This window comes from Ipomoea nil, unplaced genomic scaffold (assembly GCF_001879475.1).
Source record: "Ipomoea nil cultivar Tokyo-kokei standard unplaced genomic scaffold, Asagao_1.1 scaffold3338, whole genome shotgun sequence".
NCBI classification, from domain to species: Eukaryota; Viridiplantae; Streptophyta; class Magnoliopsida; order Solanales; family Convolvulaceae; genus Ipomoea; species Ipomoea nil.
In genome coordinates this window covers 87321-159409 of record NW_017619766.1, presented here as the reverse complement: position 1 = coordinate 159409, position 72089 = coordinate 87321, and the positions used below count along the sequence as shown (strand labels likewise).

The window sequence follows — 72089 nt, the reverse complement described above, 5'->3', positions numbered from 1 at the left end:
TTCTCAAATTAATTTTTTCTTCCTATGGTAGATTCTTTCTGATTTCAATATTCTGATTTATGATGCTTGTACTAAAGACTTAAAAACTAAGGGGATCTAAAGATACATTTGGCTCATCAAAACTTACAAAAATATTCCTATCAATTTTCCCCTTTTTGATGACGCCAAAACCTATACTCAGTCATTTGGCTTGTCTTTTAAAAACAATTATTTTTCAAAAAGATTTTATTAACTTAGACATAGCCAAGACGAGTTTAACATTTGATTTTGACTCTAGGAAAGGTATTTTTAGCAACTAAATTCCTATTTCGCATTTTTGGAATTTTAATGATAATGAATTTTTGCATTTTTCCAATTTATGTGATTTGATACAATCTAAGCTAAAAATGTTACCTTTCAAGACAAATAAAATAAATAAATAACAAGAAAAACTTAATAGCATCATAATCAGATATTTCGAATCATTCCAACTTGTTCATGGGTTCATGTTTCTCGTGGACCACAAAAATTGTACCAATCATACAAATCATCTAATCACTTTGTTTCTCTTTTCCTTGAGCACATTGTTAATATGGTTCTGAACATCAACGAAATTGTCACTAATGGCAAAGTTGTTGCATACCTGCCCAACTGAATAGTAGTTGAAAGCTTCAGTGATGTTGCTCCCGGGCAGTATACCTTCCTCATACCATATGATGCACTCTTCTAGACTTTTTCCATCTTGTAGCTCGGCATCATTGACTTTGATGTAGTCCCTTAGAACCATAATCATCAAGGCTCTAGCATAGCTTTGAATTCTTCTGAAATTTTCACTTGAAACCCACATGTTTTGATCACTAGGACCACTTTTCTTCATTCCTTTTGGTAGATCATTCAAAGTCACCAACTTTGGCATTTCAACTCTACCATCTCTCGGTGTGGATTCCAAATAAAGAGCTGCATGGTTGTACCAATTTATTTGCTCAATGTTTCCTCCTGCACAAACAATATCACAAAAAGAACGGTTAGTGGTATTTGCACTGCTTGATCCTCCTGGACTGCCAGCTTCACCACCACCGAACCAATACTCCAATCCTCCTCTTCTTGGTCCATTTCTTCCAACAGATCTGCCTCCTCCACCTCTACTACTGCTTGTGCCAACATTTCTGCTAGCCATGGCAGTCATCATCATCTCAATCATGCTCTCCAAATGACTGAATCTCTCTTCCCCCTTTTTGGCGTAATCAAGAAGTGTATGAACCGATTCACGAAGAGATGAAATGGATTCGGAAATATTCTCATAAGAACCCCGAAGACAGCCCACTTTGGTGTTAACTGAGATGAGATCCGTGTGGACATCACTAATCTGCTTTTCATGTTGATGAACAACATTGAGAATACATTGGCTTTGGCTCACGGCAATTGCTTCATTTGCCTTTCCAGAATTCTTGAGGATTTGGGAAAGTTGGATATAGAACTCATTGAGTTGCCCTTTGACATTGTTATTCAAACTTCCAACTTGTCTTTCAAGTGCTTGGTGGGTATCAATCAAATGTTGTTGACTTCTCCGATTTTCATCAAAAGATGCTTCGAATTTCCACCTTGAATATTGACAACTTGATCCACATGAGTGTAGATCCCTTGAAACATGCTCTCCATTCGGTCAACAAGGCTTAAGACAACATTCTCCATATTTTTTAATTTCTCATTTGTAGGTGTGCCATCAAGTTCTTGCTCTTCTCGGGATGAGGGAAAACACCTTGCTCCTTCTTGAGCAAAATTGGCTTCAAGCATGTGAGATTGAGCTTGATTTTCCACTAGATTTCCTTCCCTTTCCGGAGTGTGTAGCACGTGAGTGTCACCATGTGCACTTTCTGCATTAATAGATTGAATTTCCTCTGTATGTTGACTAGCTTGCATGGCATTTTGGTCTTGACTTATTTCAGTGAGATTTAACACACTCACATCATATAAGCCACTATCCATCAAATGTACACCATACGTGACATTTTCTTCAACATCCCTTGTCACAAATTCGGCCATATCAACTAAAAAATTTTCTTCAGTAGGCAAATCACTTTGAACAGTGCAGTCAACAGTAGCTTCGGCCAATTTGGCTTTCAATTTATTCACAAATGCTCCATTCACCGTAGACAACAAGGTTGCATGGCAAACATCAAAATTGCCAATCCAATTTAATGAAAACAATTCTTCTTCATGCATACTTGGTCCCTTAGTCATCAACTCATCATAAGGACCAAGTCTCCATTTTCTCCAATTTAGGACTCTACGGTATTCATTCACTAATACAAAGTCTAAACCTTCAACTTGATGAATCTCCTCATTCAACATTGTTTCCAATTCGGCAATTTGGGAAAAAGGATTTAAGAGACTTTGGCTTGCATTTGGGTTAAGACATGTGATAGGATTTTGGCTTGTGGTAGGGTTAAGGCTTGAGGTAGGGTTATGGCTTGTGTTTGGATTTTGGCTTGATGTAGGGTTTTCATGGGATTGAGAGGGTAGACCAAGAATTTCTGCAACTGGTCTTTTTCTAGCTGGGATACCTCTCGGCTTCCTCTTTCTTTTGGAATTTAGATCACTAATCACTTCATGATCTTTAAACAAGATTCTATTACTCCCAAAAGGCTTCTTTGACCTCATAGTCAACCCTTTTCTTTTGATAATCTCACCAATGAGCAAACTGAACCCTAATATACGGTTGAACTTCCCATTCCTTATTTTTGCACCTTTCACAAAGTGTGCAATTCGGCTCAAGACAAGCTTACTCCAATCACCCCTAACAACATTCATGATAGTATGTACATAACCAATTCTTACGGGTGAAATATCTTCCATGCTATTTAATTTGCACAACACACATTTGTAGAGAATTTTAACAAGCATTTCATACTCCAACTTCAACTCAGATTTTTGACCGGAAAGATTTGGTTCGAGAGAGGCATTCTCATTCCGAATTTCTATCCAAATTTCCGTATGATCATATAAATGAACATCTAAGTCCAACAGTGGTTGTTCTGGACTAGATATGGGCAGTCCAAAGGTTGTGTGTAGCTCGTGTTCATCAATGGTGATGAGAGTTCCATTCACGGTGGACTCAATGGTCCATCCAACAACCTTGGCATTCATATAAAACTCTGCTACATCTTCATCATAAAATCCAGAATATGAGTAAGAACATAACCTCATTAGATTGCTTTGTTGAAGTACATTGATGATTCTTTGTGCAAGATGAGAGTTCTCGGCTTCTTTGAGGAATCCTTGAGGGTCAAAACTTCCTCCGGCCTTGATTCCCACTGCTAGCTTTGTAAGGTTGAGTTGTGTGGTGTGTTCTTCATTCGGTTGTGAGCTTGTATCTCTAATGGTGGCCATAATGCGATTGATATTTTTAGGAGATTTGAGGGATTGAGAATTTTTTGAAAGAAGAGGTTTGTATTTCGGCTATGGAAGATGAAAGGCTTTTGAAAATTTGAGTGTGATGGTGGCTTCTCCAACCGATTGGGTAGAAAAGAGGTGTCTTTACACAAATATCCTCACAATTAAATGTTGACTTTTAATAAGTGAGGGGTATTTTTGATATTCCAATAGCTTCCAACCTTGGACCTAACTGATAGTTAGTTTAGGTTATATATTCTCCATCCAATATGTCTGTTGATGTGGCGCCAAAAATTTAGATACTCGGACTGATTTTACCTGAAATAAAATTCAAAGAGCACTAAATCTGTTCGAAAATAATATGTATGTATCTACACGTTTTTATGTAGATGGAAGAAAGAGAAATCTATTCTTTCTAGACTATTTATTGTGCACAACTACCATAAAAAGGTGTTCTCATTTAAGACATTCTATCATCACACCATCTTATCACTCTTAAATGGTAAGATTTGGCATATCTAAATGATTTCTACTTGTATATATGTATATAGATATACGGTTAGAAAGATATATAAGCACTATGTGCTTTAACACCATTTAATAGATATAGGTGGACTTTAAAAAGATGTGACATTTTTTGCATGTGTGACACATAGGCACGAAAATTTAAATCAGATAAAGTGTCGAAATATCAGATGAAAAATTGAGCTTATAATTAGAATAGAGTTTAGAAACTTAGCTCAATTCAATCATGCCCATCTCGTGTCTCAATTTCGAAAATCTTGATTCACACAGAGGCTTTCTGAGAATATCAGCTAATTGATTCTCGGTCGGGATATATTCGATTGATAATTCCTTCTTTTCAACATGATCCCGGATAAAATGATGTCTCACATCAATGTGTTTTGTTCTTGAATGTAACACGGGATTATGTGTTATGGCAATAGCACTTGTATTGTTACACAATATATTGACATTTTCACAATTCATGCCATAATCTTTCAGCTGTTGTTTCATCCAAAGAATTTGCGCACAACAACTTCCAGCAGCTATATATTCAGCTTCGACTGTACTTGTAGCTATGGAGTTTTGCTTTTTGCTGAACCATTAAACCAACCTTCCCCTAAGAACTGGCACGTTCCTGAGGTACTTTTGCGATCGATTTTACATCCTGCAAAATCTGCATCTGAGAAACCAGTTAGTGTAAAAATTACCTTCTTTGGGATACCATAATCCCACATTGACTGTTCCTTTTAAGTATCGGATGATTTTCTTGGTAGCAAGAAGATGACTCTCTTTTGGCTTTGACTGGAACCTAGCACATACTCCCACTGAGTAAGATATATCTGGCCGACTTGCAGTGAGGTATAGTAATGATCCAATCATTCCTCGATATTTTGTTTCGTTAACATCCTTGCCTTCATCATCTTTATCTAATCGTAAAGATGTGCTCATCGGGATCTTGATTGAGGATTTTCCATCTTGACCAAATTTCCTTATCAGATCTTTTGTGTACTTGGCCTGATTGATGAATATTCCTTCGCTGAGTTGCTTTACTTGTAGTCCAAGAAAGTAATTCAATTCTCCCATCATGTTCATCTCAAACTTATTCTGCATGAGCTTAGAAAATTTCTCACAAAGAATTTTATTAGTACTTCCAAAGATAATATCATCAACATAAATTTGTACCAATAAAATGTGATCATTTTCTTGAATTCTAAATAAGGTTTTATCAACAAGGCCTTTTGTGAAACCACAGTTAATTAGAAACGTTGATAGGGTGTCATACCAAGCTCTCGGTGCTTGTTTTAACCCATATAACGCCTTCTTTAATCTGTAGACCTTATTAATATCACCTTTTACCTCGAAACTGGGAGGTTGCTCAACGTAGACTTCCTCTTCAAGTAATACGTTTAAAAATGCACTTTTCACGTCCATTTGATAGACAGTGAAATTCTTGTATGCGGCATAAGCTAGAAATATTCTGATGGCTTCTAGTCTTGCAACGGGTGCAAACGTTTCATCGAAATCTATGCCTTCTTCTTGTGAATATCCTTTTGCCACTAAACGTGCTTTATTTCGAATGACGATTCCATCCTCATTAGCTTTATTCCGAAAGACCCATTTTGTTCCAATTACATTGTAATTTTCAGGTCTTGGAACTAATTCTCATACGTCATTTCTCTTAAACTGTTCAAGCTCTTCTTGCATTGCATTGATCCAATCTGGATCACTTAGTGCTTCTTCAATGCTTGTGGGCTCCACCTGAGAAAGAAAACAAGAGAATAAAGAATTTATACTTGAGGACCTTGTTTTTACTCCTTCTCGTGGATCTCCAATCACTAGCTCTGGAGGGTGATTTTTGAGCCATCTCAAGTCAGGTTGTAGATTGTATGAGCTTTCCACGTTTCCCTGTTCAGTAGGTAAATTGGAGGTAGACACATTTTGCTCATCAGATTGATCTCCAATTTGTATATTGACTTGAGAGTTTTGATTTTCCACGTGTGCATCTTCATTGGCTTCCACGTGTCCTTCACTATTGCAATCAATGTCCAATTGCTCCATACCCTGTACAGTTTGATCTTTAAAAGATATGTCAGCATCATTAAATGATTTTTCAACTTGACAAATCTCCTGATCATTTTTGTTGCTTTGGGTTTCCTTCATATGAGCTTCATCAAATGTGACATGAATTGATTCTTCTACCACCATTGATTTCTTGTTCAATACTCTGAATGCTTTACTGGTAGATGAATATCCCAAAAATATTCCTTCATCTGCACGCTCATCAAAAGTCTTTAGATATGTTTTTCCATTATTAAGAATAAAACATTTGATACCAAAAGTATGGAAATAGTTGAGTTTAGGTTTTCTCCCTTTCCATAATTCGTACGGAGTCTTATTGTAAGACTTATGTATCAAGCTCCGATTTTGTGTGTAGCAAGCGGTGTTGATTGCTTCAGCCCAATATCTTTTAGGTAGCTCGGCTGACGTAATCATCACTCGTGCGGCTTCTTTTAGCGTTCTATTTCTTCTTTCGGCTACACCGTTTTGTTGAGGTGTACGTGCGGCAGATAGTTGATGTAGAATTCCTTGGGAATTGCAGTAGGCTTCAATCACTTGATTCACGAACTCAGTTCCACGATCCGTTCGGATTTTTGCAATTTTCAAGTCTTTCTCATTTTGTAGTAGCTTCAGTAGCTCTGGCAACTTTTGCTCCACTTCATTTTTCTTTTTGAGAAATATTGTCCATGTGTACCTGGAAAAATCATCAACAACAACTAGTGTATATTTCTTACCACTTAGACTTGCTGGGTCTACTGGACCAAATAGATCCATGTGTAGTAGACTTAGCGGTCTTGTTGTAGATTCTTGAGCTTTGGATTTGAAAGATGACTTGACTTGCTTTCCTCTTTGGCAAGCATCACATATTTGATCTTTCTTGTAGACAATGTCGGGTAGACCTTCAACTAATTTGTTTCTTGCTAGCTTGTTGATAGTCTTGAAGTTTAGATGATTCAACTTCTTGTGCCATTCCCAACTTGTTGCGTGTGAGTTGTTTGCTAGTAGACACACTGATTCTTTTGTTGTGTTCCAATCCACAACGTACATATTTTTCTTTCTTATTCCTTCGAGAACAACTTCTCCTGTGGAATTATTTTTCACTTGGCACTTCTCTTTGAAGAACTCTACTAGATATCCTTTGTCACAAAATTGACTTGTACTTAACAAGTTGAATTTTAGACCTTCAACAAAGGATACATCTTCGATTTTCAAACCATTTCAAAATATTGTACCGATTCCTTTTGTTATGCCGTATCGTTCATTTCCACCGAATACGACTTTTGGTCCTTCGATATTTTTAAGATTCACAAGACTTGGTTTATTTCCAGTCATGTGTCTAGAACATCCACTATCGAAGTACCAAACTTCCTGCAAATGAATTAAACATTTTTAGGTACCCAACTTGACTTGGGTCCTTGGGTGTTAGTCATTTTTGGTACCCAAATCCACCTTGTACTCACTAATCTAAGTTTAGGTGATTGGTAACCATTAAACACATTATAATCATATTTAATTTTTGAAAACATTTTTTGTGCCGGTTTTTGAAAATTGACTCGATTTCTTGGCACGTGGGATATAGATTGTTTGGGCATGTGATAAGCATTAAATCTGGACTTAGTCCATGGTTTAATATTTCCAAACCAATCTTGTTTAGAGGGATAGAGTCTCCCTGCCCCAATCCTCGGATTTCTTCCCATTTTCCTATGAGGACTTTGTGCACTAGACTCATTGGTGTATTTCCATTTAGGAACAAACTTTTGTCTTTTAGTGTACTGTTTGGACGAAATATTGTTTCTTTGAGGCTTTGGTCCAACAATGTTAATTTTGACATCAGTTTGGTAACCAATTCCTTGTCTCACTGTGCTTTCTTGACCTTTTACAAATTTTACTACTTGAACTTTATTACTTAAAGTAGTAGTAGAATTGGTCAATTTCTCGGAGGCTTGAGAACACGATAGATCATAACCAAGTCCGGTTTTATCACTTGAGGGTTTTTGCATATTTACCATTTTGTCCATTATTTTGGATGAATGCGTAAATGTTGCTATAACCTCTCTGAGGTTGTGTTCTCTCACTTCCCTTGATTTACACTCTTCTTGAAGACAAATAATTTTATCTTTCAAGTCTTTCACTTCAAGTAGAGCATTTTGCAATTTTTCATTTAATTGATCTTTTTCAAGAATCAGATGATTATTGCGCTCTTTGAGTTGAGAGTGAGTGTCCATTGCGGTTTGACATTCTTCCATTAAGTGAAAGAGGGACTCTCTAGAAAATGAAGAATTAACAGAGTCATAAGATTTAGATGTTACCTCATTTTCTTCATGTCCATTAGCCATAAGACACATGTCCTCGTGTGGTATGTTGTTGGAGATGCTCATGCAAAACATTGCATTGTCATCCTTTGAGGTGTCACTTTCATCACTTGAAGATTCTTCTGACTCACTTATTTCAAGTGGGTCACTGATGAGTGCTTTTCTTCTTTCTTTTAATCTTTTATCTTTGGGCTTGAATTCTTCCTGTTGAGGGTTAGTAACATTTGTGTACTGACTTTTACTCACCTTGGGATATGGACAACTTGCTGCAAAGTGTCCCGGTTTTCTACAGTTGTAACACAAATTTGAATCTTCCTCAATAATTTCTTTCTTCGAATTCTTCGTTGTATTCCACGATTTCCCTTGTGGATTTTTCTTGTAGTTGCTTCTCTTCATGAATTTCCTGAATTTCTTGACAATGAGAACAAATTGATCATTAGGCAATAATTCAACATTTTGTACTGACCTTGAGGTTGATGGTTGCTCGGCTATAAGCGCGTTGTTCTTTTCTTCATGATCTTCCTCTAATCTTGATTTCATCTCAAATTCATAAGCTTTTAGATCACTAAAGAGCTTATCGGTTGATAGGGTTTTTAGATCCCTATGATCTCTCATGGCTGTGACCTTCATGTCCCATGTAGATGGTAGACCACGTAGAATTTTGAGTGAGATTTCTTTTTGATTAATATCTTTTCCAAGATCATTAATCTCTCCTAAGATTTTGGCAAATCTTGTTTCCATGTCGATAATATTCTCGCCGGTTAGCATTTTGAAATCCTCGAATTTCTTTAATGCTATAGTGAGTTTATTATCCTTTTCTTGTTCGTCTCCTTCACCAATTTGAATGAGCGTTTCCCATACTTCCTTCGCGGATTGACACTTTCGAACTTTTGAAAATATCGTGTCATCGATAGATTTAAACAAAATATCCTTGGCAATATTGTCCAAGTTATTTCTTGTTCTATCTTCACGAGACCATTCCGCTTTCGGTTTTGGAATGTATTGTGGAGTGTCACTTGTTTGTACGGATGAGGTGTTGACTTGCAAAATCTCAATAGGACCACTTGTAACTACTTCCCACATTTCATCGTGTAATGCGGATAAATGTACCTGCATGCGAATTTTCCAATCGTCAAATTTTTCTAAGGAAAATAATAAATTTTGGGCAAGAGCATTATCTCTTTTCATCATCTTGATTTTTCGAGATCTGTCTAGCAGTCAAAATTGACTCAAATAGACAACCGCTCTGATACCAATTGTTGGTCCCGATAGGGTGGTGAAAGTCTAGAGGGGGGGGGGGGGGTGAATAGACTTTCAAGCTTTTTCAAATTAAATAACTCTTCGGTAACTTCAACTCTAAGTAACAAGTAATAGAGCAAGTTTGTACTGCACAGCGGAATAATAGTAAAGAGTTATGCCCAACTAGTAAATTAAGTGTGCAAGTATAAGTAAAATAGGTACAAATGATATGTAAAGTGACAGAGATATCTTGAATATATAAAGGAGATGGTGCACTCAATATATAATAACAATATTCAAGATTGTAAATAAATATCGTGTCACGTCGTCCGTGTGACGAATGTTACATGCAGCACGTCAAACTTGCTTAGAATAAATTAGTATTTAAGCTCGAGAAGTTTGAGTCACATGCATACGTGAGAACACACTAAACCCGGATGATTAAGATTAACTGTGAATAGTAAATGGGTTAGTCGGATGAGATAGATAGATATAGCAAATAATGTAAGTGCGGTTGTAAATGAGAGAGGCAATTTATAGTGGTTCGGAAGTGGCGTAATCTTCCTAGTCCACTTTTCTCCTTTCACGTCTATGAGAAATTCACTATTTTCCACACACACAGTTACAATAGTGAACAAGTGCTATACAGGCACTTCTTTCGGATGTCTTGCACACAGCTACACCCTGCTCCGAGTGTCTCGCACACAGCCACACTCAACTCCGAGTATTTCGCACACAGCTATACTCAACGCCAACCAAGTGTCTTGCACACAGCTACACTTAGCAACTACGAGTGTTTTGCACACAGCTACACTCACTAGAGTATTTTGCACACAGCTATACTCTTTCTACAATTTACAAATACAAGGATTTGTATTTCTCTCTCCAACTAGATTTGAGACTATTCAGACTAAGTCTCTTAGAATATTTTGAGCACTAGCACTTTTGAATTTTGCACTTGTATTGCACTTCTATCTCGTTCACCTCTGCTCCACACACACACTTTGTCTTCAAGTCCTCATGGCTTTTTATAGTCAATCAAATATATCCGTTGGAGTGGGATAATTTGATTTTTGAAATTTGAATCTTCATAGCCTGATATTGTTGACAATAGTAGGTCTTCAATTTTGATTTGATTGTCAACTTGCCTGACAAATAATATTTTATCACAACTTGATTTTCTAGTTGTTTTTAAAATATTATTTTTCTTGTCACATTGAATATCCAACGTATCTTTGAAATAAATTCATCTGATAGAATTTATTTCTAGGATAAGTTTTTATATTCATGCCTTCATAAATATTTTTCCGTTCTGATCAAATGTCTTTCAGGCAATTTTGGAGTCTTGTGGCATGTGGGTGGTCTTGGAGTAAATTCCTTCGAATTTATCCAATTTCTGATCATCTTGCTCTTTTGCCACATTGTGCTCCTTTGACTTGAACATCGTGCTCCTTGACTTTGAACGTTGTGCTTCTTTCGATACATTGTACTCTTCTGACAGCATTGTGCTTCTTAGGTGGCATTGTACTCTTCTGACAGCATTGTGCTTCTTAGGTGGCATTGTGCTCCTTAGCAGCATTGTGCTCCTTTCAGATTTGGTCACATTGTGCTCCTTTGAACTCATCGTGCTCCTTTAGCACACATCGTGCTCCTTCAAAATCTGCCTTATAAACAAAACATAGGTCCTTGGGGGGAATTGATCTCGGGTGTGATCGTTTAAAGTAAGGACCTCTACCATTTCGCCGTTAGGCTCATCCAATCATTCCTTGCAACGCCATTACTTTATGCTTCTTTCACGGATGAATACTCGTAGGACCAAAATTAATTTCTCAAATTAATTTTGTTCTTCCTATGGTAGATTCCTTCTGATTTCAATATTCTGATTTATGATGCTTGTACTAAAGACTTAAAAACTAAGGTGATCTAAAGATACATTTGGCTCATCAAAACTTACAAAAATATTCCTATCAACATTCATTATCATCTTATTTTACTTATCAATATCTTCTATCTTTTCTACTTACTTTACTTATTTAAACATAACTTTATTGCTTACACTTTAAAGTTAGACATTATTTACATTATCAAAATTAAGAATTAAACTCTATATAATGTTTTAGGTTTTGATTGAACTCAATAGATTATTAGTTCGAATATTTTTAATTATGTTACATCAGAATACAAGTTCGGTCAAGATATCGGATATTGAAATCTCACATATATTAGAACTCAAAGTAAAAGTTATATATTCATATACATGTCATTCAAATGAATATATCCAAAAAAAAAAATATATTTTAAATATTAACTCAAAAAATATTAATATTATCTAAACTAAATTTTAGGTGAAAACTAGGGGTGTAAATGAGCCGAGCCGCTCGCGGGTTGCTCGTGAGCGGTTCGGTCAACGCTCGGCTCGAACTCGGTCAAAATCGAGCTCGGCTCGAGCTCGAGCAGTTCGTGAATTAAACGAGCACGAGCCGAGCTTAGGTATTGTAGGCTCGCGGCTCGACGAGCCGCTCGCGAGCCTTATAATATATTATATAATATATAATATATAATATATAATATATAATATAATTATATTATATTTAGTATATAAAAATAATAATTAGGGGAGGGAAATTAAAATACTTTAATAATTATGTATGGATAAAAGTCATAAAACAAAAGTAGTTTAAATTTTAAATCAAATAGGTCAAATTTGAGATCAAAATTGAGCTCAAATTCGAGCCTAAACTCGAGCTCGAATTCGAGCCTGAACTCGAGCTCGAGCATCAGTTCACGAGCTCGAACGAGCTCGAGCGGCTATCATTAACGAGCACGAGCATGAGCCTACCCAGGCTCGGGCTCGGCTCGGCTCGTTTACACCCCTAGTGAAAACTGAAAAATTTGAAAGCAGAAAGAGTTATTACCATCTGAGATCCTTCGAATATAGTGTTATTGCCACGTTTAGTCCTAAACTTTCAAATTGACCAACTATACTCAGAGGATCCCATGTGACATTAACTCAAAGCAGAAAACAAAGAACAATTTTCTGTTAGTAAACAAGTTTTATAAAAAGAAAACAGAGAATGGAAAACATAGAATGAAAACTGAAAAATTAGAAAATAGAAAACAGAGAACAATTTTCTGTTATTAAATGGACCCTTAATTGTACATCAGACTTATTTGACCATTTTTTCAAATATATAACATGTTTTATTTGACTTAATAAATGTTTAATTTAAAATTTTAACAAAGAAATTATAAAAATCATTTACATTTACTATAATAAGTCTCTTTTCTTTATTTATTTTCATAAATAATAATTTATTGTGTAATACAAATTTTAATATACTTTTTATAATCATATTTTTCTTTTAAAAAAATAGCCTGATTAAAGAAATACCTACACATAAGTTTTCCCTTTATATTTTGACATACAACATCTATGAAACAAAGACTAAGATGCTTCCTAAAAGGAGGATTGTGGTTCCTCACAAATACTTTATAATTTTACCATTTTCTTTTTAGTTTTGCGTACATAATTTCAATCTTACGGATTTTTATTTTTTTTTATTTAAAAAAAAAAAAAAAACATTTCCTTTGTATTTTGTTAAAATTTATTTTCTACTAGTAGTTTTAAGTGCATGTTTTTTTTTTAATGATGGTATATATAAAAAGTTTAGCTCAAATCTTGTGAGGGTTAAAAACAAATTTTATATTTTCTCATTTATTTATTTGAGTTTCAACTAAATAAAGTAATTTATTATTCAAATACATATAATTATATATTTGATAGTTTAAATTGTTGAAGCTAAGGTTGAATATAATTGATGAAGATTTCAATTACTTAATATATTAATGTTTGAATAAATAAGATAAATAGGCATAAAATTCCAAACAAATTAACAATTTAATTACTAATCGTGCATGAAACTATAGTAATTTTCTATTTATTTTGATATTGTTATTATTCAGTTTCTTTTTAATATTGGACATTTTTTTAGTTGCGCAACACACTTCATTTAACTAGTTTTTATAATACACGTAACCTAAGGTCAGAAAAAAATAATTACCAAAAAACTCTTGTAGACCATGTTCCATGAACTCATAGTATTAATTTTCAGAGAATATGTGTGTTGTATATGAACCCCGAAAAACTTCAATATTCAGATAGAATAGTTGATCACCAATAGAAAGATTAGCTAAATAAAAGCTGATCATCCAATAACAATAGATTTTCTGTTTAGATAATAATAACCAATAACTGATAATAATAGCCATAAATTGAAGAGATATATAAGTCAGAGATTACCAAAAAAAGTGTAGCATAATAGAGTAGTAGACAAGTCATACTAAAAAAAAAATTCCATATGTCGCAGTCATCATGCTTTCCTACTACTCCCCCTTTCTTGTATCTTCCCTTATTTCATATTCCAAAAAAGTTAACCAAATAAAACTCCACTTTCTCATAAAACTCCCCCTTTCTTCAAAAACTAGTTAACCAAATAAAACTCCCCTTTCTCATAAAACTCCCCATTTCTTCAAAAACTCTTTTCTATTACTCCCCCTTTTTTGCCAAATAAGTGACAAAAAGGATCGGTGAACATCAAATCAGTGGATTAGACTAGTGAGTTGACGGGGTGCCTGACCTTCTTTCCCGTAAAATAGCAAGAAACTTATCCAACATTCATCCATGTTGATCAATAGTAATTACCATACACCAAGAAGGTAGTGTTGTCATATTCATTCCATGTTCGCAATAGTAGAAAAACCATTCAGATATTCTTTATAAAAAGCTATCACACCACCAATAACACGAGAGTCTGAATAGCATGATAATCCAAAGGATATGATAACCCAAATAATATGGTAACTTGGATAATCTATTAATCCGAAGATTTTCAACCAAAAAGATAATCCGATATCCAATAATATCCACTGAAGCCAATAAGAGAAACCACATAAAGAGAATCCAATAACTAATACCAGATAACTTTTGCTTGACGATGAAATAGAGAGAACAGCTCCATAATAGTTCCTTTTTGCTTTTTACGAAATCTTTTGCTACATGAACCTGCACAAGTGAAAATAGAAAAAAGAAACACAGAACAGGGTACATGCAATCTTGAAAACGACTTAGCAAATAACAAAGAAGCACAAAAATTCAAGAAATTTTCAATTTTGGTCAAACAAGACAACAAGATGATTCAGGCACAGAATCACAACAGATAGCATGAAAAACACACAACCAAACAAAAACACACACGGTCATGACGTAGATATGACATTTAGTGAACACACAGAAACAACCAATAACAAAACATAAAGAATAACCAAAGCAAATTAAACGAACACTTTAAAATAAATGAACAAGTAAAGAGAAAGAATCTGAAAGATTAAAAGTACCTGATGATTTAATCGAATCCAGAGATACACGTATATATATATATATATATATATATATATATATATATATATATATATATATATATATATATATATATATATATATATATATATATATATAAACTAGAATGGATAATTCATGATCAAAAGGATATATGCACAATAATATCAAAACAAACATCATCTTTAGGGAATTCAAGATAAAGATAAGGTGGATAGATAAGAAACTAATAAGACCTGAACACTTGGCTTTTAAAATGTGAATTCAAGATAGTTTTTATGACTGCTTAGCCTTAAGACTTAATCTGCACACGAGAGAAAAAAAAATATTTGTAACACTAAGTAATATTTATTTGTGAATTAGTGTACCTGAAATTTTATTAACACGGGCAAAAAGAAATTTAATTAGCTGGATTGCTGACGCCCTAATTTTTTATGCCACAACTCAGACTCATTTATGCTGGACCTGCAACAGAGGATATCATTTGTTAGAATATAGCAGCTGTCTGTTGATCGCTTACCTTCCATATCACATTGTTTTTCATTATCCATAACACTGCAGTTGTCTTTGGTGAAGCTAACATTCCAGTTTTGGACGCAAAGTTGGCTAATGCTTATGAGGTTGGCATGGAGTCCGTTTACCAGTAGCACCTTTTTCAACTTCGGTAGACCTGCAACATTTAGAGTACCTACTCCGGTTACTTGTCCTTTGACTCCATCACCAAAAGTTACTTCACCGTTGCTTGTGTTTATGTCACTTAGAAATTTTGCGTTTCCAGTCATGTGACGTGAGCAACCGCTGTTGAAGTACCATTTTTCATCCCTACCTGCATTTTTAGTGTGAAAGGATACAAAACTGATATAATCGGATTTCTTTACCCATACTTGTTTGATAAATGGAGTAATGTACTTATGGCTATGTTTTTCGGCCCTTTGTTCTTTGTAGAAGTAATAACACTCAGGTCTGATGTGTCCTCGTAACCTGCAATAATGACACACTGGATTATATACCTTATAGTTAAACTTGTTATGTACTGTACCTCGTGTTCGCCATGCTGAGCTAGTGTCAGGCGCTGATTCACGATATTGTTTAGCTGTGCTTGACTCATGAGTATCTTCTGGACATGGATCAAATGTCTTGACAAAAGTAGTTTTGTCTTTGTTGGTTCCTCCAGTAAAGCCAATATCAAAACTTGCACATGATTGCCGTCCAGAACCAAGAATTTCATCAAGAGTTGAAGTGGCATCCATCATTTGGATTTTCTTTTTGTAAGTACTCAGTTCCAGCTTCAGTTCCTTGACTTCCTGTTTTAGGTTGTCTTCTCGGTCAGTGTATTCTTTAATTAATGCGTCCCTATCAGCTACTTGACCTTTGAACACGTTTACAGCATTTTGCAATACTCTAACTTCACTAGACACTATACGATTTGCTTTAAGTAATGCTTCCAACTTGGGATACAACTTGTTAAACTCTACTTCATAAGATAAGTCTGGTATTTCATGGTCTTCCGCCGAGTTGTATTCACCATCCTCTGTGTCAGATGCATCTCCAGGTTCTGAACATGTCGCAACTCTAGTAGTAAAAGCTACAAAATTACTGAACATTTCTTCTACGCCAGAGCCAGCAGCTTCTGATTCAGGTTCGTCATCACTCCAAGTTGTGGCTGTCATGGACTTCTTTCTCCTAAGATAAGTTGGACATTCAGCTTGAACATGACCAAAGCCCTCACACTCATAACATTTTATTCCTTTGTTGTTTGATTTTTCCCTGGAGCGGGCTGGACGTGAGGCAGCAGGTTTTGAGTTTGACATGCTAGTTTTTGTATTAGTTTTCGACATGTTTGAGCTTGCTCCTTTTTGAAATTTTTTATTTTGTGAATTCTTCTGAGATATCTGTTTCAAAAATTAGAAAATTGTTTAATTAAAAATGTAACTGGATCATCACGTGATTCGTCTGGGTTAGCGGTATCATCATGTTCTTCAACGACAAATGCAACTGTCTTCTATTTTTTGGTGTGATCAGTAAGAATTTCCATTTCGTAGGTTCGAAGATTGCCCATTAGTTGAGCCACTGATTTGTTCTCCCAGCCATCATGTTCTTGAATAGCGGTTACCTTCATCCTGAATCTCGGAGGTAAAGATCTTAGGATTTTTTTGACAAGTTTTTGTTGGGAGAAAGGTTTTCCAAGAATTGTTGCTCGATTAGCTAACTCTTGTATGCGTTCGTGAAAACTCGCAATATCTTCGTCATCGTTCATACGTAGTTTTTCAAATTCAGTCTTTACCAGCTGAAGCTTTGACTGTTTGACTGAACTCGTACCTTCATAGGTAGTTTCGAGCATTTCCCACGCAGTTTTTTGCACAATCAATACCCGTAACCAACGAAAATTGATTTTCATGCATTAAGGAATAGATTGTGTCAAGAACCTTATCGTTATATCCAGCAGTAGTAATTTCAGCTTGAGTTCTCTCGGTTTCAGGTTTTATCACTGGTGGATCACCGTCTTTTTCTCCAGGTTTTGTAGGTGGTGTCCAACCAGTCAGTACCGCCCGCCAAATATGATCTCCTTGAGCTTTAAGGTGAGTTCTTGTTCGAGCCTTCCAGTATGCATAGTTGTCACCTGTAAGCTGGGGAAGTGGCCTGAACCTTTCCATTCTGAAACACTTAGCAACAAGTGAGATTGAACAAAGTAATAACAAGAAGAACAGTATTAAAAACCGTAGAACACTAAAAAATAAGGCACACGTAAAAGCCAGATCGGAAGACTAGTAACTTAAGCCTCCAGGCTCTGATACCAATTGAAATTATGCCGTGAACCTTAAACTAGCTGAACCTGAACTTCTACTTGACTTTTAAACTTATATTAGATTTTGATCGATTAATTTTTGTTATTTAATGATAGTAAATAACAGAAAATAAAAGCAGTAAGTAAATCAAGTACACAAAGATTTGTTACGCAGTTCGGAGCGCTTCTCCTACGTCTGCGGGGCAACCCACATCAGCCTAATCCACTATTGATGTTCACCAAGGAGTTTTACAATAGAACAGTACATTAGACTCTCACAGTCTTAACTACCATACTACAAACAACCTTCCTAACATCCAACCTGGACCGTGACGTGCATGCCTTGATAACCTTCAAACAATACTTCAACTGAGTTAGGCGCAGTCAGTAGCTCAACAGAATAATAATATAATTAATTCTCAACATGCAAGCAGTGATCAATTCTCAAAATAGTAACTCTCGAAAATGGCAAGTTTCCACAATTAGTAACCTTCCTATTTATAGCAATAACTCTTCCATTAAACAGCCACGTGAATAGCTTCATTCCATGCTTGAATCATTCTCTGCCATTCATTTAAATCAGATCCCCATAATTAGCTTGAACCATACTTTAATCACTGACTTCCTCTTCATAGACATTAATTGTGAGCCACCCAATTAAAAAGACTCTTATGATAAATAACAATGGTCCAAGAGTTTTTGGCTAATCCTAAGTCTATTATTTATAAAAATAAATTAGCCAATATAGGTTTAATGTGTACAAAATATGTACACTTACAGTTAGACTCACTAAGAAAAACTGAAAAAGTTATCAGGAAGGATGAAAATATAACCTAGAGTGGATCTCAATAATTGAGAATTCATGTGGATGCATATATGGATGATATAAAATGGATGAGAATAAGGTGGAAATCAACCATTCAAATATCATACCCGAGTTTTCCACCATACTCCGTTGAGCAAAGGACAACTAAGCATGAGACTACGAGAGTACAATAGGAATCAATTGTAGGAGTATTATGACGGAGTTTCCAACCACATCACGGTAAAGAAAAAGTTCAAACAGTCGAAAAATAAAAGATAAGTATTACTGTTACTATTATTATTATTTTTTTTGTTACTTTATATCAACTATTTAATGCGTCTAACTACCAACTTATTCAAATGAAGCCAATAATAAAATGTGGAAAGTTCTACACTTCACATAATATGGCAAGCTCCGCTGTAACACCCCCTTTTTCTAAACTTCAGAGCCTAGATTTAAGCAGTCTAAAAATACAAAAACAAGAAAATAAAGATAAACTAGAATATATAAATCTGGATCGATTCCAAGAGTATTTACTAAGATATTTTATTCCGTAAATATTGCTTTTCCCAATCGTCCTTACCGTTCGTGATCTCCGATGACCGTTGCCGATAGTGGCCCCTCTCTCTTGATCGTGTCGAGGAGAGTGTCTCCCTAGTATTCTAGGGTTCTATTTCTGTTTTACTCGATGGTTTCTGCATCAATTATTACCCTCTACCTACTGGTGTTCGTTTTGTTCAAATCGCCCTGTTTCACCATGGATGTGAGTCAAATCGAGGAGCGATGTGCGGAGCTTAAGATCACTGAGGAGGAGTCGGGCGGCCTGGAGGCGCTCGATTTACGGACTGTTCTGGATCCAGCCTTGCATCACAATTTGGTGGGGAGATTCCTCACGGACAAGATCATCAAATTCGATCATATGCAACAGGTCCTAGCGTCGGTCTGGCGCCTGGTCATGGATGTGCTTGTGGTTTCCCTGGCGGAGAATCTCTTCTTGTTTCAATTCCCCCACCAGAAGGATCTACGCCGGGTTCTGGACGACGGCCCATGGTTGTTCAAGAACTAATTACTCATCTGCGAGCAGGTCCCAGCGGAGGCGCGGCCGGAGGAGATTGTTCTGAACTCCGTCGACTTCTGGATCCAGATTCACGGGCTGTCGCGGTGTATGCGTCCACGGATTTCATCACACGGATCGGGAATCACTTCGGACGTCTTGTCGCGATTGATCCGGTCAATTTTGGGGGCTCCTGGCGCAGCTTCTAAAGAATTAGGGTGAAACTGGATGTTACGATCCCTCTGAAGAGGCGTATGAAAATTAATTCGACACCAAAAAATGGATTTTATTTGAAAATTCCTAAGTTTTCGGGTACTTCGCGTATCAAGATTTAAATCGAGAAATTTATCTTAGTGAAACCGGGAGAATTCAAAAAGATTTTAAACAAGTGTTCATCCAAATAGCTTTTTGAGAAAATTCATTTTCAACCCCAAAGTATTTTAAAGTTAGCATTTCTAGCCTTGGTCCATGATACAAGGTGAACCATTTCATTCCAAAAGACTTTGCTGAGAAACACATTCTATGCAAGCTTTTACCATTTTGCCCTCAACCAATCATTGGCCTTCTACCTAGGGTTTTGGACCCTATATAAACTCCACTATTCCATTTGATTCCCTAATCTCTTTCTTTGCCTCTCCACACATTTTGTCTGCCAAGAGAAAGGGAGAAAACAACATCACAGTAAGCTCATCTCCTTCTTCAATCCTAGCCTTCATTTCTCTCCTAGTTTCTTTTAATCTTTGAGGCTATAGGCTAAGGTTGTATGGTGTGTTTGAGAAGTATAGGTGGTGAAGGAGGCACTAGCTAGATAGAGAGGAAGAAGAGATCCAAGCTAGAAGAAGAACTAAAAGAGGTATAACCCCATGGATTCCTCTTTGAAATTTGGCTTTGTGAAGCCTTTATATTGAGTATAAATGAGTAGAAACTATGAGATTTTGTTGTGTTTATGCTTAGAAGTGATCTAGTATTTGTTTGTGAGTTGTTGAGATTGTTTTGGACTTGTTTGGTTGAGTTTTGCAGATGAGAAAACCTTCTGGTGCACACACAGTGTGCACCAGATCATACTAACGGCCCTAGCCGCGGCCCATCAGGAGGACCTCCGTCTAGATCCGTAGTTGCACGGGACTAGGGCACGGCCCTAGAGGAGGGCCACCGCCTAGTCCCGGTGGAGTAGCTGGGTACACGGGGCGGACCATGAGGAGTCCCGCCCCAGGTCCCTGACTTTGATTCTAAGAAGAATCTGTGCAGTGGCCGGGCCCTTGTGGCTCAGCTACGTGTCGTTTCGGGCCGAGTGTTACGGGCCCTTCTGACTCGGCTCTTCGGGACCGTCTCGATGCACATTTTGGCTTTGATTTCGTTGAATTTGGATTAAAAATGAGTATGTTATGAAGGAATTAGTGAAGATTTGCTACACAGAGTATATATTTGCTAAGTTACTGTGTATGAAGAATTCTTTGACTATGTGATCTGATGATGTATTTATTGAGTAAAGAAGCATGATCATTTGAGAATATGATTTATTATGAAAACATGACTAGATTGAGATATTTGATCAATGAGAAATGAAGCATATTTTGTTGATAAATGTATAGAATTTGCTATGTTGTAAACCGAGCATGACATTATAGTCTTAAGTGTTTCATGTTATTTTATACATGGTTAGAATCATGTTATAGGACATTTTGACATTTCACATGTGTCATATTTCAAAAATGCATAAGGGGCAACGTGAACCCAAGAATACTTTCAAAAACCATAAACATGTGGTATATCATTCTTTGATGCATTGAGAAGTAGTAGAATTGTTGCATGCATGAGATTGATGCATGAGAGATATATTTATGTATTATCTATATCGGTGAGGTTTTCGAGGATACCGTTTGGACTATGTCCTCTCGGGAGATATTTATGGACATTGCGGTCCCAGTATATGTAACACGGTGTATTCCCACGTTACGAGGTTGGAAACTTCTCGGCAGGCTTAGAATCCTGGTTAGGGGGTGTGCACACTAATAGTTCGATACCTGATTCCACAGAGTTTGAACCACGAGATTGGTTCCGTAGACGGTAAGAGATATTGGGTCGGATTTATGTCGTTCCCGATGGGGTAATTCACGCTTCGGTGAAACCCTAAGCCGTCTACGAGTATAGAGAAAGAAAGAAAGTCAAAAGAGACTCAAGAGAAAGAAAGAGAGTCAAAAGATACTCAAGAGAAAGAAAGAGAGTCAAAAGATACTCAAGAGAACGAAACAGAGTCAAGATAGACTCAAGAAAGTAAGAAAGAGACCTCCACAGTATGAGTATTTATATACATAACATTGCACGAGATTGCATAAGAGTATGAGTATATTGTTGCACGAGATTGCATATGAGTATGTTTATAGTATTGCACGAGATTGCATAAGAGTATGAGTATATTGTTGCACGAGATTGCATATGAGTATGTTTATAGAATTGCATGAGATTGCATAAGAGTATGAGTATATTGTTGCACGAGATTGCATATGAGTATGTTTATAGTATTGCACGAGATTGCATAAGAGTATGAGTATATTGTTGCATGAGATTGCATATGAGTATGTTTATAGAATTGCATGAGATTGCATAAGAGTATGAGTATATTGTTGCACGAGATTGCATAGGAGTATGATTATAGTATTGCATGAGATTACATATGAATATGAGTATATTGTTGCACGAGATTGCATGTGAGTAAAGTATCGCATTAGAGTACATAATGAGAATGTTGCTTTATAATCATTTTGTTGTATTAAAAGTCTTGTTTATCAAATTATGAGATTAGAATATGAAAGCATGAGAATACCTGTTATATGGTTTATTAGCATGATCCTATCTGTAAGTATGAATTGCTTGTTAAGTTATTTGAGAAGTTTATATGCTGATGAATTTAAGTGAACAGTCTTTTATATATATATATATATATATATATATATATATATATATATATATATATATATATATATATATATATATATATATATATATATATATATATATATATATATATATATATATATATATATGAGCATGCCAGCTGATATATTAGGGTGCAAGCATCTAGAAAGTATGTGTTAGATCTAAAGATGATTTGAGATGAGTTATTGTTTATAAAGAAACCAAATGTTTTCAAAGTATATGCTAGAATGCTTTACAGGGTTGAGTGTGGTTACACTTAGCTTCGTGCTAACAGGTGTTTTCCTATTTGTCTATGTGTTGCTTGCAAAACCCCTTTCAGGTGGGCCCAGCAATGAGAAGAGATCGAGTTAGATTAGTCTCTTAGTTGGAGATGTCTAAACTCTAGTTTTATTGATGATCATGTTATGGATTTTAGACTTATTGACTCTATGTTTTTTAGGATGATGTAGACTATCGGGGTGACGTTTTTCCCCCTTATGTTCCCAGTAATATTTTTGGATGCCAGTCTTTTTATCTTATTTCTAGTTTTACCCCTTAGCCTGTGCAATCACCACGGAGTGGTAGTTGTGGCGGTGACACTCCCACTAATTATCTTGTTAGTTGTTTTTCCACTGCTTATTTCATGTTAATGACTGTTTAGAGTTGTAATTAAGAGTTAGAAAAGTGGGATGTTACAGGCTCTCATTGAGGGGTTTAACGACGCCTTGGGTGATTGCCAGCTTGTTGACCTAGGGATGACAGGTGGTTGGTTCATGTGGGAAAAAGGCTGGGGCACGGATGCGTGGGTAGAGGAAAGGTTGGATTAGAGCCGTGGCGCCGCTGGAATGGTTGGAATTACATGAGGAGGCACTGGTTCGTAACATTTTGACTTTAAATTCCGATCACTGTGCCATTTTTTTGGACCTTGATTCGCGGTCGGTGAGGGCAACTGGGAGGTCTTTCAAATTTGAGTCGGCGTGGTTACTGGAGGAGGGGTGCGCCAAGGTGGTAGACGAAGCTTGGCGCCAGTCTATGGGTATGTGTTTCCAACAACGCATAGCTATTTGTGGTTAGAGGCTTTGAAGGTGGGGAGGGGAGCATTACCGGCGGTTTGGGGGTCGGATTATGGAGTTGAGGAATAAATTGTCGACTCTGAAGGAGGAGAGGGATTCGAATGTCGTTTCCGAGTTCCTTGCGGCGGAAGGCGAGTTGGAGGTTTTGATACGACATGAGGAAATTTTCTTACCGCAAAGATCGAAATAGCTCTGCTTAATACACGGCGACCGCAACTCTAAGTATTTTCATAAAGCTGCTTCGAGTCGGAGGAGGCAAAACCGCCTTGTGCGTGTGAAAGATACGGAGGGGGTGTGGAAGGAGGGTCCATATATACATGGGGAAATCTTAAGGTATTTATCATATTTTTTGTTCCCGTTATAGTAATTCAAGCCTCTTTAGTCGTGTGCAAAGGCGGGTAACGGACGAGATGAATACCTCCCTGTTACAACCGTTCACGATTCAAGAGGTCAAAGCGACTTTATTTTCGATGTCACCGAACAAGGCCCTGGGGCCGGACGGTATGTCGCCGGCATTCTATCATCATTTTTGGCTTGTGATTGGCCACGATTTATCTGTTTTCATCCTAAATTGTATTGCTAGTCGGGGATTACCTCAGGGCCTCAATGAGTCTAATATTGTTTTGTTGCCAAAAAAGAAAAGTCCCGAGAAAGTGTCTGACTTGCGCCCGATTGCACTTTGCAACGTGGCCTATAAAGTATTGGCCAAGATGTTGGCCAATCGTTTGAAAGTGTGCCTAGGGCAGGTTGTGTCACAATCCCAGAGTGCCTTTGTCCCTGAAAGGCTTCTGACTGATAATATTATCGTAGCGGGGGAGATTAGTCACTTCTTACGTAGAAAGACTTGTGGGGCGGTGGGTTGGGCGGCGTTAAAGCTAGACATGGCTAAGACGTACGATAGGATGGAGTGGAATTTTTTGGAGGGTATGTTGTTGGCGCTCGGGTTTGTGCGGGAGTGGGTGGACCTTTTGTTGTTGTGTGTCTCTTCGGTTAACTACTCTATTTAGGTTAACGGGGAGGCAATAGGTACCGTCTTCCCTACGAGAGGGATTAGACAAGGGGACCCACTGTCCCCTTACCTTTTCATTCTCTGTGCGGAGGGGTTGTCCATTCTCCTTCAATAGGCGGAGGCCCGTGGTGACATTCACGGTGTGAGGGTGGCGCGGGGGGCCCCGCCCATCTCACACCTCTTCTTTGCTGATGACAGTTTACTCTTTTTCAGGGCTAATGAGCAAGAGGCAATAAGGGTGAAAGAGTGTCTGTACGCGTATAGCGCGGCGTTTGGACAACTAATAAATTATGATAAATCAAATGCCATTTTCAGCATGAATACTGCCGTAGAGATGAGGAATCTGGTGGCGGAGCGAGTGGGGTCCGGATTCTAGATGACCTGGGCCTTTACCTTGGGCTTCCTTCGGTGTTAGGCAAAAAAAAAAACCACTACTTTTCGATACATTGAAGAGAGGATACGAGGTCGTATTGGAAATCGGCAAAATAAATTCCTGTCCGGGGCAGGTAAAGAAGTGTTACTTGAAAGCATTGCTCAAGCCTTGCCTATTTTCATCATGTCAATTTTCCTGCTACCGGGTCGGGTGTGTGATACCATTGAGAAGTTGTTTAATCGGTACTGGTGGGGAGGAGGCGGGACAAATCGAAGGGGTATTCATTGGCTGAGCTGGTCTCGCATGTGTGAGCCAAAAGACAGGGGCGGGTTGGGTTTCAAGAGACTTCGGGAATTCAACTTAGCTCTCATAGCTAAGTAAGGCTGGCGTCTGATGATTTATCCTGAATCTTTGGTCGGTAAGTTGTTGAAGGCCAAGTATTATCCCACTTGTGACTTCATAAAAGCACAACTCGGGGGTAATCCAAGTTACGTTTGGCGAAGCATTGTGGCGGGTCAAGAGGTTCTAAGAAGGGGGATAGCGCGAAGAATTGGCAACAACAATGATACCAAAATTTGGGGCTGGGATTGGCTTGCAAGTCTTGCTAATACCAAACTGGTCTCTCCTCGTGTTGAGGCCCTATGGGATGCGAGGGTCAGTGGTCTCATGGATGAACAAGGCAATTGGGATGATGAAATCCCCCGTGACACTTTTCATGCGAGTGATGTGCACAGGATCTTGGCAACGCCAGTAAATGCGCAACTAAGTGACTCGTGGAGGTGGCTAGGCGACATTAGAGGGATGTACACGGCTAAACATGGCTATAGATTGCTCATATCTACCAGTCTAAGTATGGCCAACTCGATTTTCCGGTCATGGAAGGCTCTATGGTCGCTTCCGACTCCTCCCAAGGTAAGGAATTTTCTCTGGCGGTGTGCACGTGGTGTACTTCCTGTCCGTGAGAATATGAAATTGAAGAGGGTTTGGGTAGGAGGTGGATGTCCTCTGTGCGGCTACGTGGTAGAAACAGCGGAACACATCTTGTGTGAGTGTCAATTTGCGCAACGGTTGTGGGAAGAGGCCGACGTTTTGCAGGGTCAATGTTTACAAGGATTCATGGAAGCTATTCTGGGATCTTCGAACATGGAGGTTGATGTCCGATTGGCAGCCATCTTTTGGGTAGCTTGGGAGGCGCGCAACGCTGTGATCTGGAGAAATTTAGCTCCTAATGTTGAGAGTATGAGCGCACAGGTGCAAGCGTTACAGATCGTCTGGAAAGGGGCAAACGCGGGTGGTCGCGCTAGGAATGCTGGAGGTATTTCTGCCCCGCGGTGGGAACCGCCTCCTCACGGTTCGCTCAAGTGCAACATAGATGCTGATGTCATCTCCGATGGAGTTGGTTACGGAGCTGTGATACGCGATCACGAAGGCCGTTTCGTGGCTGCTAAGAGTGGCCAGCTGCTCTGTGAACGGCACCCCTGTTGGCGGAAACCTTGGCGGCTAAAGAAGCTCTAACTTGGCTGAAAGGTCTCCGGCATAGCACAGTAATCCTTGAGTCGGATTGTTTAATTTTATGTAATGCTTTCAATTCTAGTACGTTGGATTTTTCTTATATAGGGATGCTAGTTAAGCAATGTCTATCGATTGCTAACGACATAGGGTCTGTTCAGATCCATCATGTCAGGAGAACAGTGAATCAAGTAGCTCATGAGTTAGCTCGGGCACTGTTTCTTTGTCTGTCTAGGGTCATGGGGTGTGATCCCACCGGCTTGTATCTCCGGTTTATTAAGTCATTAATGAAGTTCGTTTTGTTGGTTTAAAAAAAAAAAGAATATATAAATCCAAATCCAACATCTAAAAGAGAGTGTCACCACCATAGTTACCCACCCTCATCTAAAAGAGAGTGTCACCACCACAGTTACCCACCCTCGAGTAACTGCACAGGCTAAAGCTTCTACAAAACTAGAGTCAAAAGCTCAATACATAAATAGAAAGGGGTATGCGAACCTCGGTGTCTACGCACCAACCAAAACAAGGTAGTCTAGCTACATCAATATCTAACATCAAATCACCAAAAAGGGAAAGAACGGATAACTAAGGCTAGCATCTACTATGCTCTAGAGCTACACGCTACTACATCGAATGCGCGCTCCATCAAGTCCACCTGAAAGGGGTTATAAAAAACACATAGAAAAATAAACCAGTTAGCATAAAAATACTAAGTATAAATCCACTCAACCCTGTAAAATAAATATAGATATATATTTTTGGAAAATGATTAGTTTTACACTTATAACACGTTAAGACAATCAAGATCATAGATGTAAGACAAATAGTTTCACATGTGTATATTGTAACACCCCACTTTTCTAACTCTTAATTACAACTCTAAGTAGTCATTAACATAAACTAAGCAGCGGAAATAATACTAAAAGGATAACTAGTGGGAATGTCACCGCCACAACCACCACTCCGTGGTGATTGCACAGGCTAAGGGGTAGAACTAGAAATAAAATAAATATCTAACATCCATAATAAATACTGAAAACATAAGGGGGGAAAATGTCACCCCAAAATTCTACATCATCCTCAAAAACATAACATCAATAATGGGTCTAAAATCCATAACAAAGTCATAAATAACTAGAGTTTAGACATCTCAAACTACGAGACTAATCTAACTCGATCTGTACTCACTGCTGGGCCCACCTGAAAGGGGTTTTGCAAGCAACACATAGACAAATAGGAAAACACCCGTTAGCACGAAGCTAAGTATAACCACACTCAACCCTGTAAAGTACTATAGATATATTTTGAAAACATTTGGTTTCACTTGTATACTACAAACCCATCTCATTTACATCTTTAGATCTATCACATACTTTCTAGATGCTTGCAACCTATAATATCAACTAGCATGCTTATATATATAAGACTGAACACTTAGTTAGTTCAACATATAAACACTTCAATTAACTTAACAAACAACTCATGCTTGTAGATAGGATCATGCTAATAAACCATTTAACAGATATTCTCATACTCTCACATACTCATCACATAAGCTTGATATACAAGGCTTCAAATATAACAAAATAATCATGCTGTATGAACAATCTCAAATCAACATTTTCGTCATGTAATCTCATGCGATGTTCTACTCAAATGCAATCTTGTGCAATACTATAATCATACTCATATGCAATCTCGTGCAATACTATAATCATACTCATATGCAATCTCGTGCAATACTATAAATATATACTCATGTACACTCGTTGTAAAAATAGAGTACTTTCTGTGGAGGTCTCTTTCTTTCTTTCTTACTCTTGAGTCTCTCTTGACTCACTTTCTTTCTCTTGAGTCTCTCTTGACTCGCTTTCTTTCTTTTGAGTCTCTCTTGACTCGCTTTCTTTTCTCTTGAGTCTCTCTTGACTCGCTTTCTTTCTCTTGAGTCTCTATTGACTCGTTTTCTTTTCTTTTCGCTCATAGACGGCTCAGGGTTTCACCGCAGCGTGAATTGCCCCATCGGGAACAGCGTAAGTCCAACCCAATATCACCTACCGTCTACGGAACCAATCTTGTGGTTCTCGTGCTGTGGAATCAGGTATCGAACTTTCAGTGTGCGCACCCCCTACCAGGATTCCAAGCCTGGAGGGTAGTTTCCAACCTCGTAATGTGGGAATACGCCGCGTTACATATACTGGGACCGCAATGTCTATAAAATCATCCGAGAGGACATAGTCCAAACGGGATCCTCCAAAACCTCACCGATATAGATAATACATAAATATATCTCTCATGCATGCAACAACTCATCAACTTCTCAATGCATCAAAGAATGGTATACCGCATGCTTATGATTTTTGAAAGTATTACTTGGGCTCACGTTGGCCCTTTATGCATTTTTGAAATATGACATATGTGGGATGCCAAAATACTCTATAACATAATTCAATCCCATGTACAAAATACATGAAGTACTCAATAATATAGTATCATGCTTGGTTCGCAACATAGCAAATTTTATACATTTCACTCAACAAACATGCTTTTATTCTCATTGATCAAATAACACAATTTAATCATGCTTTCATAATAATTCATATTCTCAAAGAATCATGCTTCTATACTCAATAAAAACATCATCAGATCACATAGTCAAATAATTCTTCATACACAGTAAACTAGCAAATATATACTCTGTGTAACAATTCTTCAATAATTCCTTCATAACATACTCGTTTTTTTATCCAAATTCAACGAAATCAAAGCCAAAACGTGCGTCAAGACGGTCCCGAAGAGCCGAGCCACAAGGGCCCATAACACTCAGCCCAAAACGACACGTAGCTGAGCCACAAGGGCCCGGCCACTGCACAAAAACCTTCTCAGAACAAACTCAGGGACCTAGGGCGGGACTCCTCATGGTCCGCCCCATGAGCCCCGTTAAACCATCGGGACTAGGCGGCGGCCCTCCTCTAGGGCCGTGCCCTAGTCCCGTGTAACCACGACTTTAGCCGACGGCCCTCCTCTAGGGCCGCTGGTCTGATCTGGTGCACCCTGTGTGTGCACCAGATAGCTTTTTCTCCTGCAAGTTCAATCCAAACAAGTCCAAAACATTCTCAACAACTCACAAACAAATACTAGATCACTTCTAAGCATAAACACAACAAAATCTCATAGTTTCTATTCATTTCTACTAAAAAACAAGGCTTCACAGAGCCAAATTTCAAGAAGGAATCCATGGGGTTATACCTCTTGTAGTTATTCTTCTAGCTTGGATCTCTTCTTCCTCTCAATCTAGCTAGTGCCTCCTTCACCACCTATACTTCCCAAGCACACCATACAATCTTAGCCTAGAACCTCAAAGGTTAAAAGAAACTAGAAGAGAAATGAAGGCTAGGATTGAAGAAGGAGATGAGCTTACTGTGATGTTGTTTTCTCCCTTTTTTCTTGGCAGACAAAATATTTGGAGAGGCAAAGAATGAGATCAGGGAACCAACAATGGAATAGTGGTGTTTATATAGGGTCCAAAACCTAGGTAGAAGGCAAATGATTGGATGAGGGCAAAATGGTAAAAGCTTGGTTAGAAAGTGTTCTCAGCAAAGTTTTCTTTTGAATGAAGTGGTTCACCTTGTATCATGGACCAAGGCTAGAAATTCTAACTTTAAATACTTTGGGGTTGAAAATGAATTTTCTCAAAAAGCTATTTAGATGAACACTTGTTTAAAATCTTTTTGAATTCTCTCGGTCTCACTCAGATAAATTTCTTGATTTAAATCTGGGTACGCGAAGTACCCGAAAACTTAGGAATTTCGAATAAAATCAATTTTTAGTGTCGAATTAATTTAAAATGTGACGAAAATAATTTATTCAAACACCAATTGATCGCAAAAATTTTTAATGGAGTGAAAATGGATATTTTGGAATTTCTTAATACCGGATTTATAAAATGAAATTTTGGGTTGTTACATATATATATACACATATATAATAATAATGTTTAGAGTGAATTCCATTTTTGATCCAACTGTTATAGGGGCGTTTCCAATTTTAGTCCACCTTAATTTTTTTTTTTGCCACTTTATAACTACTATTATTGAATGTGTTCCACTTTTAGTCCCACCGTTAGTATTTCCATCAAGAGGGTGTGTAATCTAGGGGTATTTTGACATTTCTTCTCATCCAAGACTATGTTTGACTAAAGAAATGAGAACATTAAACCTAAAACCTAAGAAACCTCGTCGGTCCATGTTGGAACGAATGAAACGATGTAGCTTTGGCTTCCCATTCTCGTTGTTCGAAGAGCCATCTTCGAATATCGGAGGAGGAGGAGGAGGACGAAGCGCCTGGATTAAAAGAGAAGAGACAAACATAAAAAGACCAAAATACCCTTTGATTATACGGCCTCTTGACGGAAATATTAACAGTGGACTAAAAATGGAACACATTCAATAACAGTGGTTATAAAGTGGCAAAAAAAATTAAAGTGGACTGAAATTAGAAACGCCCCTATAACAGTAGACCAAAAATGGAAGTCACTCTAATGTTTATCTATAGGCAATAGACTCATGTGCAAATATAATTCAGATACAAACCCTCATGCAATTCATACTCAATTATACATACTTAATATACATTAACAAGATATAAATCAAGTTTGACTTAATAGATCAAAGAATAGGTAAAGTGACATGCCATCAAGTGAGTAACCAAAGCCAAGTAAGGAGGTAGAACATCACATTATGCATAACATTGGAAATCAAGTGGCATAACAACTTAACAACATATTATGAACCAAAGGAATACATTGTGAAACTAGTACTTGGCATGAATTCAATATTATACACTCTTTTCAAGTAACCTTCCGGGAATTCTCAACTGGATCGTCTCATCACAACACTTTAATACACACTTCCGGGAATTCTCAACCGGATCTCATCACAACACTTTAATACACACTTCCGGGAATTCTCAACCGGATCTCATAACATATCTCAAGAAACCCTCAGGGAATTCTCAACCGGTTTTATCATAACATAACTCAAGTAACCTTCCGGGAATTCTTAACCGGGTTCAACACAACAATTCAAGTAACCTTCCGGGAATTCTCAACCGGGTACAACACAACAATTCAAGTAACCTTCCGGGAATTCTCAACCCGGTACAACACGACAATTCAAGTAACCTTCTGGGAATTCTCAACCGGGTACAACACAACAATTCAAGTAACCTTTCGAGAATTCTCAACCGGGTACAACACAACAATTCAAGTAAACTTCCGGGAATTCTCAACCTGGTACAACACAACAATTGAAGTAACCTTTCGGGAATTCTCAACCGGGTACAACACAACAATTCAAGTAACCTTCCAGGAATTCTCAACCGGGTACAACACAACAATTCAAGTAACCTTCCGAAAATTCTCAACCGGGTACAACACAACACAACATCTCATAGGCATAGAATACACATAGTCATTAGGAATCGTCACAATATGAGAAATGATGTGTAATGATTTATGCACAAATGATCATGTAATCAAACTATCTCATAACTCAAGTCCAACTTTATAAAATAAGAATTTGGAGAAAAATATTTTGGGTCGTCACATCCGCGCTGCCACCTATATCACATGGTAAGCTTCGCGCTACCAATATATTACATGACAAGCTCCGCGATATCACTTATATTACATGACAGCCAACCACCTCTATCATATCTAGACCTCAGCTCATTGTGAGGTCCAAATCTAGACAGTTGCACTAGTTGTCCATCAAGAACAATATAATACCTACCAACAATCAATTTTTTTAAAATAAAAAATGTTTTTTCAAATCAATAAATTTTAAAATAAAAATAATTTTTTTAAGAATAAAAATAAAATGATTGTTCACATAGGAATATAGGATCTTCATAATCATAACATGCCACGTGTTCGCTTCGTTAGCACTACATTAGTGGTAACATGTTTGATACACAATAATAATGCCTAGTTGTATTATTTTGCTAATTTATGAGTCTTTATTGGAACTAAAAAAAAAAAAAAAAAAAAAAAAAAAAAAAAAAAAAAACCTCATTTGCGCTATTTATTAGATTTTGAGCAACCCCAATAGGGTTTTTGTGAGGGGTTTTCAAATGCAAAAACTCGGTGGTGATTTTTTAACCATTGGAAAGTGGAATTTTTTCAAAAATGTTTCTACTGCAAATGATATTTTTTATTTTTGAAGAGGAGGGAAATAGGTGTATGAGAACACGTCTGCGTAGAGCTGTCAATACGGGCTGGCGGGGCAGGGCCAGCCAAAGCCCGCCTTTTGGCCGGGCGGACTAAAAAGCCCGCCAAGAAAACGTGCTTAGGTAGGGGCAGCCCGCCCCGCCCCGCCCCCCCCCCCCCCCCCCAAGCCCGCGGGCCCCCGCCTAGTCCGCCTTTTTTTTTTTTTGGTATCATGTATTCATGTGTCCCTAAAATCTAAACTCTAACGTGACTATGTTAATAACTTAAATATTATCTACTTAAAACACTTATTCATAAGTAAATAACACAAATTAATTCATCATGACAACGAATTGAGTCATTGACACCATAGAGTCCAAAACATAAAAATTCAACATAATAGAGAATTAAAATATTACAAAAGTACAAAACATAACTACTTAACTACATAAGTTCATAAGTCCATTACATCATTCCAATATTCCAACATTCACATCCTCTTCAATCTTCATCTTCATTTTCATCATTATCATCAACAAGATTTACAACATTTGAATCTTCAAAGGACAAATTTGATGTTGAACTTGAACTTTCTTCAGTATCTACATAAAAATTCAACATAATAGAGAGTTAAAATTAAAATTAAATTACAATACATTAAAATATCAACTACCTAAAATATAATCAAATATTTCATTATTTTGCAAAAAAAAAAAAATAATAATAAGTTACCAATAGTATAGCCATGCAACCAATTTGTAGTGCAAATAAGTACTTGCACTTTTTCAGGCAAAGTACAACTCCTATACTTGGTGAGCACCAATAGAGAATGCCGACTCCGATGCAATAGTAGTAATTGGGATAGCCAAAACATCCCGTGCCATCAATGCAAGTGCATGATATCTATGCATACGTTCTTTCCAATAATCCAAGATATTCAAATCCTCATAGTATGCATATTCAAGTTTTGGCTTCTCCAAATAAATTTTCAATTCTGACTTTCCAACAGTCTTAACAGTTTGACTATCATACCTTTTAATTGCCTACATTAGTTAGAACTTAGAAATTAAAATTTAAAACATTAAACATGTTATCACAAATTCACAATCACAAATGCAAATTGCAGATATAGAAAATATATATAAATTGAAGTGTTAGAAACCTAGAACTTAAAATACTTACTTCAAATGCTCTTTTTCTTTGACTTTTACCTAAACTTTCACTTTGCATACTTGAAGATGTGACTTGGGAAAACCGTGGTTGGGAAAGAGGTGGAGTAATAATATCCGCATAAGCACTAAAAAGCTTGTTCAACTTTGTCTTCAAAAGTGAAATCATTTCTTTAAGTTTAGTTGGATCACTCTGAACCTCCCCATATAAATGCTCCAATGTTACAAGCTTTATCCTTGGATAAAAAATAGCTCCAAATGCAAGCACTAAGCTATATTCACTCCAATATTTATCAAATTTGTCAAACATCTTTTTACACATTCCACTTATCAAGACATCTTCATTATCCAAGTTTTCTTTCAACATACTTTCAATCTTCTAAACTTGCATAAAATATAGATTTGAGGTAGGATAGGAAAAACCGGAAATCAAAATTGTCACCTCATATAATGGCTCAAGAAACTCACATATTTTCTCACATCTTTTCCATTCTTCATTTGAAGGGCAAAATTTATATTGTCTATCATTCAATTGAAGAGAAGCAAATGCCCTTTTGTACTTAATAGCACTTTCCAACATTAAATATGTGGAGTTCCACCTAGTAACCACATCCAATCTCAAACCAATACTAGTATCAATGTTACCAACTGCACTTATACATTCTTCAAACTTCTTCATCCTACCCTCAGAACCTTTCAGATATTTCACATATTTGACAGACTCTCTAATTTTATGCAAAGCTGAATTAACCACTTTCAACCCCTCTTGTACAATGAGATTTAATATATGGGCTGAACAACGAATGTGGAAAAACTCTCCATCACACAACAAACTATCATGCAAAGCTAATTGCTCCTTTAAAATGTTTTGCATACTACCATTACTAGATGCATTATCTAATGTCAAAGAGAACACCTTTCTTTCAATTCCTCAATCCTTCAAAAATTGAAATATTTTTGCAGATAATTCACATCCTGTGTGTAGTGGGGGCATCTTAGCAAAGCAAAGTATCTTGCTATTCAATTTCCAATTCACATCAACAAAGTGTCCAGTTAAGCAAATATATCCCTCACTAGTGCATGCAGTCCATACATCAGAAGTTAAACAAATTCTATTTTTAATATTTGCCAACACTTGTTTAAGCTTCTCTTTTTCTTGAAAATAGATCTTAGTAATGTCAGACACAAGTGTGTTTCTAGAGATACAAGGGACATCGGGATTCAAATACTTCTGCCATTTTCTAATACCCTCATATTCAACAAATGAAAATGGTAAATCATGTTTGATGACTGCAGAAGCTAACAACCCCTTAGCAACATTTGGATCTACTTTCCTAGATTCAAGTTTGCCTTCATGATTAACAAACATTTGCCCAACATCATGAAACTTTAACATCCTACGTATTTCTTTGTGTCTCTTTAATGAAGAAGTTCCATGTATTTTCCCCCCAGCTTTAAATTCTTTCGAACAACCATTGCTTTTTGTCCTTGGAATACCATCTTCACCAATTGGAAGCTTTGTAAAATAAGTCCACACATCAGAGGTAAGTTGTTTAGACTTACCTTTCTTTGTAGAATTATTCATTCCTGGCATTCCATCAACATCATCATCGGCAATGGTATGAGTAGTTTGGTTCGCATTAGTTTGGTTCAAAGACACAGAATCTATCACGAATCACGAATTCACGAGCAATCTGAGTAGACGGAGCAGTACACATGAAATCAGTAATTATATACACAAAACACAATACGACAGTACAAAGAAATTATATACATTAAATGTCTAAATTCTGATTAAAGAGAATGATTATATATTTATATCAGTAAATTATCATTATCAATACATTGTAAAGGGAAAGACAAAAAATGTCAGTAGTTCAATACAAATTACAATGTCTAAATTCTGTATTTCTATCTAAATTATTATTATATACATTATTATATACACTAAATAGTAAATATCATTACACTGTAAAGTGTAAAGGGAAAGAAAAATAATTAAATCAAAGGGAAAGAAAAAAAATTACCTGGACAGTGGGCAGTGGCGTCGCGCCGTTGCTGAGCGGTAGACTCGCGGACCTCACGGTGGGTCGCCGGTGACTCGCGGTGGCGTCTAACTGATGGGCGATGGACGGATAGACCGTGGACGGATGGACGGACGGACGGACGGACGGTGGCGTCTGAGGCTCTGAGCGTCTCGCACTCTCGCAGAAACGAAGGCGGGTGTTAGGGTGAGTCGTGAGTGGGTGACTGCCTGACTAGAGTTAGAGTTTTTACTTTTTAGAGTTTTAGTCTTTTAGAATTTAGATATTAGAGTATAAGAGTATTAGAGTATTTTTTTTTTCTTAAATAATAATAATAATATAAGCGGGCTGGCGGGCTAGCCCGTGGACTAGGCGGGGCGGGTAAAAAAGCCCGTTTTTAATATGAGATTCTAAACCACGAGCCCGGTCCGTCTTTTTTGCGGGACAGGGCAGAAAAGTCTGGCGGGCTAAGCCCATTTTGACAGCTCTAGGTCTGTGCCTAGTGGGCGCGTTTTGGGCGCAAGTGTTTCATATTGCACTTGCTGGGCACTTTAGAGTGGCCACCCACTGACAAGCACTATGAATTACTGTTTTTTTTTTTTAAACTTGCCGTTGCTGGCCAAAATTTTTTTAAAAAAATATTTTTTTATTTAATTTTGTTATTATTTTTTAAATGTATACTATGCAAATCCAACTTCTTTATTTAATTTATTAAATTTAAATTTATTATTAAATTTATAATTATCAATTAAATTAAATTTTGAAATGTTTAATTTAAGTATAAATAATACTAATAATTATAATTTTTAAAATAATAATAAATAATTATCTAAAAATAATAATAATAAATAAAGAAATAATTAAAATATAATTTGTGTAAAATTGTGAGTCCATAAAAAATATGTAAAAAAACTCAAACGGTTGTGAAGAAGGATTTTTTAGATTAGGTAAGATAATATATCATGGGGTCCACAAAAAAATTGGAGAAAAAATTCATGTTGTTAAGGTTGCTTTTAGAGCAAGCGCATCATTATTTTATTTATTTATTTATTAACTTAGGTGATTCGAACTTTGTTTAACTATTTTTTTTTCACAATTGGAGGAGGGAGAAGACTATTTGGAGTGGACAGAATAGTTAAGAGGAAAAAAAAAATTATTTCATTAATGTTGAATCTTTGTGGGTCCACAATTATGAAAAAGGGAAGACCAATCTTGCACAGGTGCGTGTGCGACACATTTAATGGGCACGTAAATAATCAATTTTTTTTCTCCCTCTTTTTTCTCGCCCATCCACATTCTATATGGCATGCAAAAATTGAGCAATCAAACCCATTCTTTGAGAGTTGGAGTTGCTCTTAGCAATTTGACACTTTTTTCCTTTGTTTTAAAACAACATTTTATATTGTCATTTAGCTTGTAGCTCAATGGCATCTTTGTGACTCTTCCGAATGAGAGATCACATGTTTGAACTCTAGTGGGATATTGACTATTTGTGCTTCAAGTAGGAAAAAATATTTTATATTAAGGTATTTTAAGATGAAAAACAGGTTTAGGGAAGGTCAAATAAGCCCATAAACTTTACTCAAGAAGTTAATTAGATCCTTAAACTTTTAGAAGTTGCAATTAAATCCCCAAACATGTTATTTTGGAGCAATGAAACCCACTAACCTATTGGTGACTTGTAATTGTAGGTCAACTAGGGTTCCGGCCAACTCCGACAAACATCCAACCAAATTCCGGCAAGCTAGGTCAAATACCAACAACCGACGATCGTCAACGGGCACCTGTCGCGTTTTGCTGGAGAAGGCAACTAACTCCATTAGCCGGAGAAGGCAACTAACTCCATTAGCCGGAGAAGGCGACCAATTAAGTTGGTTGCCTTCTCCGACATAATGTGATTAGGCTGATACTTGACCTAACTTGCTGGAATTTCGTCGGATATTTGTCGAAAGTTCGCTAAAATTGGCTGGAACTCTAATTGAACTGTAATTACAGCTTACCAATAAGTTAAAGAGTTTCGTTGGTCCAAAATAACATATTTATAGGTTTAATTGAACTTTTAAAAGTTTAAAAACTTAATTAACTTTTTAGGTAAAATTTAGGGACTTTTTTTTTTTTTATATAATTTAATTAAAAAATGTAAAAAAAAAAAAAATCAAGAAAAAAAAAAAAAAAAGAGTCTTCCATAATTTAAACATTCTGACCCTTTTCCTTCTCTCTCTGCTATCTAAAGAGAGATAAAGAAAGTGCTCTTCTACACAATATGTACAGCAATCAATCTTCAACTTCTATAGTTCTATCTACATATAAAATCCATTGAAACCCCCTCGTACCCACCCTATCATCATCAAACCTCTCCTTTCCGAATCCTCTGTAAGCACTTTTCTCTTCTGAGCTTTCTACACATATGCACATAATATTGCATATTTGAATACTTGTATTGTTTGTGTAAGCAGTAAATATAATTTTGAAACAATTGCCGGTGTGGGTCTTGGAATTCGAGTTTGCATTGAGCTTGGTGCGGCTGCTGTGTATTTTTCTTAAGAAAGATGGAATTTTTAGGCGTAAATTGAGAAAACCCTATAATTTGGAATATTCCGTTTAGAGGAACAGTCTTAGCGATTCGAAGAAATTGGATTTATGTGATGTTCTGGGATGAATTTCTGAATTTTGTCTTTATATTCTGGAAAGGTTTTGCTGGAGTTATGAATTTGTTTGGTAAATGATTGCGGATAGGGACGGAAACAATGGCTTTGGCAACCCTTCATTTGCAGGTAATGGAAATTAAGCTATTTTTTGCTAAAATAATCCTTTAAATTTTATTAACGAATATTGTGTATTGAAAATAGTTGCATTTATGCATGCTTTTCCATTTCATGTGAAAACTAAAGTTTCATAGGCATCATAGTTCAGTTGTCACATTTATTTAGTAGGTCTTAAAAAATAGAACACTCTGATTAACTCTGTGAGAATTGATAAAAGAAAGAAAAAACATCTTTAGTAGTTGCACTGGTCCCTGGCATCTTGAAGATGATATGACGACCTGGGGGTTATTGCTGTTTTTTGCACAAAACTGGTTAGATGTTTTTATTGGTTATTTAGATTTTAGGTTAACACATGTAGTTTTACACAGTATTAAAATGCTAAGTTGCTTGAACTATTTTAAGTGTTAGTTTGTCTGTGGTATGTTTTGGTCTCCATTGATGAACATGTTATATTTTTTACCTCACCCCTCATTTGAACAAACTATATATATTACAAACATTTATGTTTGGACGGTTTGGTCTATAACTTTGTTTCAATTTATTTAGTTTCATTGTTGATTGATTGTAAGCTCATTGTTTATTGTTGACTTTCTTGTATTGATGTCATCTAAGTGCCTTTAAGAAATAGACACTGGGTGAACACGCTGTCTTGCCTCACTTTCTAATGTTTGAGGTCCAAAGAACTCTTTTAGCAATTGAATGCAAGTTTTCTTTCACTCCATTAATGAATCATTTATGTGTTTTTTTAATTGTTCGCAGCATTCTTATAAAACAAATCCTTTTCAATCTTCATCGTCGAGCAGTGGGAACAAATTGACACGTTCTGTGACAACGGTTCGCTATGTTGGGAGGAAAGATAAATTTACCTCATTGAAGTGCAGATCCTTTTATAGGTAATCCTATGTCCTATTCAGGATAATTCATTTTGCATATTTTTAATTCTATTAACTCTTGAACTCTATATGGAAATCATAGTGTATCTTAATGAGTTAATGTATTACTTTCAAATAGGGTTATTTGTCTGCATGAGAATGTTATTAGCCCTGACTTTACGTGTTGATAATGCAATAATCAATATAACATAACCAACATAGCAGTCAATATAGGATTTTTGAACTGCTTCTTCTTCTTTTAATACATATAATTAGATGTATACATGGCTGATAGTGGATGCTTTTGGCTTACTGCTGACCCATAGTGAGGAAGAAATATTTATCAAAACTTACAAATGGACTTCCTTATTAACATTTAGATCAAGTGATTTCATGATACCATCAATCTTTGTTTCATGGTTTCTTGGCCTATTTGAGTTTTACATTATCTTTTGGAGTGGTGGGGAGACCTGTAGTGAGATTTAGAGATAAAGACCCCTTGGACTTACCAGTTATCTGTACTTCAATTTTTGTTGGGGTGACCTCTTGGTCATGGTTTAAATCCTTGAAAGATTCCCTGAAGATAGGAAGAGTTTTGTGCATCCATTTTGTTGGAGTTGGCTACTTGATTTTACACAATGCAATGCCAGTTTCATTTTTTTAAGTGGAGTTCAATAGTTGGTAAAAAACTAAAATTTAGAATAGTTTGTCTTAAAAGTTACAGAAATTGGCACTAAATGGTTTATTGGTACTTAAAGAGTACAAGCAAAGTTGTAATTCTAGGAATGTGGTTAGTTCAAGGCTTAAAGCATGGCCCTAATAAACACATGGAAAATTAAAGTGAAATGTTTGCATTTCTTTCCCTTGTCATTCATTTTGAAAAGTAATTTTGACATTCTAAGTTGGTGTAATGAATTATACTGACATACGGCCATGAACTTTTAATTGTTTAGTCAAGCATGATGCATCATCATTTAAAAAAAAAAATGAAGAATCCAATAATATGGTCTATCCACTCACCCTATGGTCCCTATCATTAAAAAGTATATAAAAACAAAAGGAGAAGGATATATATTTTCAGATTATAATGAATAATCATTTACAGTTAGAGAATGTAATTTTTGTGTTGGATTGACCAGATATGTGGTTTGCAGTGGAGGAGCTCCTCTTTTCCTTAAACCAAAAGCCAAAGTATTGAAGATCTTGGCCTTCAAAAGTAGTAGCCAAAATAACTCTGGGGGCAGTAGTGGATCAAAGACCAAGAAGGAATCTATCAAGCTTTCTATTGTATCCCAAGGGAGTGAGGAAACGTCAGTGGAATCTCCAAGGGCACAGAATCTTCCCATTTCTTATACTTCTGAAACAGTTGACACCACCAGTGGCACTCTCGCTATACAGAAAATTTTCAAACACTGGTTGGCAATACTTCGTACACCATCCCCAGACGAGGCAATCGGTGAAACTGTTGAAGGACCATCTTCAACAGAAGCTGTTGAGCCACAAAACCTGGTGCAACAGAAAGAAAGAGGCAATATCCTACAGGCAGTTTGGAGCTATTTTATTGGTCTGGATGCAACAATAAAGATAAATTTATTGATCTTGTAAGTATGATGACTCACTCTCTCTTATCTTTTTCAATGTGTGCAGTGTTCCATACACTGGCTACAGTGGGTTAATTTATTACTTGTCTTGACACAACGTTATCTCTATCTGCATAATTGGGTTAAGTCAAGACGTCCATTAGGTTCACTTACATTATAAGGGCATATCTTGTGTCTAGACACAACAGCCATCTCTGTATCAGTATATCATAGATTGCACCTGATGTTTGATACAGGGGTGGAGTCGTGGAGAAGTTAGGCCATTTTGATTTTGTGTCATTTTCTAAATTTATTTATGACTGATTTCTGCATTTGGAAATATGAACTACTTCATGGGTTTCACTAGCCATCCCATTTGTGAAGGAATCAGGAACTGAGTTTTGAAATTTCTGTTCTGTTGGAATGCAGCATCAATGCCAACATGAAATTGAAGGATGGAATTTTGTTAATATTTCATCTTGATAAATATATTGAGTAATTTGTTTAAATCTAATGAGTTGGTTAGTTGATTCTACCTTTTACATCTACAACTATGGTTCTTCAGTCAATGGATTCAAATTTGGGGCTTCATGGCTCAAAGTCTTCTTGGATCTGCTGATTGAGACTACCAATAAATTATTCGGCCATATATAGCCAATCAGAAGCACCACTGAGCTAAATCCTTTTACTCATTGTGAAACTTGAGTATTTGCATCTTGAGTGATGAATATGAGTAAATGTAATCAATGAACATTTTATACTTTTTTTATTTTGATTAGTATCGTGAAGAAATTAAATAATAGATACAGAATTAAATACTGGGCTTAAAAGCATACGAATGTTGTACAGGGTAGGGTATATTTCAGTTGCTTTTAATATATCTTTAATTTTAACTTTCTTGTATTTTGCAGCGTACCCTTTTACCTGGCTGTTAATTTAGTTTATGGAGCTGAAGTTTCAAAAGAGTTGATGCCATTATGGATTCTTGGACCATTTGTTGTTGCATTGTATATTAAGATGCTCCAAGGCATTTGTGCACTTTACGTATTCTGTTTCAAGCAGACAGTAAGAGTCGTCAAGAACTTCCCAACGTACTACATGTTGGCTAATGAATATATTGTTCAAGGGAAGATCAAGGAAGAAATCAGAGCACGCTTTTTGCAGCCTGTGTTAGATATTAAGAACATAGACTACAAAGAGGTAGCAAAAAGTAGGATGGAGGATTTAAAAGTCATTTTGGCAGAGAAATACCTGGATCTCGCGGAATCAATATGGCCCTATTACTGCAGAGCAATCCGGACTTTGAAGAGGGCCAACCTTATCTAGACTCGACAAATTTTACGGTAAAGAGCTATGGATGCTGAGGGACATCTTTTTTGCTTATTCACTTTTTCTTGGAGGGGAAGAGTTGAAACCCCATTTTGGGCTGGGGTAGTCATTCCCTAAAGAGAACAGAATACTATTGCAACACAGCCAGACTTGCAGGTTTTTTTTGTAACTTTCTGAATTGCAGTTCAAGTTAGTTTGCATTGGATGTTCGTTCATTCATCACATCCTGATTAAACTTAGGCCTCGTAGGGATGCTTCTCACTGTGTTTAACCAGTCAAAATCTCTAACACTCCATCTCTTCTTGTCACATCGGTTTCTTATTTTTGGAAGATTTTTGTTGTTTAGTTGTGTGTGAATTGTGGAATATGTTACTACTGCCCTTTCATTTTCCATCAGATTTGGCCCTCTATTTGATTCCATCCTCTGATGTCTTTCTGGTTTGGTAAAGTGCATCTGTTCAGGATTGGTTTTCGTAGATTTTGTTTTGCGTTTTTGTTTTTTCTGAATTCTGCACTAGCATTTGCATCCCGATGAGATTAATTCAATCTAGTCTAGTCTCGGTTGTGCCCTATTTGAGGACCGCTCTCTCAAAGATGTTGCTAGTTTGAATTTCTCAGTTTTCACCTTATCTTTGATGTTCTCTATTTTACTTTGTATTTCTTTTTATTTATAATGGGATGAAAAAGTGTCTGGATCTCCAAAAGTCATGTTGCTGTGCTTTTCTTTGGAGTAATAGGATAGTATATTTATATATTGGTATAAAGGAGAATATTTGTGCAAACTTTAGGAATACATAATCACTTGGACCTTATCAACAATGTTCAAATTACAATTATGTGCACCTTATCAGTTATCAACCAAGAAAGTATTGGCCAAAATTGATACTCATAATCTTCTCCCATTATTGTATATTAATAATAATGATACTCTACTCACTTGAGCACCCTTTTGTAATAAAAAAATCATTATTGACATTATAAATAATGGATTATAGAACATATAGGATAATTATTTCTTACAATATGGAATTCTCAAATTTGGATTTTATTTTTATTTTTATGGACCAAACTTTTATAATGAATTAAACAATAACCAATATCTTATCGAGTTAGGGTGTAGAGGTCTTAGAAGCTAGGGATTTCTTCATGTGGGCAATTAAGAATCATCAAATAGTATGATTGATGCATTGCCTATAATCATAATTGTATTGAGTAATATACAATTATTATATAACTACTAGTAATTCACCCGCGCGATGCACGGGAAAAAATTATGTTATTATAAATATAAATAAAAAATAGAAAAACTAATATTTTAAATTATTTAATATAATAATATTTTTGAACTTCCATTGGTCAAGTATTTATTATTTTTATAGAATACAAAATTATAATTAAAATTATAATTATAATTATAATTATAATTTTGTATGCTTAATATAATCTCTAATTATGTGCATATTCAAATAAACTTATAGAGGGAATTTACATAATTACATTGATTTATTCTTAATTGTATTTCATCTATATTATAATTTTCACAATACGAATAATAACTAAGATAATTACATTTGGAAAGCAAATTTCAAATTTTGTATGTGTAAATTTAAGCTCTAATTGAACAAATTTTTTATATGATTATATAATATATAGCTATTTTATTTTTCAAAAGTATATTTTTTATATGATTATATAATATATAGCTATTTTATTTTTTAAATGTTGTGTTTTTTTTTTTTTTTATCATAAAGGAGGTTGTGGCATTAATTGTAACATTAATTATTTCCCAAACCATATAGCTTTATTATATAAAGGATAAGACTACCTTTATCCCAACCAATATCCCGACCCCCTTTCTAAGTGATGTGGATTTTAAAATGTAATTTTCTTTTATTTTTTCTTGCCATGTGGATAGCAAGCTTGCTAGCTGCCATAAAGCTGTCAAATGGTAAAAGCTGTTGCACGTTAGACTTTTATATATATATATATATATATATATACACGTTAGTATGTATATATATAGTTTTGGTTAATATTTTTTATTTTGTTACGTAACTAATTTATTTTAATTTTTAATTATTATTTAATTTATTGTTAAATTATTGTATCGAAATTTGTTACGTAATACATTTTTAGATAAAAAAAAAATTGTAATATAATTTGTATTCGGTTATATATATTATGAATAATTTTTTAAGTTATTTAACTTACATTTTTAGATTTTCAGTATTGCTATTTTTAATATTTAAAAGTAATTTATATAAAAAATTATGTTTTTGGATTTTGATTTTCGTTTTTAGTATTTAAATGTAATTTATATATTGATATAAATTAATAATGTTGAAGAGAAAATAATATTTATGTAGAAAAAGATATTAATTTTTTTAGAGTGATGTGAAATTGTGGTCCACTTTTGAAAGTTGATTGGATTTGCAGGGGTATAGTGCGAATAGTAAATGATTTACAAATTGAATGATGTTGAAGTGAGACTCATTTTTAAAAGTGAGAGATTTACAGGGATAAGGATAACCTAAGAATGAGATTTCTAACGTCTAAAGTGAACTTATATATGACATATATAATATAGTGTTGGAAAGTCATACAATACACGTATTCTAAATTTTACTACTTAGGTTATCTTTATCATTGACTAGTATTTGTGCCCGTGCGTTGCACGGAATGAATTTGTTATAATATTTTAAAAATATTTAGATTGATATACAATTGTATAAATTATAACATCGAATATTATATAATATAATTGAAGAATTGAGTTGCACCGATTATGTTTTCTGATGTTATCAATGCTTGAATTCAAGTAAATAATTTCTCAATTAATAGCTAACGTGTAGATATACGCATTCGTTGCTGCAACTGTAGAGATTTTATATATCAGTGTTTATAATTTGTATTAATTGGGCTAATTAACTCGTTGTCTAGCAACTCAGTTATAGAAATTATTTATATGGAAGTTATATTTTCTATGTAGATATATAGCAATTTTGTCATCTTTGTATATTAAAAAACATAATATCAATGGCTTGAATTATACATTATTGAAAATCTCTTTGTAGACGACATTGGTAGTAGTAACGGGATTTTATTCAGCATCGTCTAGAGTTAAAACAAGCAGACCATCAGGATGGGTGACTCGCGAAAAAGTCACATACAATTAACCGTGATTAAAGACTGATTTTTTCGGTAATAACTCAACGTGAATCATTGTTCACATCTTTGAATTATTTATTTTTTCTTTACCTATTATAAACAGAAATTACGATATTTATCAAATTGTATTTTTTAAAAAAATATAACATTTACACATTTTATGAGGGGTTAAAAAATATTTTAAAAATATTTTTTATTAATATGTATTTTTATTTTAAAATATTTTTCAGCAATCCAAACACTCCCTTAGCTTCCCATAAAAAACTGATAAAGAAAAGTCACTTCATTAAGAAAGTTAAAACTAATTAAAGTAAATCTAATCATGTTATACCAGGACTATGTGGTCCAATGGTACCCGGGTTGGACTTTCATTTAGAAGGTTGTGAGTACGAGTCTCAATGGAAGCGCTATTGGTTCTTTGTGTTTCAGTAGGTTGAGAAAGTAGTATATTAATTTCATTTTGAAATCATTGGTTCACATATTTAATTTTTTTTAATTATTATAATTTATAAACAAAAAGGATATTGTACTAATTAATTTATGATATATATCAAATTCTATTTTTTAAAAATATAAGATTTACACATGTTATGAGGGGTAAAAAAATATTTTAAAATTATTTTTTATTAGTAAGTATTTTTTTTAAAAAATAATTTCCAGCAACCCAAACACTCACTTAGTCTCCCATCAAAAAACTGATAACGAAAAGTCATATCATTAAGGGAATTAAAACTAATTAAAGTAAATGTAATCATTCTTCCAAAAGTAAATGTAATCATGCTATATTTATTTGTAATTGTATATTAATTTCATTTTGAAATTATTGGTTCACATAGTTGAATTATTTATTTTTTATTTAATTATTATAAACATAAATGATATTTTACTAATTAATTTATGATATTTATCAAATTTTATTTTTTAAATATAGTGTTTTATCCATGCATTGCACGGAATTTTATTTTTGTTATTATGAATTTAAAATAAAAATAGAAAAAATAAAAAGATGTTAAAATGTACAATATAATAATATAGTTGGACTTTTATATATTTAGTCAAGTATCTATTTTCATAACATACAAAATTAAAATTAAAATTAAAATTTGGTATGGTTAATATAATCTCTAATCATGTATATATTTAGATAAATTTATAGAAAAAATTCATATAATTAAGTTGATTTATTCAAAATTGTATTTCATATCTATATATTAAATTTAAAAATATGAATAATAATAACTAAGAGAATTGTACTTAGAAATCAATAAAAAAAAATATAAATTCTAAATTTTGTATGAATAAATAAATATTCTAATCGCATTCAAAAAAATAAATAAATATTCTAATCGGACGCATATCCTTATATGATTGTAGAGAAAATTTCAATTTTGGTCATACGACTATAGGGGTCTTGTTAATTTGCACACCTAACTTTCAAAAGTATCAATTTAGCACCTTGAGTATGTAATTTTTCTCAATTTTGGTCATTCCGACCAATTTACCGGTCAAATTCGACCGGAAAAAGTCGTAGGCACAAAAATGGGGGGCAATTTAGTCTTTTCCTGATCTGCTCCTTATTGACCGGACCGTGTTTTTGAACCGGTTCACCAAATCGACTTCTTCCCTTACTATTAAACCTGGGTTTTGTTCTACTATAAGCCCTAATTTTGCGCGGCCAAGAGTAGACAGAAGGGTGGAGAGAAGAACGAAAGGGTGGAGCAGACAGAGGAACGAACCGTTTGCAGTGCCATTCCCCATCTCCATTTTGAGTATGAGTAATTTCTACAGTTCTTCTTCTTCTTCTTCGAGTACTGAGTACAATGAATTTGGAGAGAAGTTCCCAATTCACCATTGTAGATGTGGTCATCAATTAAAGATTCGAACTTCATGGACAAATGAGAATCCAGGTCGGAGGTTTTGGCAATGCCGTGGTAGTATGGTAAGTAATTAATATTAGTTTTGGTTAAGAGAAAATTTTCTTTCCCAACATTTTGCAAATTCATTAATGGTGTTCGTTAATTTTCCCAAGTATGTTCGTTAATGGTTAATTTGCAAGCAGTAATATCCCAGTTTGTTATTTTTTTGGTAAAGTTTCGTTTTTGTGTGAATACAGAGTCAAGTGGGGTGTGGATTTGTGGATTGGTATGATCCTCCAATTTGCTATCGTTCGAAGCGAATCATACCGGGATTGCTAAAACGCATAAATAGACAAGATGAAGAAATCAGAACACTAAATACTAAGCTTAAAGGTCAGACGATGGAGGATGGAAAAGTGTTGAAGTGGTTGAACAAATTGGTAGTAATATTGGTTGTAGTAGTTGTAGCTTTTGTTGTCAGTGATCCTTTTGTCAATGTGGATGAGTACCATCCTTTTGCTAATGTAAACAAGTGATCCTTTTGTCAATGTGGATGAGTACCATCCTTTTGCTAATGTAAACAAGTGATCCTATTGGTAATGTAATGAAGTTATCTTTTTGCTAATGTAAACAAGTGATCCTATTGGTAATGTAATGAAGTTAACTTTTTGCTAATGTAAACAAGTGATCCTATTGCCATTTGAATTGTCATTGATTAACCAACCATTCCTTTACAAGACACACTGCCCCACTGCCATTACTTTAAGTAAAGCACACTGCCTAAATAACCAAAGCACACTGCCTAAACAACCAAAGCACACTGCCTAAATAACCAAAGCCTGCCCTAATTCACAAAAGCACACTGCCATTAAATAAGTAAAGCACACTGCCATTATAAGTAAAACACACTTCCATTATACCAACACAATGTTCACATTCTTCTTGCCTTCAAACTTCCAACAATTCCAAGAACAGGTAAGGTTTATAATCACTTATCCAAAAATATCAAAAAGTAATCAACAGTAGTAGATGAGTTAAGGCTTATGTTCAGTGATCAAAAAACAAAAGTAGTACATCAGTCAGTCTAGTCTAAGTTGATTGGCTCATCACTGTTTCCAAAAAATTTGGACTTCATCGTTGTCTTGCTCCTCGTATAATATGGTTTCTTACGGTTGGATTCCCTTTTCTTTGTGATCTTCTTTTTGCTCACTGTAGGCTGCTCCCCAAGACCTTCATTGCCTCCATGATTCCATGGTGCTTCAACCTGTTGATGCACAGGAGCTTCAACCTGTTGATGCACAGGAGTTTCAACCTCTTGACTGATTCCATGGTGCTGCTGCTGCCCAACCTCTTCATTAAGTCCATGCTGCTGACTCACTCTATGCTCCTGCTGCCCAACCTCTTGACTCACTCCCTGCTGCTTAGTGATGTGGATGGGGATTTGTTTAGTGGAATAAATCACCTTCTTCTTTGGCTTCATAAAACAATATAATACTGTTAGTTACAAATCCCCAATATATTAAAATACTGTAAACAAAAAATTACCTTTTGCTTTGGATTAGATGGACATCTCCTTGAATTGTGTCCAGCTTGCTTACAAAGGGAGCAGTGAAATTGTATATGCTTTCTTGAGACATATACTCCATCCACACTCAACTTTGGCCTCTCAGGCTCATCCTCACCCACAGATTTCTTCCTTAGCTTCTTAGGCCTCCCAACCTTGGCAGAATAGATAGGGGGCAGTAGAGGAGATTGGCCACTGATTGGCCACTCATCTGGACCAGCCATAGGGTTAATTGAGGCCTTGTATATTTTCAGATAAGTCTCCTTTGAGTAACATGGATGTACAAAGTCATAAACTGCTGCATTGCCATTCTTTTTCCAAATAGCACACACAGCATGCTTGCATGGAAGGCCAGTGAGATCCCACTTCCTACAAGAGCATTTTTTGTTCTCCAAGTCCACCTCTTGTTGGTCTCCATACAAATGTTGGACTTCAAACTTAAAAAAATCACACTGGGTAGCCATATATCTAGCAGCTTGCTTCTCAATTTGCTTCATTTTTCCAACAATTTTTAGACAAATAACTGAGTTCCACCCAGCTGCCTTTTGTCTTTGTTCGAAGAATTTGGCCATTAACATTTTTCTGATTGTCTCAAGACAGTCAATAATAGGCTTCTCCCTTGCCCCAAGTAAAGCTGAATTCCATGACTCACAAATATTGTTCACCAACATGTCCGAATGGCTAACTGTTGAGAAGTGGGATCTAGACCATTCCTTAGGATCCTTATCACCTAACCATTGATATGCTTCTTCATCTAATTCCCTAAATTTGCTTAAAGCAGTACTGAATGTTGTCATAGTTGTTGCCCTAGCACAAGCCCACAGATTATCCTTCAGTGCTCTGCCTTGAAACCCTGCCACTTTCATATTGGAATGTAGGTGCCTCACACAAAATCTGTGCTCTACTCCAGGTAAGACTGCCACAAAAGCTGGAATTAAGCCCTTTTGTTTATCACTTATAAAACAGAAATCCTTCTCACAGTGGTCTAAAATCTGCAAATCATCCTTGAGCAGTCTTAGAAACCAACTCCAAGACTCTTTGTTCTCACCTTCTACAATAGCATATGCAAGGGGAAAGATGCAGTCATTAGCATCCACACAGACAGCAGTGAGTAACATCCCACCTGTAGAACATCTCAAGTGACATCCATCCACTCCTATGAGGGGTCTACAATGCTTAAAGCCTTGTTTGCTAGCATCCCAGCACATGTACATCCTTAAAAATCTCTTCTGCCCAGATCCATCAACCAAATCTCTGTCCTTGACAATACAAGTGGTGTGTGGGTTTGTCCTTATGATTTCATCATGGTAGTTCCAAATCTTCTTGAAGTTGTCTTCATCATCACCTAGTCTTTGTTTCTTAGCCTTCCAAATTGCCCTATAGGCTTGTTGATTACTAAGATAGAAACCCTCTTCACTGCTCACCTTATCCCTGAATTTTTTCATCATCCATTCAGGATGGTCTTTTAATTCCTTACACCACCTCTTTGCAACAACACTTGCCTTGACTAAAGAGTTCTCCCAAACCCAACAGCAACCTTCATGCACATCCACCATGTTTAGAATCCTCCAAGACAAAGAGTTCTGTACTTTCCTCAGTCCTATTCTCCAAGGACAACCATGTTGTGAACACTCAACTATAACCCTCTGGTTATCATTTCTAAGAGTTCTAATATCTTTCCCATTTTTTAAACCATAGTTTCTAATTGCTTCTCTGAATTGTTGCTTGGATGCAAAAGTCATGCCTAGTGTAAACTGTGGATCTTGCATGTCAGTGGCAGGTCTAAAAATAGTCCACTTATTATCTTCATCATTGTCAGAATTCACTAATGAGGCATCATCAGAGAAGTTGATCTCATCAAAATCAGTTGTGTTTTTGTTTCTGTCAGGCTCTAGCTCAACCATGACACCATTACCATCTTCAACATCACTTTCAATCTTTATGTTTATATTCCTGTTCCTGTCAGGCTCCAGCTCAACCATGCCACCATTACCATCTTCAACATCACTTTCAATCTTTATGTTTCTGTTTCTGTTCCTGTTCCTGTTTCTCTCAGATTTAAACACAGCCTTCTCACCCTTACCATCTTCCTCATCAGTACTACCATCACCACACTTCTCATCTTTGTTTAAACGCTCAACCTCAAGCTCAAAGTCACTGTCCCATTCACCCTCAGATTCAAAGAAATCTATTTCTGTTTCAATAAAATCAGTAGCATCCACTGTTTCTACCCATATCTCTAATATTTTCCCCTCTTTGTGTGCATTGATTAGACAGTTTGCAACATCAAAGTCAGTTTGAAGTAAATTCAAGCTTTCAGTTGTAAAATCATAAATGTTGGCTCCTATTTCAGAATACCCTAGAGCTTTTATCTTATCCTTGAAGAACTGTATACAGATTTCCTTAGCATCCACACGTTCATATAATTCTACATCACCCCCCAAATACTTCACTTCACCTTGCCTATTTATAATTCCATTGTGAAATAGAGCAATTTCAAAGAGGCCAAGTTTATCTTTTGGAAAGCACCAAGACAGTAAAACATAAAGCAAAAGCATATGTCAGTATTACTAGACTACAAACTTCAATATATGCACATGACATTTCAAGAAAAAGATACCCACAGTGGTCCCCCCCAAAAAGATAAACCCCACAAGCAACTTTCTCATAATATGTCCTTAATATAACACAAATATACAAATAAAATGGTCCTCACATGTCATCTTCTCAACATATATAAAGCCCAGTCAGAGAGAATATCACCATTGCTACTTTACACTATATACTCTACTCACATACACACAAGAAATACTCTGAAAAACAGAATAGTGCGAAAGGCTCCAATTTCAGAGTAATTTTTACAACACTAAGTAAATCTTACTTGCTTCGAGAGTATTGGACGCATTACCCATTCCACTGCCAGAAGACGACATAGCCATTCGTCGTTGTGTTCAACTTCCTTCGTCTTCACCTTCGTTCGTCTATGCTGTTCGCTTTAGGGTTGTGAAAGAAATTAGGAGATTGAGTAGAACAAAGAAATTAGGAGATTGATGAACCGGTTCAAGAACACGGTCCGGTCAATAAGGAGCCGATCAGGAAAAGACTAAATTGCCCCCCATTTTTGTGCCTATGACTTTTTCCGGTCGAATTTGACCGGTAAATTGATCGGAATGACCAAAATTGAGAAAAATTACATACTCAAGGTGCTAAATTGATACTTTTGAAAGTTAGGTGTGCAAATTAACAAGACCCCTATAGTCGTATGACCAAAATTGAAATTTTCTCTATGATTGTATAATACTTTGTATATACACATAATATTTATTAATATGTATATAGGAAAGTCCTATAATATAATTTCATTAATTATAATTTATATTGATAGATTTATACTTAAAAAATTATATTTAGAAATTTAAAGAGTATATGTATGTATATTAAAAAAAATTATAAATATTCATGTTTTGTTAATTTTATAATTTTATTTCTTTAATTATATTTCATATTTTATTAATTATAATTTAATGAAATTGTCACAAATATTTCTACGGAAGAAATCATATATTTCTCAATTTCATTAATTATATTAATTATAATTACCAAATATTGTTGCAATTACTACAATAATTTCATTAATTATAACATTTGTTTTCTTCCAATATTTAAATACATTACCATAAAATTACCATAATAATAACACAAAAGAAGGAAAGAAAAATTATGAGAATAATCTATATCTATATTCTATATATAATTAAAAGTAAAATCCTCCTAACCAAGTTTATCTCCAAAACTTAGGGGCATATATATATAAATTGCATATTTACCATATATGCATATTTTGTGTTTATATAGTATAATTTTTGGTATCAAACATTTGAATGGTAATAAACGGGGAAAAATGTCAACATACAAATGATAATTGTTTCATTACTATACTAATTTTAATGGTAATTCATTAATTACTATATTTCACGATGAGTCAGCTTGTTCATGCCCATCATTTTTCAAGAAACATAGAAATGAAATAGTCAATTATTAAAATTGTTTATGATTTTATTTTTAATTTTTGTCTAAAGTTAAAGATATATTTTTTCGGCGATTATAACATTTTTTGTATTAACTGAAAATTTGAAAGTTTTACCTTTTTTTGAGATCTCTTACCATTTTATAATTTCAATATTGTGCCATTTTGAACTCATCCATGGTGTATAAATACACTCTATATGAACATACAAAATCCATTGAGGAAACATTTGTACTCAATAGTAAACTTCTCCTTAAACTAAATTCGGGTGTCAAGAAAATCTTCGTTTTCATTCATAATGATATTCCTATTTCTGAGTCTCTCATCACCGTTCGATACATCAATGATGTCTGGATTTTTGGGTCTTCCATTGTTCCCTTTGATCCTTATGATTGTGCCATTGTCAGTATTTTTTTATTTGGGTTCAGTACAACGTGGATTTTTTGGGAGGTTTCTCTAATTAAATTTTTGGTTAAAATTTTATATTTCCTTTGTATTTTATTTTATTACTTTTTTAAAGAATTTATACTAATATGTGAATGGAGTAACACAAAATCTGAATCTGAAATTGTATTTGTTATTTATTTCTTCTTTTTAAATAATCATTAGTTTTGTGTTTTACAAAAATTTAGAAAAAAAAACAAATATAGCGAGATTTTTAATAGGTTAAACAAACACTCTACTCAAGTTGTGATATATATATATATATATATATATATATATATATATATATATATATATATATATATATATATATATATATATATAAATTATAAAAATACTGTAAAATGAACTATGCTTGTTAAAAAAAAAAAAAACATAGAAACTTGAATGGCATGTACAAATCTCGAAATCAACATACTAACTCTATGTTTCAGAAAATCTGATAAAATTATCAAAATTACAGTCTTTATCATCCTCGATCGCATCTCTACAATCTTCCATAAAAACTAAACCAATAGGGTTCTGTTACAAATGCTCTTCCTCCTCAATTTCCTTTTGTTGAAGCAGAGCCTCCTTAAGTATCTTCAAACTCATACCAGACGATATAAACTGCAAAACATATTGAAGTACGTGAGAATATAGTTAAAAATGTAGAAAATTCATACAAAAAGAAAGCAGAGAGATGAGTTTGAGATTCTTTGATTGAAGAAGCCCTTGTATTTATAGGTAGAAAATACTAATTCAAAAGGAAAGTATAATAATTTATTTATTTAAGGTAATAACATCATCATTATTATTATTATTATTATTATTATTATTATTATTATTATTATTATTATTATTATTATTATATTATTATTATTATTATTATTATTATTATTATTATTTATTTAATTTCCATTTGACGTTTACATACCAAATAAGTTTTACTACAAAAGTTTTGGGGGAAAAATTTGTTAGGAGGATTTTACTTTTATATATATATATATATATATATATATATATATATATATATATATATATATATATATATATATAGATATAGATATAGATATAGATATAGATTCCCTGAAATTCTTTCTCACTTTTAAAAGTGGATTCTACCTCCACATCATTAAATTTACAATTCTTTTGTTGTTTTATCTACATCTTTGCAATAATATATTATCTCACTTTCAAATTACAATAATAAATTAATATATTTTTCCTTATATAAATAATACTAAAATAAATGAATTCATTTTCTAATGTGCCGCACCAAACAAGAAATGACGTGGTGGAGGTTCTAGGTGTTTGTGAAGGAGATACTGTCAGGAAATATTTGCACAATATAATGTTGTTGTTGGGAATCGAAATTGATTTTTTTTTTTTTAAAGTGAGACGCACCTTTTTAATAAAACGACGTCGTTTTTGCATTCGTATGCACCATGCATGGTGCATACGGATGCACAACATAATTTGCCAGTATACATATATTGGGCTTAGGATTAGGAATTGGACAAGGCATTCAGTTTTTGGGTTACATATACATATACCCATTACATACATTTTGGGCTTAAAGATGATTACTAGGCTTTTAGGATTTAAAACCATTTTGGGCTCAGAGTATTTGGGGTACAAAGATACAGGTTCACAATACTAAATAGATCCGAGCCCATTTTACAAAATAGATATATAAATATTTTTAATAAAAATATTTAATATCGGGACTATAATTTATTTTAGGAAAATACGGGGTATCACATGATTCACATCTAATAAAAATATTTAATATCGGGACTATAATTTATTTTAGGAAAATACGGGTGTCACAAATTTGGATTTTTTGGGCAAACAAGCTTGGCGGCTAATCACGAGGCCTGCGTCTTTGGTGACGCGTGTCTACAAGGCACGTTACTATCCCAGATGTTCTTAAGCGATCTGCGAATCGTGCTGCCCACACTGTTGCTCGGGAAGCCGTTTCTATGTCAGGTTGTCAGGAATGAATTGACATTCCACCCTTTTTTCTTGTTCACTGTTTGTCTGATGATTTAATGCATTAAATTCTTCTTTAAAAAAAAAAATACAAAAGCTACCATTTGGCAGCAAAAGTAGGAGGTTGCAAGTTGCAACCCAAGGTGGACAACAAAGAAGGAAAATTAAGGTATATAATATAAACTAGTTTTTTACGCGCATTGCGCGATTGGGATAATGCCCAATGTTTTTTAATTTTTTTTTAAATATGTACTTTAAAGTATATCAAGGTAAGATTATATTGGAATTGTTTATGCATAGATAATTAAATGTTGAATTTGTGTATTTAAATAGGTAATTCTAAGTTTACAAATGCAAGATGATATAGTCAAGATTGATTATAATTGTCAATAAAATAATTGTATAGGTATAGTTGAAACCAAATACGGGACATAAGGGAGAGAAAATAAAAATTAGGGCATAAAATATTAAATATATACTAATATTTAAGAGCTAACAGATTGCCAAACAAGGATATTGCGAGTTAGTTTCCCACTTCAATTTGTTGTGTCATTTGAATACTCTTTTTGTTAATAAATCCCCCAAGTAGTTAATATGATTGGATTAATTATATTTTTTTTATTTTTTTAAACAATTAATATAATAATAATAATAATAATAATAATAATAATAATAATAATAATAATAATAATTATTATTATTATTATTATTATTATTATTATTATTATTATTATTATTATTATAATTAAATATATGTATTACCTTAGGTCATTTTACATGTTAATCTAAACAGCTAATTTTTTCAAATATCTTTTTACCAACCGTTGATATAATTCGCTGGTCAAATCCGCTAATATAATTCGCTAACTGCTGATTGTCAAACAAGGACATTGCGAGGTAGTTCTCACTTCAATTTGTTGTGTGATTTGAATACTCTCTTTGTCAACAAATTCCTCAAGTAGTTAATATGATTGACTTTATTAATTATATATATTTTTAATTTTTTCATGGTAATAATAAAATACTTGGTAAATAAATATATAACATTATTTTGTATTATAACTTTGATATATAATTAAAAAAATAGTGCACAAAAAAGATAATAGACAATTTAGTGAATATAATCAATTAATGAATTTGAATGTAAAGAATTTTTACATTGGAGAAATATAAAGACAATATAACTAATAACATTATTTCTCTTAATTAATTTATTGATAATGAATATTTTTTTTAATAAAGACATTGTAGGGACAACGTAGCGAATATAATCAATTGATGAATTTGAATGTAAAGAATTTTTATATTGGAGAAAAATAAAGACAATATAACTAATGAAATTATTTCTCTTATTTAATTTATTGATAATGAATAAATTTGTTTTAAATAAAGACATTGTAGACACATAATTCTAAATTAAAGAAATGCATATGTGTTTTTTTTTTTTTTTTTTGATCAGTGAAGAGGGGGATACCCATCTAAGAAACTAGATAACAGTAACAGATCGTTGTTGTGAGATTCGTCTGATCGACGAAGCTCCCATCCTGTCAAGGGCAACCAACTCCTCAATCTCCCTCGGCGGAAAATCGAGTAAGTGATAGCCAAACTGATGCATCGTAGCCCACTTCGCCAACTTGTCAGCGAGTTGATTCTGTTCTCTGTAAATATGCATAATTTTCACTTCTGTGAACCTCTTCGTTTCTTTAACACACCGACGAACAATATTATTGTGTTGAATCTGCCCGTCATCACCCGCCCTTAGCTCCTCCACTAACAACTTTGAGTCGCATTCTAGGATTATTCGTCGCACACCGTAGTCCTTAGCCATGCGCAAGCCTTGTAGGATGCCCCACGCTTCCGCCATTGCACTCGAACATCTACCAATTTTGTAGATGAAGCCTCTACACCAGTTACCGTGATTATCTCGAAGGACACCTCCGCAGCTTGCCTGGCCGTCACTCTTGCAACTGCCATCCGTATTTAATTTTAACCATCCCTCGTCTGGTTTCACCCACGTCAAAATGGCTTCGTCTCCCCGATTGTGCCTCAGCATCGGCCAGCTTCTCCCTTCAAAAGTCGCGGCTATCTCACCATCGCATCTCCGTAGCCAGTCCATTTTCTGGTCGAATGGCAAAAAGGTGCCATTAAAAACCGCCTCGTTTCACCATTTCCACAGCCACCAAAGTCTGACTCCAAACCGCTCTGGCCATCCGTCCCCAAAGCCTTGCTTACAATCCCCCTGCAGGTTCATCGTAAGCCAGCTTTCTCAGTCGAGGTTGCGCATGCCTCCTCCGTTCGTCGCTGTAGAGACTGTTTCCAAATACGGTTCGCGGCGTCACAGCGTCGAAATAGGTGATCCAAGTCTTCTCGCTGTCCTGCACAAATATAACAACATTCATTAGAAGTGATGTGTCTCCTAGTGCGTTCAAAATTTGTTAAGATTCTCCCATGCTTAACCAGTCAGATAAACATCCAGATTCTTGCCGGAACTCTTAACGCCCAAATAAGACCCCAAACTTTGTCAACTTCCTGTCTTACAGAAGTATCCGCCCACCCATATGCTGATTTAATCGAGAAATACCCCCGAGGATCTGGACTCCAGCCCCACCCGTCTGGAATGTTCTCATCCGCTAGGCAGAAACCGGCGAGGCGCTCCATTTCTTCAGTGGGAAGAGATCTCTGTAACTTCTCCCATTTCCAGCCTCTTACCTTGTCCCAGTAATCTTCCACGTTCGCGTAAAGATCTGGGAGGCTCAGGGTGCCACATAACTTTTCATATAGAGGTTTTGGTGTAAGACAGGGGTCCATCCAAAAACGAGTCGATTTTCCATTGCGAACAACATGCGTGAGCCCACTCTCTAAGGTTTCTCTAGCCGCGCTTATACCTTTCCAGGCGTTGGAAGTATTTCTTCTACGTGTGGTGTCCAGGTGTGAGCCAGAACTATGGTGATATTTCGTAATAAGCGTTTTTTCCCAGAGCGCATTAGGTTCCGTTTTTAGCCTCCAGCAAAGTTTCATCATACAAGCCTCATTCATGGTCTGCAATTTCCTCAAGCCCAAACCTCCACATGTTTTATCCGTAGTGATTGTGTCCCAGGCCACCAGAATCATCTTGTTGCTCCCGGATTGTTCATCGCGGCCCCATATGAAGCGCCTGGTCCTTTTCTCAATCTCCGAACAGACACCCTTAGGGAGAGCTGCCGTTTGCATAGTGTAAATCGGGATGGCCTTCAGTACTGATTTTGCCAAAGTGACACGCCCGGCTAGCGAGAGAGTCTTTGCTTTCCATCCTTCCAGTCTGGCAGAAATCCGATCTAAAAGGCCCGCATAAGTATTGCATGTTACCCGGCCATGCAAAGAAGGCACACCAAGATATCTCCCCAGGTCTTTCGTTTCTGCGATACCCAACTTTGCGGCTATTTCTTGTGCAACTCAGAGAGGAGTATTTTTCGAAAAAAATACTTGTGATTTAGTAAGACTAACTTTCTGCCCCGAAGCTTCACAAAAGGACTTTAAACATTCCTGGACCACTTCCACTTGCTCGTATGTCGCCTCGGTAAAAAGGACCATGTCATCTGCAAAACAGAGGTGAGATAAAATGGGCCCAGATGGGGCCAATTTGATACCTTTCCAAACCTTATTATTCACCTTTGACGCAATTAGGTGGCTGAGCCGTTCCATACACAAAACAAAGATAATCGGGGACATTGCGTCGCTTTGACGAATACCCCTCGTTGGTGTGAACTGTTCCAATCGGTCTCCGTTCCAAATTATTGCCAACCTGGACGAAGAAATGCAAGTCATTATAACATTAATCCAAATATCATTAAAGCCTACCCGTTTCAGAGTGTCCTTAATAAACGCCCAAGACAGGCGGACATAGGCCTTCTCTAGGTCTAATTTAATAGCCATATAGACCTTTTTTCCCCCGGGCCTCACGCATGGTATGAATTACTTCCTGGTACACAATCACATTGTCCGAGATTTGGCGCGCTGGTACAAAGGAGCTTTGGTATGGCCCTACGACTTGGGGTAGAATCCTCTTCAACCTATTTGTAATTGTCTTGTTAGAATCTTGTAGCTCACGTTACAAAGACTGATAGGCCTGAACTGCTTGACCGTCTCAGGGACCTGCACTTTTGGTATTAGCGCAACTAGGGTGTCGTTCACTCCTTCCGAGAGCCTGCCAGTACTAAGGGCGTCCCTGACTAGCTTGAAGATACTGTCCCCAGTAACTTCCCACGTATGTTGATAAAAACCCGCTGGTAGGCCGTCCGGGCCCGGAGCCTTGAAAGGTTTCATGTCGAAAACTGCTGTGTAAACTTCCTCCTTTGAAACTTCTCTATTAAACACCCTCCAAGTCGTCTGGCCAATGCGTGGGAAGGTGTCGCCAATGCTTGAAACGTCTACTCCGTCGGTGGGCTCGGTGAAAAGATTTAAAAAGAAGGTCCTGACATGATCCCGCAACTCATTACCATCTGGCATCCACATCCCGTTGTCATCATTCAGCCCCGAAATCTTGATACGTGATTTTCGCACTGTGGCCGCAGCATGGTAAAATTTTGTGTTTCTGTCCCCCGACTTTATCCATTCTTCTCTGGACCGCTGGTACCACATAAGTTCTTCCTGGTAAAGGGTTTCTTCTAGTTGTGTTTGCAGGTTCCTCTCGAGTTTACGCAAGCTTCTTTTGCGCGTGTACACATTTCCAAACACATCCCTGTTCCAACTACTGAGACCGTCCGCTACCCGCCGTACATTATCTGCCAAGTTTTCTTCGGGGATCCAGATTCTTCCGACTACCTGTTGCAAGTCCTGGTGTGTAATCCAAGCAGCCTGGAAATGAAAGAAATTTAGTCTATTAGAACACTGCCTCCCATAGAGTCGAATTAATAGAGGCGCATGGTCCGAGGCAACACGAGGTAAGTGTTCCACCACAGCTTCTGGGTACCGGCCGCGCCATTCAAGATTACACATCGCCCGATCTAGTCTGGCCCCCTTTGCCCCATCTGTGGTTTCATGTTTGACCCAGGTTAATTTTGGTCCCGAGTAGCCCATGTCAACAAAACCCTCTTCATTGATCCAGTTAACAAAGTCCGAGCTTCTTTGGGCAGAAAAGGAGACATAATTGTTTGTTTCATCTCTCGTGATAACGGAATTAAAGTCCCCAGCCACCATCCAAGGGCCCTGCGGGCCCCGTTTTGACTGGGACAAATCTCTCCAAAGCCGGCGCCTCAGATGATGGGCCGGACTCGCGTATACCGGCGCAAACACCCATGGTGGTTGCCCGCTCTGGGTCACCTATAACAAAATGAACTGTGGATGAGTAAACAAAATATGGATATGTATTGGTTCCTTCCAGAGGACCCAGATACCCCCGCTGAAGCCCACAGCTTCCACGCGAATCCAGTCTGAAAATTCGAGCTTCGAACAGATATTATTGGCCTGAACCCCGGAAACTTTCGGTTCAAAAAGACCTAGGATGCTCGGCTTATAAGTCTGCAATAAAAATTTTAGGGCACGGTGGACCGCCCGTCCACTCGCCCCTTGGCAATTCCATGTCAACAAATCCATAAACATAACTTAAAGGATAAGAAAAAAACAAACAGAAATCCAAACGGGATTACATAATCAAAAGGCGAAGACAAAACCATCCAAACCTCAAAGGCCGATACTGGCCTCATCACCCTCTTGTGGCATTTGGTCCCCGTCTATCTCCATCACCGCATCTCCTTCATTGTCGTAGCATATTGGCGGGTCCGTATGGTGTTCCTTTATGTGTTGCCAGACCGGAGAAGGGAGGTCGGTTGCCTCATCCCCGACCCCCACTCTTGCAGAGTGGACAATTAAGCCACCTTGCTCGCCTCTAACAACAACATGCTCGTCCGCCTCCGCCGCCCTCCGAGAACCCCCTCCATTTACACGCTGAGAACTGGTGGTCGAGGCTTCAGCATTTTCTCGCGGTCTACGCACTACAGGTGGTGCATTCTGGATCTGTTTCTCTACCACAACCACATTCGGTCTCCTCATAACATTCCCCTCCGTCCTCTCTACGTGAGACCTCTGCCGCGGATCTAAGCTGCTTTCCGGCTTCTCCACCATCTCCTGCTCTGCCCCAACAGGCCCCCCCTCAGCGTCCCGGTCTTCCTCCCCTTCTGCCAAGGCCGCAAATCTGGTAGCTTGAGCAAATTGGGTCTGGCCATGCATCGCCGCCTGTCTCCCTTCTTCAACTCCCCGGTTGGATTTCTCATGTTTTCGACCCCCATTTCTGCTTTTTCGCCCTGGCGCAATCATCCATGCGCCAAACAGTTCTGCTCCGATTATAACTCCACGTGATTCCCCTGAGCCTTTGCATTCCGTCTCTCTGTTTGGAGCATCATCGCATGCATTCGCAGGTCTGACTGCTTTGGGGCAATCATCAGGTGTATGTCCGTAAATACCATATTTGAAACACACCAAATGGATGCCCTCATAAGCCACCGATCTCACACGTCCCTTATACTTGAACTTCGAAATCAATGGCTTTGATATATCAACTTCAACGCATATTCGGGCGAACATCCCTCGTGACATCATGCTTGTGGCTTGATCCACTCGGATCGTTCTTCCCACCCTGTTCCCCAATTTCCTGAGAAAGATTAGACTATAGTACTCAGCAGGTAGACAAGGAATTCTTACCCATACTAGGACCTTTTCTGTGACGTCTGAGAACGGATCGAAGTCCGGCATCCATGGTTTGACGATCAGATAATGGTCCATGACCATCCATGGACCCTCAAACATGGCATGCATGTTCCAGGTCTTCTACCGCTCCAAACCGCACTATGAAGTACCCGTTATCAATCGCGATTAGCTCCATCTTTCCCTTCGGTTTCCACATGGACGTCAGCCGGCGCAGTAAGTACGTGTACCCGATCGATCTACCCATAACTTTGACGATAATCGCCAACCTCCATGGCGTCCTGATCTGTCTAATCTCCGCCTTCGACAGACGTATTGTTGGGCATAGCGGATCATCATCCTCCTCGTCCGACATTTCCTCCTGGTCCTCGTCTTCCTCCGCATCTACGTCCCCCGGCGTCTCCTCCGACTGGCCTGTCATGGTTTGGGCGTAGGTCCGCCTTGCGACCTCCGGAACCTGAGAAACAACGGGAATTGTTAGTGGGTTCGACGTTTCCCTCTCACCTGGTACCTGCATGGTCAGTGGCGCCACTGGCGCCCCCATGTCCTCAATTGGTGTCTCCAAAACAGCATCGACTTCCGCAGAGAATCCCGTCGTAAGATCCATCGAGGTGTCTACCACCTCACCGAAGGTGGTTTTGGCCTTCTTCGTGCTTCGCTCAAGCAGATCGCGATCCTCCTCCAACCGTTGGCTAGAGAGCGTTTCCTCATTCATGATTCAGGCTTCAAACGTATCCACGCATATGTGTTATTTTTTGTTGTAGCTACTAAATTATTGTTTAATTTAATAAGAGTAAAATAGAGTTATGCCAACTTTGATTGGGATGAGGTTCGAACCTAAGACCTTTCTTATTGAAATCAATGAGTAAGTTAACGATATAATATTTAACGGAAAAGTTAACGGATAATCATATTCATTAAGGATAAATTAGGAAATCTTGGAAAAATTAAAATTTGATCAATCTGAGCCATTCATTTGATTAAAAAATTTGACCGCCATTTTTTCTACCTATTATAGGTCTAACTCTCTTGGACTCTTATTAGTATAGTAAATCTATTTAGTTTAGGGGTTATCTTTTATGTTATATATAAATTTTTTACTTTTAATACTCTTAACATATTTTTATATATTTTAATAAAATTTTAAATTAAAATAAATAAATAAGATAATGATATCATATATACTTACATGCATGATTTAAATATAATTAACTAAAATCTTGATCTTGAGAAACAAATTTATTTTATAAGCTAACATGATGTAATAAAAAATAAAATAAAATATATAATTCTAAAAATAATTAAATATAATACATATAACAAGCTAACATAAAATATATATTTTATAATAATTAGAAATAAAAAAGGAAAATTTGTTAATATCCATGATAATGTTAGATAACCTACAAATAGTAAGGAAATCACATTACCTTCAAAATCTTACGTGGATGGTATGTTGTATTTCTTGAAAAATGCTATATTCCTTTGGAAAAATAAGATAACATAAACTAAAGAGTTAATTCCAGCAATGGTCCCTTGAGTATGGTGATTTTCCAAAATTAGTCCTTGACTTTTAATTTGGACAATTTAACCACCCGACTATTAAAATCTTTCCAATTGTGGTCCTTTCGTTAGATTGGAGTTAAGTGAATGTTAATTTGAGGGGTAAAAGCGTCATTTCCCTTACTCAGGTATATTTCATCTTTCATTCCCGTGTTGTATACGTGGAAATCATCATCACCGCGCGCTCGCTGCCGGTCGACCTTGCCAAGCTGACGGATTTTGGTCCAACGGCGGGATAAGGCTGTGCCGCCACATGGGAGTTCACTGTGGATGGCATCGGAGGTCATCCGCGAGGAGTATTAGGGACCGGAATCCGACGTCTGGTCGCACGGCTGCACCGTCATTGAGATGATCACCAGAAAGTAAACATGGGAGGACCGCGACGCCGTAAACTCTACCGAATCAGTTACTCCGACAAGTTGCCTCAGTTCCTAATTCAGTCATCGATATTATGCCGTGATTTCCTATCCAAGTGTCTGCAACGAGATTTGTAGAAGTGATGGAGCTCCGATCAGCTGCTACACCACAATTGTATCAAGATGTCTGTTAAAAGTGAAACAAGAATGGACAGTTCCTAGAGACCAGGGTAGCTACACTACTTTAAATGAACAACAAGAATTTGAGTGACCTGCAAATTGCAAAACCTCAAAACCTTTAAGAGATTGAGTGGGAATGGAAGTGCTTGGTTTGGTCTGCCATCTTCCTGATCCCGGGATTGGTCTTTCTACTCACCTGGAAGGAGGATATGCACGGTGGAATTGTTCGTGCATAAGAGGATTAATAAAACAGTGCCTGTAAGGAGAAAATGCATTGGTGATATGCTCCAATGGATAGAAATAACAGAGCCAAGCAACACCAAGGCAAAATACGTAGAGGGAAGTAATGTAAATGTTCATATCTGATTTGTTATAACTGCTCTTTTTCCCTCCTTCCTTCTTGTATATATTGGCTGTATTCTCTTTGTATGAGTAAGGTTCTGGACATTCTGTTTCAATGAATAACACCACACATCATTGCTCCCTTTCGCACCTTCCATAGCTCAATCCATCAAGCACAGACACAGCACCTACGCCGCTGCACTCTCCGGCGTCGACAACACTGTACTAATCAGGAAGCACAAGCCGCCACTCCAATCACTCAAACTCCCATGCAAGCAGCTTCCGACGCGATTCTGCAGGGGAATCTATCCAGTCAGACGCCAAGCAGCTTCAAAGCGAATTCTATGCAGGGAGGAAGTGGGGTTCATGTAGCACACTTTTCTTTCCTCGCAACATTTAACTTGTTGGGAAACCTATTTCTCTCTCACGATTTGGTAGATCTTATGTCAGATAAAGCTTCAAAGTTTTTCGATGCCTTGACAGGCGTCGCACAGTGGTTTGGCACTCCAAACATTTCAGACATATTCCCAGTTCTTAGGTGGCTAGAGATGTGATAACAACACTGAAAATTGTTTCTGCGCTTGTGAAGGAACACATGAATGAAGACAGACGGGAGAGTGGAAAGAGGAAAGAAAGTCGAGAACCCGTCGGATTCCCTCGCCGTCGCCGCTTTCCCCTCTCCTCGCTGCCTGCTGGACAGAAGTGACAGAACAGCGTGCGGTGATGATGATGAATTCAGGGGAAATGACGCTTTTACCCCTCAAATTAACTTTCACTTAACTCCAATTTAACGGAAGGACTACAATTGGAAAGATTTTAATAGTCGGGTGGTTAAATTGTCCAAATTAAAAGTCCAGGACCAATTATGGAAAATCACCATACTCAGGGGACTATTGCTGGAATTAACTCTAAACTAAACATAGTTACACATGGATATAATTTTTGGAATATTACATTCCTTTTATTTTTTTATTTTTTATTTTTATTTTTACATTCTCTTTACTATGTTATATAACTTGAACCAAATCATCTCGAAAGTCTAAGACTTAATTGGATAAAATCATAAAAACATCCTTACTTTTTGACGTTTTGAGTTGATGGATCATAGAATTGTTAGTTAATTTTCTTATATTTTTTTCTTTTACTTTTTATTTTTTTATTTTTTATTTTTACTCTACGTGTATGATTTGGCTGGCAAATTTTGGCAAATTATATCGTGCACTAGGGTGCACAATGCATTGTAGTCTGCCGTTAATTTTTTTAAAAAAAAATCATCTGTTTTGTATGTACCAAATCATATAACAGAATACACATAAACTCTTAATATAATACACATAATCTAACATAATACATAATACATATAAACACAAGTGTTAAAAAAATTATAACGAGATTAGATAGACTGAACGGTGTCCGTCGCGTCAACTTCCCACCAACTTATAGAAACATTGTTGTTTTGGACCAATGCGCATTGTGCGCCCTGGTGCATGATATAACGATTGACAAATTTTCACACAGATTTGTATTTTTTTCTCTCTAAAACTTTCTTGGTTAGCCGACGTCTTTTAAATGATTAGATTGTTTTCACAATAAGTCTTAAAAAGAAATAAAAAATCAAGGAATATATTTCATTTTCTACTCTTAACTAAGGTGTCATTCTTTAATTAATTTAAACAATAAAGTGAACCATTATTTTAATTCATTAATTAATTTTTTTTACTCAATAAAATTTATACACTGTGAAAGTTATACTCCATTGTATTTATCATTTTACTAAAAGAGTTCTACTATATAGACGCTCAAATTATACTCCTAAATTTTACTCTTTGATGTGGAGCACGGATATGCTACTTTTTTCATATAAAGTCCAATACAAGTTTGTACGTTAAAATTTTATGTGTTGAAATAAAAATTGGGAGTATATATAATATTTTCTTACTACAAAATCTTTGATTTATCATTAGACTGTAGCGTTGACAATTCAAACGAACTTCTATCTAAATTCTATCACACCCCTTTGATTTTTCTTCTAGTACTAGTACTTCTGTAATCACCTTAGCGCAGGCACGAAAATGGCTTATGCTGCTGTAACGTCCCTTATGGGAACTCTACATCTACAGTTCCTGCAATCCCAACCACCCTTGCCTCTTGAAAACAAACAAGAAATAATTTCTCTCCATGAAAATCTTGGTATCCTCCAAGAAATTCTTGAGAAATCTGAGATCGCTAATGATAATTCGGCGATGAAAGGTTTAGAGGCCCAGATCAGAGATGTAATGTTCAAAGCCGAAGAAAGAATTGAGATGGAGTTGAGTACCATTTATCTAGCAAAGGGTTGGTGGAAGCGTCTTCGTATAAAGGCTTCCCTCCTCAGGCTTCGGGGAATCTTCAATCAAGCAGTAACACAGACTGATTACCTCAAGAAAAAGTTGATTAAGATTAAAAGTGAAAAGCAGCTTGCAAAGGGTCCATCACAAGATGAAAGGATGCGACGAAGAGGACTACTCCATGGTTCAACATCATCACAGCCTGATCTAGAACGCGAGAATATTACTGTGAGTAAATTTTCTAAAAATTCTTCAAAGTTTGATATTAGAATGGTCGGATATGAAAAGGAGTTCATGCTGATATTGGATAAGCTCAGGCAACAATCAGCTAAGCAGCTTCAAATTGTTTCAATTGTTGGCATGGGAGGAATAGGCAAAACCACTTTAGCTCGGAAAGTTTATGAACATCCATCAATTACTTCTCATTTTGACAAACGAGCATGGATTACTGTATCTCAAGAGTATAATGTGGAACAAATGCTCCAACGCCTTATTGGTTGTGTTATTGCAGCATCAAATGATGAACTCCCTAAGCAGAGCAATGTTTTCCATGAACAAAGAAATGACAACTTAGCAGAAAGTCTGCGTAAACACTTGAAGGATCAGAGATATTTGATAGTGATGGATGATATATGGAGCACTACTGCTTGGGATAGTGTGCAAAGATGCTTTCCAGATGATAATAATGGAAGCCGGATACTATTGACTTCTCGCCTCAGGGAGGTGGCTGAATATGCAAATTCCTCCACCGTTAACATGCCTTTCTTAGATACCAATAAAAGTTGGAATCTCTACTGCAATGTGTTTGGTAAAACGGAATTTCTTTCGGTGTTTGAGCAAATTGGTAGAGACATAGTGAAGAAATGTAATGGATTACCTCTAGCTATTATTGTAGTAGCTAGTCTTCTCTCCAAGACACAGGATGCAGTGGAAAAGTGGAGTTATGTTGCAGAAAATGTGAGTAGATTTGTAAATGGTGATTCTAATGATGCATGTTCCAGAATACTATATTTGAGTTACAACCAATTACCACACCACTTGAAAGCTTGTTTTCTATATTTTGGAGTTTTTTCCTAAGGACTATGAGATCCATGTGAAGAAGTTGGTTAGGTTGTGGGCGGCTGAGGGATTTTTGAGGGCAGAGGAGCATCGAAATATGGAGGAAGTGGCCATGGAATGCTTGCAAGATCTTGTTGATAGAAGTCTTGTTTTTGTTAGCAAACGGAGCTACAATGGGAAAATGAAGACAATAAGAATACATGACCTGTTGCGTGATTTGTGTTTGAGAGAAGCTCGACGTGAAAGTCTATTGGATGTCACTGGAGATGAAAAATTTTCATTTTACAAGATGAAAAGCTCTTGTCGTTGGATAAGTGATACATCAGCTTTTCATCTACTTGCTTTGACAAAGTGCTTTCACAAATCACATTCCTTACATTGTCCTTATGTTGTTTACTCTGATTACTTTGTAGATGTGGAACGTCTATTTCCAAACTTCAAACTACTAAGAGTAGTAGACATAGAAGGTCTACTTTCCTATAGATATAGGGTACTAAATGCACTTGCAAATCTTATTCATTTGAGATACTTAGCTTTGAGCTATTCACTAGATGCTTCCGGATTTTTTTTATTTAGAGCTCTTTGAGCATTGGAATATGCAAAGCTTTATTGTTCGTGGAGCTCATGTTACATTGAGTTCCTCTGGGGCATCTGGAATTAGGAAAATGCCACTATTAAGGAATTTTTGCATTGAACGAATTCTTTCATTAGAAACTTCGTCAGTTGTTTATAGACACTTAGAGAATATATCTTGGTTGGATTCTAAGCTTTGTACAAAGGATTTGTTTACAAGGATTCCAAATTTAAAAAAATTGGGAATTTTTGGTGGATACAATGAAAAGAATCTAGATTGTTTTTATAATTTTGTGCACTTGGGGCAGCTTGAGGAGCTAAGCATCAGAGGGTGGCATAATCTCAACCATATTCCATGTAGCGGCATCCCGTGGTCAACTGGTTTTCTACCAAATCTTAAGAAGCTCAAATTCTTCTCGACTAATATGGCATGGAGTGATATGAAGCTTATTGGTATGTTGCCGAATCTAGAGGTTCTAAAACTAATACATGCTATTGCTAGCGAAGACAGAATGTGGGAACCATCCGAGGAAGGGTTCCGTCAATTGAAAAGATTGGTAATTGAAGGTACATCTTTGGAACATTGGAATGCTGTGGGTGACCATTTCCCTTCGCTAGAATGTTTAGAGTTACGTGAATGCATGTATTTGCGAGATATCCCTAGTGGTTTTGCCAATATCGCCACACTAGCATTGATTCAGTTAAACTGCTGTTGGGATTCCGTTCTGGCTTCCTCAAAGTTGATTCAAGAAGAGCAATACAATAACTATGGAAATGCCCTCCTTGTTCGTTCGGAAAATATTATGGTCTCTTTCTATCCCTCTAATATATGTGTGACCATTTAACATGCACTTCATGGTACTTGAATTCTTCATGACTGATGGTTGCAATGGATAATCATCTGATCTGTTTTCTCTAACTTCTATCTCATTTTTCTCTATCTCATATTTACTTACTTATCTAACTGTTGTGTGTTCACCTTTTTTCATTTTTACTTTAATTTATCGATTGCAGACGGAAGGTGAAAACAACTCAGAGGAAGAATGGGATGAGGAGGAAGAGAGTGATGAATGGATGGCTGCATAGTGGTTTTTGCATTTGTTTAATGTGGATTAGCCAGGTATTTGAATTGGCAGAACATATACTCTGTTGCAAATCATACTGTTATATATTTTGGTAAACTGCAATGGTTTCTGTTTCTCAGAAGAAGTTGCTGATGGAAATCTGTTTTTTTTTTTTTGGGTTGTAGTCAAGTGAAGTTGTACAGATTTTACTAGGGAATTAATTCGTGTTGTATTATGTGGTCATGAGCCTTATGCTATTATAAATGTATTAATTCTTAGCATTGTAAACCACATGGTTTTTGACAGTGAAGCTTGTTGCACTAATACTACGTGTTATTTTGATATCCCTCAAAGATTTTTTTTTTTTTTTTTTTCACTTGATAAATGGGCATCTGAGTCTGTTAACTTTCCTGGAGTATTTATAAGGTTGGCATAGTTGGTGAATAAGAAGTCATGGTGGTTAATGATTAGTTGAATTGTGAATATTGAGTACGTGTTTTACTAGTAGTGTATTGGTCTTTGTCTCAGTTTGATGAACTTCTACTATAACTGTTTTTATATCTTCTGAGGGTCATGAAGTGCATTCTTCTAATTTGACTCTTTTATGAAGGTTCCTGATGCGTTCTTAATATTTGTATAAGTTTACTGTCCTGTTGTACTTAATATTTGCTAGTTAATTGATCTTCAATCAAGCACTAATCGGACTGATTCCCTCAAGAAGAAGTTGATTAAGATTAAAAGTAAATACAAGCTAGCTCACAAAGGGTTCATCACATAATGAAAGAATCACTGACGACGTTTAACTCCTTGGCTGGATTTGATGAAGAGGACTACTCCTTGGCTCAGCATCTTCACAACCTGATCTAGAATGGGAGAGACATTACTGTGAGTAAATTTTCCAAAAATGCTTCAAAGTTTGACGTTCAAGAAGATATTGGATAAGCTTAGGCAACAATCTGCTTAGCAGTTACAAGTTGTATCAACCGTTGGCATGGGAGGAATATGCAAGACCACCTTAGCTCGAAAAGTTTATAAAGATCCATCAATTATTTCTCATTTTTGACAAGCAAGCATGGGTTCTTGTACCTCAAGAGTATAATGTGGAACAAATGCTCCGATGCGTAATTGATTGTCATTGCAGCATCAGGTGATGTACGTAATTGATTGTCATTGCAGCATCAGGTGATGTACATAGAAATAACCAACACCAATTAGAAGAAAGTTTGTGAAAACACTTGAAGGAACAGAGGTATTTAATTGTGATGGATGATAAATGGAGCAGTACTGCTTGGGATAGTGTGCAAATTAAAGATGCTTTCTAGATGATAACAATGGGAGCAGTATACTATTGACTTCTCGGCTCAGAGGGGTGGTTGAATATACAAGTTCAGGTAACTCTATCATTAACGTAACATACCTTTCTTAAATGCCAATGAAAGTTAGAATCTCTATTGCAATGTGCTTGGTAAAAATGAATTCCCTTTTGAGTTTGCGCAACTTGGTAGAGACATAGTAAAAAAATGTAAAGGATTACCTCTAACTATTACGATAGTAGATAGTCTTCTTTCCAAGACAGAAGAGTTGGAAAAGTGTAAGAATTTTGCAGAGAATGTGAGTAATATGTAATTGGCAATTCTAATGATGCACAGGGGCGGACCTACAATGGGGGCAATGGGGTCAGCTGCCCCCACTCACCCCACCCCACCCCGTATATAGTCCTTGTATGTATATATGTATGTATATATATGTTATAGATATAAATATATGAAAACAGATAAAAGTAAACAATATACAAGTTAGGCGAGTTAGCAAGGCGCGCGTTTTATGCTGTGAAGGGTCTTGGGGTTTGAGTCCCTTATTGTTCAACAATATATGCTTTCTTTTGAATCCCTTCTATTTTGGCTTTTTAACAACTTTTTTAATATATATATATATATATATATATATATATATATATATATATATATATATATATATATATATATATAAAGCTTTTTTTATATTAATAATGAGATGTGTAATTTATAATGTATTTTTTTATTTGAATTATTTTATCAAATTAGTTATGCTTCATATTTTCTTATGAGTATTTTTATAAAATTTTAATGAGTTTTATTTTTCGTCTATATCTAATAATATTTAATTATTTATGACTATATTTCTTAAGTGTTTCATTGTTTTTTAAAATGTAATGTTTTACCCCCACTGGACAAAATTTCTGGATCCGCCACTGATGATGCATGTTCAAGAATGCTATATTTGAGTTACAACCAATTACCGCATCACTTAAAAGCTTGTTTTCTTTATTTTGGAGTTTTTGGAGAAGATTATGAGATCCATGTGAAGAATTTGGTTAGGTTGTGGGCGTTAGAGGGATTTTTGAGGACTGATAAGCATTTGAATGTGGAGGAAGTAGCTATAGAATACTTGAAAGATCTTGTTGGTAGAAGTTTTGTTGTAGTTAGCAAACAGAGGTATAATTAATGGAGAAATGAGGAGAATAAGAATACATGATCTGTAGTGAGATCTGTGCTTAGATCAAAGAAGCTAGACATGAAAATAT

The 72089-nt window shown here is 36.2% G+C and overlaps 4 protein-coding genes across 8 annotated transcripts; 2 read left to right on the top strand and 2 right to left on the bottom strand.

Annotated features, from left to right (window-relative positions):
- Positions 1-33078: 33078 nt before the first annotated feature.
- On the bottom strand, positions 33079-36023 carry LOC109170757. 2 transcript variants are annotated; one of them, XR_002052486.1, is made up of 3 exons: positions 35809-36023; positions 35345-35475; positions 33079-33214 (listed from the first exon to the last, which is right to left on the bottom strand). XR_002052486.1 is itself a non-coding variant. In XM_019319908.1 (2 exons), the coding sequence occupies exons 1-2, from the start codon at positions 34146-34148 to the stop codon at positions 33155-33157; spliced, it is 414 nt and encodes a 137-aa protein (XP_019175453.1). In that variant the 5' UTR covers positions 34149-35329; the 3' UTR covers positions 33079-33154. The 2 variants fall into 2 exon arrangements, 1 of the variants encoding a protein (XP_019175453.1); XM_019319908.1 differs by lacking the exons at positions 35345-35475; positions 35809-36023 and adding an exon at positions 33795-35329.
- A 1997-nt stretch (positions 36024-38020) lies between these two features.
- Positions 38021-42827, top strand: LOC109170758. 2 transcript variants are annotated; one of them, XM_019319910.1, is made up of 5 exons: positions 38021-38178; positions 38497-38579; positions 39330-39463; positions 40597-41043; positions 41934-42827. In XM_019319910.1, the coding sequence occupies exons 2-5, from the start codon at positions 38553-38555 to the stop codon at positions 42346-42348; spliced, it is 1023 nt and encodes a 340-aa protein (XP_019175455.1). In that variant the 5' UTR covers positions 38021-38178; positions 38497-38552; the 3' UTR covers positions 42349-42827. The 2 variants fall into 2 exon arrangements, with proteins under 2 accessions (XP_019175455.1, XP_019175454.1); XM_019319909.1 differs by having other exon boundaries at positions 40582-41043.
- A 14785-nt stretch (positions 42828-57612) lies between these two features.
- LOC109170754 lies at positions 57613-60559 on the bottom strand. The gene is made up of 4 exons (XM_019319907.1): positions 59471-60559; positions 59033-59165; positions 57869-58806; positions 57613-57759 (listed from the first exon to the last, which is right to left on the bottom strand). Exons 1-4 carry the CDS (start codon positions 60557-60559, stop codon positions 57613-57615), a joined length of 2307 nt encoding a protein of 768 aa, XP_019175452.1.
- Positions 60560-66561: 6002 nt separating this feature from the next.
- LOC109170759 (putative late blight resistance protein homolog R1B-17) lies at positions 66562-69850 on the top strand. 3 transcript variants are annotated; one of them, XM_019319914.1, is made up of 3 exons: positions 66562-67347; positions 67393-69268; positions 69477-69850. In XM_019319914.1, exons 1-2 carry the CDS (start codon positions 66576-66578, stop codon positions 67905-67907), a joined length of 1287 nt encoding a protein of 428 aa, XP_019175459.1. In that variant the 5' UTR covers positions 66562-66575; the 3' UTR covers positions 67908-69268; positions 69477-69850. The 3 variants fall into 3 exon arrangements, with proteins under 3 accessions (XP_019175459.1, XP_019175458.1, XP_019175457.1); XM_019319913.1 differs by having other exon boundaries at positions 66562-69268; positions 69477-69582; positions 69712-69850; XM_019319912.1 differs by having other exon boundaries at positions 66562-69268.
- The last annotated feature ends 2239 nt before the right edge of the window (positions 69851-72089 follow it).

Excerpts from the sequence above, each read along its gene's own strand:
- LOC109170754 (XM_019319907.1), bottom strand. The coding sequence starts at position 60,559 with ATGGTGGCTGGGGACTTTAATTCCGTTATCACGAGAGATGAAACAAAC. Across the intron at positions 59,166-59,470 it reads GGCCTATCAGTCTTTGTAAC|GTTGGCAATAATTTGGAACG; the intron begins GTGAGCTACAAG and ends TTCTTCGTCCAG. Across the intron at positions 57,760-57,868 it reads TTTGGGCGTTAAGAGTTCCG|GACAGCGAGAAGACTTGGAT; the intron begins GCAAGAATCTGG and ends ATATTTGTGCAG.
- LOC109170757 (XM_019319908.1), bottom strand. The coding sequence starts at position 34,148 with ATGTTGAAAGAAAACTTGGATAATGAAGATGTCTTGATAAGTGGAATG. Across the intron at positions 33,215-33,794 it reads AAAGAAAAAGAGCATTTGAA|ATACTGAAGAAAGTTCAAGT; the intron begins GTAAGTATTTTA and ends ATTTTTATGTAG.
- LOC109170758 (XM_019319909.1), top strand. The coding sequence starts at position 38,553 with ATGGCTTTGGCAACCCTTCATTTGCAG. Across the intron at positions 39,464-40,581 it reads AAGTGCAGATCCTTTTATAG|ATATGTGGTTTGCAGTGGAG; the intron begins GTAATCCTATGT and ends TGGATTGACCAG. Across the intron at positions 41,044-41,933 it reads AAGATAAATTTATTGATCTT|CGTACCCTTTTACCTGGCTG; the intron begins GTAAGTATGATG and ends TGTATTTTGCAG.
- LOC109170759 (XM_019319913.1), top strand. The coding sequence starts at position 66,576 with ATGGCTTATGCTGCTGTAACGTCCCTTATGGGAACTCTACATCTACAG.